Source organism: Staurois parvus, unplaced genomic scaffold, assembly GCF_062004578.1.
Source record: "Staurois parvus isolate SC_StPar_1 unplaced genomic scaffold, SC_StPar_1.0 ptg000253l, whole genome shotgun sequence".
Lineage (NCBI taxonomy): Eukaryota > Metazoa > Chordata > Amphibia > Anura > Ranidae > Staurois > Staurois parvus.
Window position 1 is genome coordinate 1,360,921 of NW_028318049.1, and position 72,089 is coordinate 1,433,009.

General features: G+C 43.7%; 1 protein-coding gene across 1 annotated transcript; it reads left to right on the plus strand.

Moving 5' to 3' along the window:
* Window positions 1-30,529: 30,529 nt before the first annotated feature.
* On the plus strand, window positions 30,530-48,034 carry SC5D (sterol-C5-desaturase). The gene is made up of 5 exons (XM_089680917.1): window positions 30,530-30,686; window positions 35,475-35,692; window positions 38,592-38,724; window positions 40,687-40,787; window positions 46,016-48,034. Exons 2-5 carry the CDS (start codon window positions 35,483-35,485, stop codon window positions 46,433-46,435), a joined length of 864 nt encoding a protein of 287 aa, XP_089537043.1. The 5' UTR covers window positions 30,530-30,686; window positions 35,475-35,482; the 3' UTR covers window positions 46,436-48,034.
* Window positions 48,035-72,089: the final 24,055 nt, after the last annotated feature.

A 72,089-nucleotide genomic window follows, 5' to 3' on the forward strand; every position in this document is an offset into this window, starting at 1 on the left:
AACTGGTGGTTTGAAATCCAGACTAATCCACGCCTGATTCATTTTTACAAACGTGAGTCTCTCCACACTTTGGGTGGACAGTCGTGTCCTCCGCGGAGTTACAATACCTCCTGCCGCACTAAACACGCGCTCCGATGCCACGCTACTGTCCGGGCATGACAGCCTTTCAAGGGCAAATTCAGCTAGTTGGGGCCAAAGGTCAAGTTTCGTTGCCCAGTAGTCAAGGGGATTGTCTACCTCGGTTGGCAGGGTGCTGTCCAAGTAGGCCCAAGCTTGTTGTTTGAGGTCCTGCTCCAGGTCCACCTGATGCTGCTGCTGCTGCGGCTGGTTAGTAGTTTCCTCACTGCGCTGGTGAAGAAAGCTACTCATCATCGACTGCAGACTGAGGCAGCCGCTGCTGGTGGAGCTGCCACTGCTCCTACCACCCCACCCCTCCCCTGCTGCCATGGCAGCGGAACGCGAGCGCACAGGGCCCACAGTGTCTGAGGATGGACGTTGGCGCAGAAAGGCAGAGACCAACTGACTACATAGGTGGTTTTTATAGTACTTTATTTTGGCCTCCCTCTCAGCAGGTGTGAAAAAGGCCACCATTTTTGAACGGTAGCGAGGGTCCAACAAGGTGGACAGCCAAAAGTCATCCCTCTGTCTGATGGGTATTATTTGGCTGTCGCTACGCAAGCAACCGAGCATGCTATGGGCCATTTGTGCCAAGGAATGCGAGGGACTCCCTGCCTCCATCTCCACAGCATACTGCCACGGTGCGTCTGGGTCCTCTGTCTCCTCCTCCTCCTCTACCAGATGCTCCTGCTCCTCCACTCCTGTCCGCTGAGTGGAAAAACCACCCATTTCACTCAATAATTCCTGAGCACCAATGTCCTCCTCTACCTCCTCCTCTTCTTCCTGTCCTGCCCCCACAGGGGTCATGTGGCGTTGAGATCTGTGCGCCACGTCTACCGCACCCTGACCAGCCATTGTTAACAGCATTTGTTCCAGGACGTGCAACAGAGGAATGACGTCGTTCATCCCATAGTCCTGCCGACTCACGAATAGCGTGGCCTCCTCAAAGGGCCTGAGCAAGCGGCAGGTGTCACGCATGAGCTGCCAATGGCTGACATCGAAGTTACACAGGGGAGTACCTTTATCCGCTTGTAACATCAGGAAATCGGTGATGGCCTTTCGCTGTTCGTAAAGGCGGTCTAACATATGTAGGGTTGAATTCCACCTTGTTGCAACGTCGCAGATCAGGCGATGCTGTGGAATTCCGTTCTGCCGCTGCAGCTCAAGGAGGGTGTGCTTTGCGGTGTAGGAATGGCTGAAATGCATGCAAAGTTTACGTGACATTTTAAGGATGTCTTGCAGTGGGATGGTGGATTTTAGGAACCGCTTGACAACCAGATTGAACACGTGAGCCATGCATGGCGCATGGCACAACCTTCCTTGACGCAGAGCAGACACCATGTTCTTTCCGTTGTCGGTCAACATGGTTCCGATTTTCAGTTTGCGCGGAGACAGCCATCTGTCGATTTCTCTGTTCATTACACTCAGAAGTTCCTCCCCTGTGTGACTACGTTCGCCAAGGCATACCAGGTGCAGCACAGCGTGACACCGTTGCGCCCTGCACATGTGATATGCCGGTCGGGTAATGGGACTTGGCACGGGGGTGGCGGCTGAGGACACGGCGGAAGAAGAGGTGGTAGAGGCGGACATCTTTGCTGGACCAAGGACGTGCAAACGTGGAGGCAAAAGCGGCGTGACCTGTCCAAGTTGCTGGTGCGGCTGTGCCGGCACCACGTTCACCCAGTGGGCCGTAAATGACATGTATTGTCCCTGACCGTAGTTACAGCTCCACACGTCGGCGCTGCCGTGCACTTTGGCAGAGACCGACATGCTCAAAGACTGGCCCACCATCTCTTCTACATGTGAATGCAGGGCTGGCACTGCCTTTTTGGCGAAGAAATGCCGGCTTGGCACTCTCCACCGCGGCTCGGCACAAGCCATCATTTCTCGGAAAGGTGCTGAGTCCACCACTTGGAAAGGGAGGGACTGCAGCACCAGCAACTTGGACAGGAGGACGTTCAGCTTCTGCACCGTCGGGTGCGTGCTCGCAAACTGTTGTCTCTTGGAAACGGATTCCAAGAAAGACTGCTGACGGAATCCGTGAAGAGGAGTAGCAGGAGAAGGAGCATCTGAACGAGCGGAAGATGCCAATGAGCGACAACTCCCCTCAGCAGAGGTGTTGGAGCCTTGACTGGCTGATAGAGGGCGATTGACGTCGGGTGACGGAGCAAGTAACGGAGCGGGTGATGGAGCGGGGGCTGGGGCAGGCAGAACCGCCGTATCTTTATCACGGTTTTCCCAGGCCACCGAATGGCGACGCTGCATATGCTGACGCAACGCTGTAGTCCCAACATTGGCCCCCTGGCCACGCTTGACTTTCTGGCCACATAGTCGACATACGGCTACGTTTACTTCCTCGGGCGTCTTGACGAAAAATTGCCACACCGCCGAGTAGGAAACTTTGCCCCCGCTACTCCTCACTGGCTGACTGCTACTTCCTCCGTGCACACCGGCACCACTACTGGCCGTGGTGGTAGGCTGCAGTGGAGCTGGTGCTCTACTCCGTGGCCGTTTGGCTCCACTGACACTGCTGCGACCCTGCTGCCTCCTGGGCAACCCACCGACTGTTTTGCTCGCTGGCAAGCTGGCACCCTCTTCTCCTGATGATGCAGAAGCAATAGCCTGATGACGACGAGGCTGCCAAGTGCGATCAGCGTCATCATCATCAATTAGGGTCTCCGCGTCACTACTAGCCCCCTCGGCTGCGTGTGGGTCAGGAGACAGACCTGTCTCTAGACCGGCTACCGAGCCACTCTCCTCGCCTGGCTGCTGAAGAGGCGGATGTCTCCCCCCATTCCTGACCGCCCTCTGTTAGCTCTTCCTCACTGTACAGTGGGGCTGAGCCCACAGCATGCGATACTTCGCTTGGTGAGGGAACACCAAAGGACAGGGGCAGGTCGAGGACACGTGATTTCAGTGGGCTTGCTCCCGGGCCATGCCAACTAACGGTTGTGTCTGACGTACCCACCAACCGTTGGCTGTAGGTGTCAGAGGTGACCTGGGAAGAGGAAGACGACCGAGTCAACCAATCGATGACGTCAGGGTTGTCGGTGGAGACACGACCGCTGGATGACACCGGGAGCACTGGCCTCTGGCTGCGACTAGTGCTGCCTCGACCCCTTCCTCTGCTGCCACGTCTGCTCGCTCCTGAAACATTGCCTCCTCTGCCACTCCTCTGCGTGTTGTCTGACATACTCTTTAATTCAATAAGCACCCCAAAAATAAAACCGGATTTAACTCTTTGAACGTACAATAGTGGTTGTGAAGCAGAAAGTCAGTTTATTTAGCACAATCGGTCAATTGCAGCTTGCCGTTGGCTGGAAACTGTACGTTTATGTCACTGGAATGCACTAATCACCCAAAAAATATTACCGCCACCCGGCGTGTAAATGGATCTAACTCTTTGAACGTACAATAGTGGTTGTGAAGCAGAAAGTCAGTTTATTTAGCACAATCGGTCAATTGCAGCTTGCCGTTGGCTGGAAACTGTACGTTTATGTCACTGGAATGCACTAATCACCCAAAAAATATTACCGCCACCCGGCGTGTAAATGGATTTAACTCTTTGAACGTACAATAGTGGTTGTGAAGCAGAAAGTCAGTTTATTGTACACAATCGGTCAATTGCAGCTTGCCGTTGGCTGTAAACTGTACGTTTATGTCACTGGAATGCACTAATCACCCAAAAAATATTACCGCCAGCCGGCGTGTAAATGGATTTAACTCTTTGAACGTACAATAGTGGTTGTGAAGCAGAAAGTCAGTTTATTGTACACAATCGGTCAATTGCAGCTTGCCGTTGGCTGTAAACTGTACGTTTATGTCACTGGAATGCACTAATCACCCAAAAAATATTACCGCCACCCGGCGTGTAAATGGATCTAACTCTTTGAACGTACAATAGTGGTTGTGAAGCAGAAAGTCAGTTTATTTAGCACAATCGGTCAATTGCAGCTTGCCGTTGGCTGGAAACTGTACGTTTATGTCACTGGAATGCACTAATCACCCAAAAAATATTACCGCCAGCCGGCGTGTAAATGGATTTAACTCTTTGAACGTACAATAGTGGTTGTGAAGCAGAAAGTCAGTTTATTTTGCACAATCGGCAAACTGCAGCACCAACTGTGCACGACAGCCACCAAAAAAAAAAATGCTGTATGTCACTTTAAATTTTCGATTCTTTGATAGCTGTGGCCCTAAGTAATGATTCTGTGTCCCTGAGTAACGATTCTGTGTCCCTGAGTAACGATTCTGTGTCCCTGAGTAACGATTCTGTGTCCCTGAGTAACGATTCTGTGTCCCTGAGTAACGATTCTGTGTCCCTGAGTAACGATTCTGTGTCCCTGAGTAACAATTCTGTGTCCCTGAGTAACAATTCTGTGTCCCTGAGTAACGATTCTGTGGCCCTAAAGTCTCTGTGGCCCTAACTCTGTCCCTCAATACACAGAGGTCTGTCTCTCTTGAATGACCGGAGGCTAATGGAGAATTCTAAGATGGCCACGATTTATAGCTCCACCATTACACAGTGCTGGCTGGCTGGCTGCTGATTGGCTAATGCGATCACATGTCATGATTCATGACTCATGAATGCATTATGGGTCAGCGCGCCTTGTCTGCGCGCCTTCCCAGAGATCCCCGCCCCATCTTCTCTGTCCATTTTCTCCTGTCGCCACACATGTCGCCGCCATTTTTGGGAAAATTCGATTCGTGCAACCGAAGTTTGCTAATCTTCGGATTCGTCGCGAATAGAATTTTTCCAAATCTTCGGAACGAATTCCACTTCGTCATGTTCGATTCGCTCATCTCTATTCATAATGACAGGAATGTCTCAAGCAATGAAATGAGGGGAGGGCACCAGGGGCGGACTGACAACTCATGGGGCCCCTGTGCAATAGGGGATCATGGGGCCCCTATATCCTTGCCCAAACTCAAAAAAGCCTATGAAAAAGGTACCAGGGGCATCTCATGGGGCCCCCTACTGACCCCGGGCCCTCGGGCAGTGCCCTAGTTTCCAAATGGTCAGTCCGCCCCTGGAGGGCACACATGCATCCCACACAGTTGCCTGCAAAACATGGTGACCAAAAGAAGAGTTCTCTACGGTGTGAACATCCACTTAATAAAACTTCGTAAAGGAATGAACCGATGGCCAGGTAACAGCTTAACAAACCTGAGCTACTGAAGACTGATGATCAATAGTCCAGGAGGCGAGCAGATGGTATGACCTCACTGCCCGAGGGCCCATGGTCAGTAGGGGGCCCCATGAGATGCCCCTGGTACCTTTTTCATAGGCTTTTTTGAGTTTGGGTAAGGACACAGGGGCCCCATGATCCGGGGGCCCCATGAGTTGTCAGTCCGCCCCTGGCAAAGGATAAAAATAAAGGAAAAAAGGGACAATTGCATGAAAGCTTGTCTAAAGAAAAAATGTTTTTTGATTTGATTGAGTTTAGAGCAGATGACTCTGATGTTCTTTGGATGTGAATTCCATAGTTTTGGGGCACAGCGGGAGAAGGCTCTTTCTCCTGTTGCTTGTAGATGAGGGGACACAGAGAAGACCAGAATTTGAGGAGCGGAGGTTATGGGGGGGGGAGTAAGTTGATAAAAGTTCAGAAGATAATGGGGTGCCAAGCCATAAAGAGCCTTATAGGTGAGCAAAAGGATCTTAAGGCCTAGTGCAAGGGCTCCTGGATAGGGGTAATATGGTCACTTGTCCCAGACCTAGTCAGGATTCTGGCAGCCAAATTCTGTACATATTGTAGTCAATTATATATGGATTTAGGTACACCAGCAAGTAGTCAACTTGGATCAGCATCAGTATGGATCAACTTTTCAGCTCCAGTGTATGATAGCATAGGACGCAGCCGAGCAATTTTTCTCAAGTGGAAAAAAAGATGTTCTGACAACATTTTATACATTTGGATCAAAGGTTAAACTAGCATCAAATATCACCCCTATATTTTCCAATTTAGATTGGAGCTCAAGTACAGTGCCATTGATAGATGGGTTACCAGGACTGGCCTTACATAATTGATGGGGTGTGCCAATAAGCATGATTTCAGACTTGTCACAGTTGAATTGAAGGGAATTGTGTGCCATCCAAGTTTTTATATCATAAATACAGTTAGATAGGAGAGAAGCAGCCAAAGTAAAATCAGGTTTAGTGTGGATGTATATCTGAGTGTCATCAGCGATAAATGAGCCCATGTGATCTAAGCAGTAGGCCAAATGGAAACATGTAAATGCTAAAAAGTAAGGGACCAAAGACTGAGCCCGGAGGAACACTTTACTTGACTGGACCAACATCAGACTGGAATCCGCCAAGTGACAGTGATCAGTGAGATATGACCTAATCCATTCAGAGCCAATTCTGAGACTCCAAATATGTTTTCAAGGCGAGAGAGCAAAATATTGTGGCCTGTAGTATCAAAGGCAGAACTAAGTTCCAGTCGAAGAGTTAGTGAGCCAGAATCAGAAGCTAACAGAAGGTTGTTAGTGACTTTGACCAAGGCGGTTTCTGTGATGTGCAGTTGCCGAAAACCAGATTGGAGGGGTTCAAATAGGATATTTAAAGTCAAGTGATTATGTAACTGAGGCATCCCAGCCCGTTCAAGGATCTTGGCAAGGAAGGATAAATTGTTGTCCAGAGCCATGTTGGGTTTTTTAGGTATTGTGATGGCAGCAGTTTTGAGGATTGTTGGTACAAAACCAGTGCTAAGGAAGTCATTTATGATATTGAAAATAATGGGGCACAGAGAACTAAAACAGGATTTAAATAAATGAGTGGAAATAGGGTCAAATATGCAGGTGGAAGATTTCATGTTGGGAGCTTGCAGCACCGCAAACACAGACCGCTGTATGGGACCTCTGTGTGAGGTCCCGATTCATGTGATCACTGATTGGCCAATCAGTGATCACATGAATAATAGTAAACAAGATGTCACTTCCTGACATCACTGCTTACTACATGTGAAATCTGTGAATAATCACAGAGGTCACATGGTACAGGGCCATTCACAACAGCCTTGTACCATGTGACAAGCTGTGACCAATCAAGCTCTCACAGTATTTCTCAATGGCTGCAGGAATGCAGCCAGAGAGATGGAGAAATGATTGCTTTTCCAGCCTTTATGGGTGTAAAAGCAATCAGTGTAAAAAAAGAAAAAAAAATCATCATCACCCCCCACAAGTAGTACACTGTACTGCTAGGGTGACAGTATGTTTAAAGAAAAACAAAACAAAGAATAATATAAAAAAAATAAAATAAAAATCTAAAAACATTATAATTTTTGGTTATAAACTAATTTGGGTTATTTTTTTCTACAAAAAAGATAGCTGAATACATTTTGGCCAAGATTTATGAAGAAAGATTATTTATTTGGAAACTTTTATAAGAAAAACACTTTTTCATTTATATAGCAAAAAAATAAAAATCCAAGTGGTGAATAAATACCACCAAAATAAAGTTTTATCTGTCTCAAAAAAATGCTAAAATTCATATGGGTTCAGTGTTGCATGACCACGCAATTGTCGTTCAAAGTGTGATAGCACTGAAAGTAACAGAATTTGGGTTGATCAATAGAAGCTCGGTTGCAATAATTTACAGACCAAAACAGGGAGGTGTTAGAAACTGCTAATTCCAGATTGAAATGAATAGGGTTGAGACAAACAATTTGACACAGGCAGGGGTGCTTACAATGGTCAGCATTTATTTATGTAAAACCTTTATTCCTAAAAGAAACCCTTGCTGTAACTAAAGTGTTGGTTGGAGTTTGGCTTTAGTTTGTTAGTCATTTATGTAAAGTCCATCTAACTCTACTAGTTCACAAAAAAAAAATCACCCTCTCCACAGGGTGCAAAATACAGATGCAGTTGAGGAGTGAGTGTAGCCATCCAAAGACAGGAGGCATGATACCAGCCAGATTACCAAGTTGAAATAAAGGTGAACACTAATGTACAGTAGGCACCACATTCAAGGCTTGGTAAACTGGAATATAGCATATTTGTCCTTAACCTCCCTAGAGGTCTGATTATGTCAATATTTCTGTGCTCAAAGCGGTACATTTTTTTGCATGGAAATATGTCGTTTTTTTATTGTAGGCTGTAATTTTTAGGAATAACTCACTGAAATCTGTCTAAACAAGAGTCTAGTAAACATCCCGGGTATGATAAAATTTGAAACACGAAATCATAAATTATAATTTAATAAATAATCATAAAAAATAATAATATAATAATAATAAATTTAATTCAATAATATAATCAAACCAAAAACACTGATATTTGAAATAGAGCGCCAAGTTCGCACATCAAAGTCGCAAAATCGTTTTCAGTGTCTGATGACGAATTTCCCCACAAATCATTATCACTCAATTCTGCAAGTGGTTCTGATTTACTATCGCTGTTCTCTAGCTGGTCTAAAACCACTTTTGACCTAAAGGGATGCTTTTTGGACTCCATGGACGTTTCTCAGTTTCCAGGCAGAAAGAACAGTAAAAATGCAGGCAGGGCGCCGGACAAAGCACTCGGGACAAAATGTATGTGAAATGGTTTGATACAGGAATGTTATATTATGTGATTTTAGTGTGTTTAGTGGATGTCACTTTTTAACATTTTTGAATTTCCTGCCAGTTCTGTCCCCCGTACGTCCCGACGTCGCAGGGAACGGAACCTAGAAGACAGATGCTGGCATCGGCCGGAGGACGTGACCGGGGACGCTGCAGGGGGGACATCGCGGGAACGCAGGACAAGGTAAGTGCAGAAGAGATCCCGGAGTAACACTGCAAGGTATTCCCGAGTGTAGCTCGGGGTTACCGCTTGTGGTGCTGAAACTTTACCCCGAGCTACACTCGGGAATACTGCCAGAGCGGTTAAATACACTTTAAAAAACTGCTGAAGCACTCTATTTGGTCACAACATATCCCTGGTCACATCAGCCAAAAACCCAAGGGAAGAATTTTGTTGTTCCTATTGGCAAAAGGATTGAAAAGTAAAAAATCTCAAAACTTGACTTTTATTCCATTTATTTTTCTATATGTTGCTTGTTTACTCAGTGGAAGGGTCTCCTGGGTGAACGGCATGTCTGTGAATCACACAAATTGGCTGCAGGAGGTATTGATGGTTGCTTTGCCATTACTTCTAATGATAAAGTCTTTGCTCCCGAATGGAGTGGCTGCATAGTGGGGTGGTGGTGGCTTTATCTAACAGGAAAGTAGTCTGTTCATCATAAAGTACATATAAACCGTAAGCCCCAGTTCACACTAGGAATCACAGAGGGACATGCAGCACGTTCCTGTTCAATTCACATGCGAATCAGTGTGGTGAGATTTAAGCCCATTCATTTGGAAAGGGCTCAAATGGCCCTGAATCACACCAAAAGTAGTGCATGCACTGCAACCAGATCATGTGGTAGATTTAGGCCCCACACTGCAACCAGATCACATGGTAGATTTAGGCTCCACACTGCAACCAGATCACATGGTAGATTTAGGCCCCACACTGCAACCAGATCACATGGTAGATTTAGGCCCCACACTGCAACCAGATCACATGGTAGATTTAGGCCCCACACTGCAACCAGATCACATGGTAGATTTAGGCCCCACACTGCAACCAGATCACATGGTAGATTCAGGCCCCACATTGCAACCAGATCACATGGTAGATTTAGGCCCCACACTGCAACCAGATCACATGGTAGATTTAGGCCCCATGTACACATGACACTTCTGAACGATGGAAACTGACTGCTGGAAATCGTAGGTTAAAAAACATCTGTTTAGCTGCGTTTGCATACTGCATTTATGAGCGTTTGCGTTTAGAAACATTTTTTAAAGATAACCTCAGGAGACCTTAAAAAATGCCCAGAATGCACTGAAAAACAGTAAAATATTAACTATTTCAGACATTTCGAGAGAAATAGAGAGAGCAGAAGCAGAGAGAGCAGTATTTGTTGAGATGACCTGTCTTTTCTGTTTGCATTCACTATGGATCCCATCATGAACATAATGCGGCGCTTTCTACCATTTTATCCTTCACATGAAACCTGGAACTGACTGCGCTGATATACTAGGTCCATTTGAATACATGGAAAACGCTGCGCTTGCATTTGTGATGATGACAAAAGAGAGAGTAGAAGCAGAGGGAGCAGTATTTGTTGAGATTAGCTGTCTTTTTATTTTGTGGTGTTTGGATCTGTTCCAGCTCATTTCCGTGCAGAAATTATTACAGCAGTGTCTAACATATTTTCTTTCATGTGAAACCTCAAAGTATGGTGTACCGGGTCCATTTGAGTACCGGGAAAACGCTTTGCATGCATTTTTCATGATGAAAAAAGGCTCTGGACAGCATCTGGAACTGGAAGAGTTAAAAAAACGTTCCAAACGCAAACGCTTATAAGTGCAGATAGCCACATTTACAAGCATTTGGCGTTTGAAACGCAGATAAAATCTACTCCTGAACGCAAGCTTGGTGCGTTCAAAAGAACAACTGTAAACTCAACTGCCTGTAAACAACTGTAAACGACGATGTGTACATGGGCACATAGGAAAACATTAGGGTGAGTTCAGGGGCTGCTGAAACAAACGCAGAAAAGCTCCTAAACGTGAGTTTCTCAGATGCAGTGTACATGAAGATCCCTTCAGACGAAGTCCGGAAGTGACAAAACGCGTTAGAGGAGTGACGTCAAGACGCACGTACATAGACCGGAAGTGTCGCCGCGGCCATTTTGTTGGTTTTCAACACATGGTTTTCTATGGTGTTTGGTTGAAAATTTTGAAACCATGTCTGGAGCTGATAATTTTAAATCTAAATGTAAGTGATGAATAAAAAGTTATCCCTATGCTTGGAATATTAGTCCTGAGACCCTTTTTATCTCTCTGAGGACCTTGGAAAAAATATCTTGGAAGATAAGGTGGAGGAATACTTTTCCATAGTATTGTCTGAGCATTTTCAATACTCATAGAGGGTAATAGTATTTAGTACTACTGTGTGCTGGTTGATGGTAGACACTGATTTGCAGTGACCACAGAGTGTTCACAGTTTGATGTGTGTGATTATATGCACTATAAGAAAATTATTATTTTTTTTTTTTGCACAAAAAGCTTTTTTGAAGTGTATTTTGGTTGCACGGGGTGATTATTGTTATTTTTATTATTATTGAGGTAATGCACTAGATATTTTCATATTTTTTATTTTGAGGTGCGTTTTGGATGAAATAGCAGCCAATCCTTTCAGTGGATGAAAAGAGTGAATAAACTTGGGATATTTGTGGACACTATTTTGGACTTCTTTTTGGACATTTTTTTGGATTAGTGGGACTTTGTTGCACATTATATGTTTAAAATTAATTTATTTATTTTATTTATTTATTTTTGTAATTCACAAAAAGGTTGTATATATATTATTGCACTTTCTAGGGAGAAAGTATTGACTTTTTGAGGTTTATAATGGTATACCTTGATTGAATGAAGCCTTATACCATGCAATCCGATGCAGGCAAATGCACTGCGTTTGGGGTGTCATTGACTTAACATTGACACCCCCTGCAGATTGCAAGTGCAGTGTGTTTTGAAGGCGGTGGGCCCGCATGGGCCGTGGGATTTCCCGTACCACGTTCCAGTGGTAAATGAATAAAATTTAGTTTGCTAAAGCATAGCATATCATAAACAGAGGCCATATTTTGGGTAAATTAAATACCACCGTCACCTTTTTTCACTTTTTGTTACATCTCTGTGCTGCGATCTTCTGCAGGCTCTTTGCAGCAACATCCTGTCTACTGGCACTCCAACAAAGGCAGCATGGTATTTCTCAGGGTGGGTTTTCTGATGGTGGCTTAGTAGTTAGCCTTGCAGCACTGGGCCAGGAATATCTGCATGGAGTTTGCCCCTGTGCTTCTGTGGCTTTCCTCTAGGTCAGGGATCTCCAAACTATGGCCCTCCAAGTGTTAAGGAACTGCAAGACCCATGAGGCCTTGCAACACTCTTGACAGCCACAGGCAAGACTCCCAGAGGCAGAGACATGATGGGACTTGTAGTACTTCAACAGCTGGAGGGCCATAGTTTGGAGACCCCTGCTCTAGGTTCTCCACTTTTCTTTCATCCTCCAAGACTTGCAGGTAGGTTAGCTGGCTTCTGTCCAAACTGACCCCAGGGTATGTATGTGGGTATGTATGCACGAGAAACAGGAACCTTAGGGCTCGTTCACACTTGACTTTATTTCTAACTCTTGCCAAACACCCCTATAGTGTTTGACAGGCATTAGACAGACATTTGCAAAGCGTTTTTGACGCTCCTCAAACGCTCCCCAAACACCCTACGCGCAGTTTTGAGGAGTTGATAGGCATTTGCCAAGCGATAAAACTGCACCACAAACGCTTATAATGAAGTTAAATGGTCTTAACACTCTGCAACCACGTCGCAACCCCACCGCAAACACCTGCCAGGCGGAGGGGCACCATAGACTTGAATGGGAGGCTTCAACTCCTGACTAGACAAGAGGCGTCCATTTTGCCGCGACGCTAACGCTTCAGTGTGAACAGGACTGTGTGCTGCCATATGCGGAATTTTCATAGGCGTTTGAGAAGCGTTAAAAACACTTCCCACACGCCTGTCTGATGCCTGCTGACAAAGCTAGTGTGAACGTAGCCTTAGAGTGTAAGCTTCTTGAGGGCAGGGGCCGATTTGAATGTACACCAGGGTCGGACTGACCATTTGGAAACTCAGGCACTGCCCGAGGGCCTGGGTCAGTAGGGGGCCCCATGAGATGCCCCTGGTAGATGTCTAGCAGATGTCTAGCATTCTTCATGATTCTCATCCGAGATACCTTAAGGTTTGTGAACCTTGGATACGCTATTCCTTACTATCCCTGCCTCCTACTAGTTATGGCCTCCTATAGTCGCTGCTGGTGATAGCCCCAGATCCGTGATCCCTTTTAGTTTCCCTTCTTTCATGTTTTCTTTCTGATTCCCTTTTATTTTCTTTCTTATGTTGGATTACTGCTGCTATTTGGCCCTTCTTGATGTCATCGGACCAGGGGCGGACTGACCATTTGGAAACTCGGACACTGCGCGAGGGCCCGGGGTCAGTAGGGGGCCCCATGAGATGCCCCTGGTACCTTTTTCATAGGCTTTTTTTGAGTTTGGGCAAGTGCACAGGGGCCCCATGATCCCCTATTGCCCGGGGGCCCCATGAGTTGTCAGTCCGCCCCTGCATCGGACTTTTTGTTATTTGACTAATACAAGTCAGCAGGATGTCCCTGTTTATATGTTATTGTTCTGCTCTGCCCCTGCAAGGGAGTATTTTGAGCTTGCTATATTCTTAAAAATCAAAACTTTCCTAATAAAAATATTGAAACAGAAAAACACAATGCTTGCGTTTTTAATGCTTTTCAACTGCGTTTTTGCTGCTTTCTCCTGAACAACAACAGACACCTCCCCAAAATGCAACACATCAAAAATGCATGAACAACGTGTGAAAAAATTGCAAAACGCATCAACCGCAACTCTCATAGGCGTGAACCTAGCCTAAATCTGCAGCTGCAAATTTTAAGTGGTTGTAAAGGCTGAAGGTAAAAAACTTCTGTGTGCAGCAGTGCCCCCAGCCCCCTCAATACTTACCTGAGCCGCATTCTGATCCAGCAATGTGAACAGCCTTGGCTGTCCTGGGTCTTTGCCTCCTCACTGGCTGAGACAGAAACGGGAGCCATTGGCTCCCGCTGCTGTCAATCACAGCCAGTCAGCCAAAGAGGAAAGAGAGGGGGCAGGGCCAAGCGTGTGAATGGACACACAGAGCAATGGGTGCCCCATTGCAAGCTGCTTGCTGTGGGGGCACCCGACAGGAGGGAGGGGCCAGGAGACCCTGCAGGGGACCCGAGGAGGATCCGGGCTGCTCTGTGCAAAACCACTACACCCAGAAGGTAAATATAGACATGTTTGTTATTTTCCCCAAAAAATTTACCTTTAGAATCACTTTAAAAAGATTGAAAATAACTTTTAAAATGATGTTACATGTTAAACATTATATGAGATTCTAGTGCTTTTTTAAAGAAAACATTTTTAAAATGTACTTTTCTCATCTCTGTATTGAACAGTCTGTTTAGTTTGGGGAGAAGGTTGGTTGGTCACCTGTAGATGGGGGAGTCTTTCTAAATAATCTGTACAGCAGCACATGGTCACTGAGCAGTCTATAGATCTGGTTTATCGAAGTCACCATAAATGTTTTCAGAGAATAAAACAGCATTTGTAGGCAGCAAATACACTGGTGAACCTGCACTTATTTTTCTGTTTGGTGTGGAAATACGACGAGAAGAAGCTGAAATTGATTCATTGATTTCTACTGTATCGAACATTTTGGATCAAACAAAATTCTGCCTGAGGACTGTCACTTTATAGCAGGGGAGGACCGACCATTCAGACTCTCGGGCACTGCCCGAGGGCCCGGGGTCAGTAGGGGGCCCCATGAGATGCCCCTGGTACCTTTCATAGGCTTTTTTGGGAGTGGTTTGAGTGTAGGCAAGGACACAGGGGCCCCATGATCCCCTATTGTCCGGGGGCCCATGAGTTGTCAGTTCGCCCCTGCTTTATAGTAAAGTAATGGCTAAATCCATGAAAGAACCAGGCAAGTCTGCGAACTGTGAATGTTTTAATGTAGGTAGGAGTACAAATGGGTTGATGCTAAAGTCAACAAAAAACATTAAAAAAAATAAATGATACCTTTCCGCTTTATTGATCAAAGACAATCCCCCAAAGGAGGTGATAAAATGCAACCATCTTAATATTGTGGAGCCATCAGTTTTTATAAAAATATTCCTTTGCATTCTTCCTACGGTTACAGTTGGTTCACAATGAATCCGGCTTTGGAATCATGTGACTCCACTTTCAAAGCTGCATGTCATTGCGACTTCAGGTGCCACTTGGCAGACATCTGTACGACTTCATGCACATATGTCTATGCAATCGCACCTGAAATCACAAAAAAATAGTGTAGGAACCTTATTTTCAAATCAGTGCAGTGCCACAAAGTTGGAGTCACACCAATTTGAACGGCTCCATTGCTGACAATAGGGTGTGACTTGTCATGATTTGATGGATCACAAGTGTGAACCAGGGCTTATACATACACTATATACAGTATATAGATATACTTTCTATTATTATTCTTTAATGTATTATTTTTATAACATAATTAATTTTTTAAATTATTATGTATATCTATACCAATGAACGTACTTGAAAATTGATTGAGTTTTGTTTTTGTTGTTTGGCATAGATGTAATTGATAAATATTAATAAATACATAAAAAATATTAAATTCAATTTTATATGTATATACTCTCCTAGATCTCCTAGATTGTAAGCTCTAACGCACAGGGCCCTCTGTTTCCTGTTGTACCAAATTGTATTGTAACTGTAATGTCTACCTTCATTTTGTAAAGCGCTGTGCAAACTGTTGGTGCTATATAAATCCTGTATAATAATATATATATATATATATATATATATATTTATATATATATATATATATATATATATATATATATATATATCAGGGGCGGACTGACCATTTGGAAACTTGGGCACTGCCCAAGGGCCCGGAGTCAGTAGGGGGCCCCATGAGATGCCCCTGGTACCTTTTTCATAGGCTTTTTTGAGTTTGGGCAAGGACACAGGGGCCCCATGATCCCCTATTGTCCGGGGGCCCCATGAGTTGTCAGTCCGCCCCTGATATATATATATATATATATATTGTATATAACTACAGTTGTGACCAAAATTATTCAACCCCCACTGAAATTGAGTGTTTTGGCCAGTTTGACATTGCTTTTGATCATTCAGTCATCTTGCTTACATTTACATTAAAGAGGCACTTGTAGGTCAGACAAATATAACATAACAGTTATAATGAAATAACCACAAATGTCTTTTCTGTGCTCACAGCATTATCAGTTTTATTCAACCCCCAAGTGACATTCAATCTTAGTACTTAGTACAGCAGCCTTTTACAGTTATAACAGCTTTTAAACGTGAAGCATAGCTTGACACAAGTGTCTTGCAGCGATCTACGGGTATCTTCGCCCATTCTTCATGGGCAAAGGCCTCCAGTTCAGTCACATTCTTAGGCTTGCGCACTGCAACTGCTTTCTTTAAGTCCCACCAGAGGTTCTCAATCGGATTTAAGTCTGGTGACTGCGATGGCCACTCCAAAATGTTCCAGCCTTTCCTCTGCAACCATGCTCTAGTGGACTTGGAGGTATGCTTGGGATCATTGTCCTGTTGAAAGGTCCAACGTCTCCCAAGCCTCAGGTGTGTGACGGACTGCATCACGTTTCCATCCAATATCTCCTGGTACTGAAGAGAATTCATGGTACCTTGCACACGCTGAAGCTTCCCTGTACCTGCAGAAGCAAAACAGCCCCAAAGCATGATTGACCCTCCACCATGCTTCACAGTAGGCAAGGTGTTCTTTTCATCATAGGCCTTGTTCTTCCTCCTCCAAACATAGCGTTGATCCATGGGCCCAAACAGTTCTAATTTTGTTTCATCAGTCCACAGAACACTATCCCACAACTTTTGTGGTTTGTCCACATGGCTTTTGGCATACTGCAGTCGACTCTTCTTATTCTTTGGAGACAGCAAGGGGGTACGCCTGGGAGTTCTGGCACGGAGGCCTTCATTACGCAGTGTGCGTCTTATTGTCTGGGCTGAAACTTCTGTACCCACATCTGACAAATCTTTTCTCAGTTCCTCAGCAGTCACACGGGGACTTCTCTCCACTCTACGCTTCAGGTAGCGCACAGCAGTCGAAGTCAGCATCTTCTTTCTGCCACGACCAGGTAGCGTTTCAACAGTGCCCTTTGCCTTGAATTTGCGAATGATGCTTCCTAAGGTGTCTCTTGGTATGTTTAACATCTTTGCAATCTTCTTATAGCCATTGCCCTTCCTGTGAAGAGAAATCACCTCTTCTCTTGTCTTCCTGGACCATTCTCTTGCCTTCACCATGTTTGTAACCACACCAGTAAATGTCTAGAAGGAGCTGAGTATCACAGTCATTTTAAAGCTGCCTAATTGGTGCTTATTATGCTTGATTGCTGCTCGGTGACATCCACAGGTGTTTTCAATACCTGATGGAAAGCACCTGTATGAACCTCTGTTCTTCAGAGTGGTAGTCTTTAAGGGGTTGAATAATTGTGGCAATGAAGAAACCACATAAGAACCATTTACTACTGTATTACATAAACAATTGATGTCATTTTAGTTGCATTTGGGTAGTTACAACGTCCTTGTAGGATTTGATTCTGAATACAATTCCAAATGTACACTATAGTCCCTAAACCCCTTTACAGCATTGGGGGTTGAATAATTTTGGTCACAACTGTATTTTATACAGTCTTACTGTTGTAATATATATATTTGTGTATATATATATATATATATATATATATATATATATATATATTACAACAGTAAGACTGTAGAAAATATTTAAATACAAAAAAGAGGTGATCCAACAATATTGAGATACCCACCTTTCATCACATCATTTGGGGATTCCTAGCAACTCTCTTTTTTAATATTCTTTAATTATATATTTTGTTTTGATACATTAAAGCTGAAATCACTTTATTATAATTTTGTATGCATCCTTCTTTGCGCCCATCTCAGTTCCTGCTTGTTTTGTTTCTGCAAAATATATACACACACAAATCTGTCCAACCTGCAGGGAATCATACAATTTATAAAATATTATTGTCTGAATTCCTGAAGTGTGGGATTTTCAGAGCCTCAGATATGTAAAATAGTAATATTAATTAACACTACTAGTACTACAACCAAATAATAATAATAATGAATTATTTACTAACAAATATTAATCATAAATCTACAAATCTCCTGAATAGGTCATCATATTTTCTTGGCTGCAGTCTCCACAGTGTCAGTCTTTATATTATCACGCAGAGTGGTCCTGCTAGGGTCCTTGTCAGTGCGACTACAGGGGCACGGTAATAACTGTACTCATTCTGCCACCTAGTGGTATAAAATATGGGGCTAAATAAAAAGCGGCATGGAAAGTAGTATACATTTATTTCTAGGGACACTTGGTTGAATCTAAGTTTGTTTTGTGCAATTGTGCTTTCTTAGACAGCAGGAAACACCTCAGAACTCACACATACCCATTTTGGCATCTATTTATAATTGTTTCATCCAACATTCACAGAACTGTACAGAAAAGTGGAAACCACCCCAACCCATAACTAGTCTTTGCAACAAGGAGCACATGGAAGGGCAATGGACGTCAAAAAAAAAAAAAAAATGTCCCAGGCTCCTCTGTATACTGCAGTCCTATCTCTAGAATTCTCAGAGTCTCCTTAGTAGGAGCACATTTAGCAGGGGCATATTTACCACAAGGCAAACAAGGCATTTGCCTAGGGTGGCATTTTTCAGGGGGGCAGCACTACCCCCCGGAAGAAGGGGCAAGTGTGGCATGGGGACCAGGGTGGATCCGAGAGAAGCTGCAGGCTGTGTGATGGTGTATGCAGAGCCATGACTCTAGTTCCCGGAGATGTCCAGAGCTGGGCAGATCAGTGTCTTTCTCTCTCTCCACGGGAAGGTGGGGTCGGTGGCTGGTATATGGGGGGTGGTAGTGGATGGCTCTCTTGGGTGGTGGAGGGGGCAGGGGTGTTTTTGGTAAATGTAAGGCTCTCTCCACAGGAAGGGGGGGGGGTCAGTGGTTGGTGTATTGGGGGTGGTAGTGGAAGGCTCTCTTGGGTGGTGGAGGGGGAGGGGGCAGGGGTGCTGTTGGTAAATGTAAGGCTATCTCCACGGGAAGGGGGGGGGGTCAGTGGTTGGTGTATGGGGGGTGGTAGTGGAAGGCTCTCTTGGGTGGTAGAGGGGGAGGGGGCATGGGTGCTGTTGGTAAATGTAAGGCTATCTCCATGGGAAGGGGGGGTCAGTGGTTGGTGTATGGGGGGTGGTAGTGGAAGGCTCTCTTGGGTGGTGGAGGGGGAGGGGGCAGGGGTGTTGTTGGTAAATGTAAGGCTATCTCCACAGGAAGGGGGGGGGGTCAGTGGTTGGTGTATGGGGGGTGGTAGTGGAAGGCTCTCTTGGGTGGTGGAGGGGGAGGGGGCAGGGGTGTTGTTGGTAAATGTAAGGTTATATCCACGGGAAAGGGGGGGGGGTCAGTGGTTGGTGTATGGGGGGTGGTAGTGGAAGGCTCTCTTGGGTGGTGGAGGGGGAGGGGGGCAGGGGTGTTGTTGGTAAATGTAAGGCTATCTCCACGGGAAGGGGGGGGGTCAGTGGTTGGTGTATGGGGGGTGGTAGTGGAAGGCTCTCTTGGGTGGTGGAGGGGGGCAGGGGTGTTGCTGTTAAATGTTAGGCTCTCTCCGCGGGAGGGGGGGGAAGAGGGTGTTGGTGTTTGTTGGTGTCAAGCTCTCTCTGGAAAAGGGGGGGGGTGCTGATTTTTGTGTTGCCTAGGGCAGCACAAACCCTAAATACACCACTGCATATAGCAATGAATGGCGGTCACATGATCCTAAACTCTGCTCTATGAAGAGCTGAGTGTCCGTTTACACCTGACTGAATCCAATCTGATAAGAGAATGGATCCCCTTCAATTTTTTTTTAGCGGACCAGATCAAACCCAGAGGTGAGTGGGTGTGAATAGACACAAGTCCATTCACCCAAATGAGTATTTTTTGTTAGAAAATGTCTCGGAATCCTCAAACATTATATATTTTTTAAAGCAGAGGCCCAAGAGAATAAATTAGTGGTTTTTGCAATTTTGTATGTCACACAGTATTTATGCAGCGGTTTTTCAAACTCAATTTTTTTGGGAAAAATACACTTTTTTTTTAATTATGAATGCATAACACTTTTTCTGTAAAATATAAAAGATGATGTTACGCTGATTAAATAGATACCAAACATGTCACGCTTTAAAAATGCACACGCCCGTGCAATGGCGACAAATGGTGTAAATTTTACTATTCATAGGTGACACTTTACAGGTTACCACTTTATATTTACAGAACGGGTCAGTACTAGAACTACTGCCCATGATCTGATGTTCATGGTGATACTTCACACGTGTGGGATGATCACTGTTTCTGTGCGTGCGGGACTAACGTGTTGTGCGCAGTCATGGGGGGGCGGAGGCACTTTAATTTTTTTTTTTTTATTCATTTTTTATTGTATGTTTTTACACCGTTGCTTTCAATTTTTTTGGATCACTTTTATTGCTGTATGTAAACATCCCTTGTTCCAGCAATAGACACATGACCAAGATCGGCGCAGATAGTTTTCGAGTAAACTGGAAGTGATGTCAGGTCATCGTTTTCAGTTTACTATAAGGGAGATCCCAGCTTCATTCTTCTGTCGCTGGTCACTCGGGTCTCCTGGTGGGATGGGAGATCCCGGGAGAGATGCAGTACAATAGAGCCGACTGGTGACTCTAAAAAACGGTACTGGAGTGATAACTGACGTTGCAGGCATCATACAGGGCCGTATTTACCACAAGGCAAGTGCCTAGGGCGGCATTTTTCAGGGGGCAGCTCCGCCCCCCAGAAAAAGGGACGGAAGAAGGGACACATGCAGTATGGGGACCAGGTGGGATCCGAGAGAGGTTGCGGGCTGCTTGATGGTGTATGCAGAGCCCAACACTTGTTCCTGGGGATGTCCGGAGCTGTGAAGGTGAGTGTCTTTCTCAATGGGGGGGGGGTGTTAGTGGATGGCTCTCTCAGGTGGGGGGTGAGCAGGGGTGTTGTTGGTCAATGTCAGGTTCTCTCCATGGGGGGGCACCCAATTTTTGTGTTGCATAGGGAAGCACAAAACCTAACTACACCACTGCCGGTATAGCCACCCAAAGTCCAGCAGTATGTCACTGGTCCAGAAGTGGTTGTAGAGCTAGTTCACACCACGGTGCAGAGACGTCAGTTTTTCTGCTCACGTTCTGTAAGGGCACAACGAATTCAATTGTTCTCTATGTGCCCTGTTCACACTGCAACACTAGTATCATGTGCAGATTTTTCCTGCGCAGGAACTGATAGGGAAACTGCATATTTTATGTTCCTTATTAATGTTGGCCCCACAAATATCTAAGAAAGCCTCTAATAACCTGGTTATTCTGCTTACCTTAGATGGCTACAGGAATTCCATTGTAAACTGAGTAGAAGGACAAGCCAGCCCCAGGGGCAGACTGACCATTTGGAAACTCGGGCACTGCCCGAGGGCCCCATGAGATGCCCCTGGTACCTTTTTCATAGGGATTTTTGAGTTTGGGCAAGGACACAGGGGCCCCATGATCCCCTATTGCCCAGGGGCCCCATGAGTTGTCAGTCCGCCCCTGGCCAGCCCACTAATCTCCTCTCAGTCTCGACCCAAAGCTTGCAATCATGCATGCGTCTGTGATTACCTGTGCCATGTTGCGCATGCAGATGGGACCAGCATCTCTTGTTAAGTATTCCTGTTACATTGTCTTTATCTGTATCTGTCATTACCAGGGGCAGACTGACAACTCATGGGGCCCCCGGGCAATAGGGGATCATGGGGCCCTTGTGTCCTTGCCCAAACTCAAAAAAGCCTATGAAAAAGGTACCAGGGGCATCTCATGGGGCCCCCTACTGACCCCGGGCCCTCGGGCAGTGCCTGAGTTTCCAAATGGTCAGTCCGCCCCTGTTCATTACTTTTAATAAATGTTATACTCATAAGTGTTTGTGTGATCTCTCTTTTCACATATCGAATACAACCCCAAACCGAACAATAAGAATGGGAGAGGGCATGTTACCCTCCCAGGCATTTACTGCCATGCATGGGCAGCACAGTGGCTAAATGGTTAGCATTTCTGCCTGGTAGTACTAGGGTCGTTGGTTTGAAACCCAACCATGGCACCACCTGCCTGGAGTTTGCATGTTCTCCCTGTGCCTGCGTGGGTTTCCTTCAGGTACTTCGGTTTACTCCTACACTCCAAAGACATGCTGGTAGGTTAATTGAATCCTGTCTAAATTGGCCCTTGTATATGAATGTGAGTTAGGGACCTTAGATTGTACGCCCCTTGAGGGTTAGGGACTGATGTGAATGTACAATATATATGTAAAGCGCTGTGTAAATTGACGGCGCTATATAAGCACCTGAAATAATAAATAAAATCTAAGTCAAAGTCAAAAGACCACCAGCACTCAGATCTTCGTGCTCCGCAGAATCTCACGGTAACTGTCACTGGTTGAGGTGCAGCCCTCTGAAGACGGGGAAATCTTAGCACTGACAAGCAAAGACACAACAGGGCGCATTCTCCTCGTGCATTACCATGGTGTCAAATGCTTTATTATAAAAAATGAGACAAGTGCATACTCACAAAAGGACCATGAAAACAGACATGTAGCCAAGTGAATCGGTCCAAGGTAGCGGGGGTCCTGTAGAACAGGTTACCAGTTGTAATAGCTGACGCGTTTTGGGAGGCACACTCCCTTCCTCAGAGCCCAGACAACAAATGGCCCATATATAGGGGAAGCCCATTTATAGACCATTTTTCAGACCATCACCCCACCCACTGCATGTGGAAGTTCCTGGGGTGGAGCCGACCAGGGCCCACCCAACTGAAAAGACCTACAGCTGATAGAATGCCTGCATACAGGTTGTACATCCCACTCATAGCCAGTGAGCTGCTGCAAAGAATAAAAATTTGCAAGAACAAATTATACTCCCTTATGCTAATGCATGTAGGCTATATGCTGATAAAAAGTGTTCTATAAAAGTATGGGACTTATAAAATAACATAGAGGAAATCACCTACTGTAATTCCAAAATTTTTCTTTGTTCCCGCCAAGTGAGTGGACAATAAAATAGATATCTCCTCTAGCCTCATGGCGTGTTAGGTGGAGCGCATGGAGCGCAAACCGTGTACCCGGAAATGGTGTCATCCGGAAATGCGCCTGTGAGGATGCGCATGCACACCTCCCATATCTAGTAAAGGCGCACGCACACTGTCACTTGCCAACTAGAGAGGGCGCAATGGAAGTGCGTTATAGGGTGGAGGCGGTGCCATTGCGCATCACAAAAGGAAGGAAACTCTATGACCAGATCTTGTAGGAAGTTTACTGCCATGCGGCCTCAGGTGGGCTACCTTAGGGCCTGAATGCTGAGACCTGCTATGCTGTCTGAACAGGGGCGGACTGACCATTTGGAAACTTGGGCACTGCCTGAGGGCCCGGTTCAGTAGGGGGCCCCATGAGATGCCCCTGGTACCTTTTTCATAGGCTTTTTTGAGTTTGGCCAAAGACACAGGGGCCCCATAATCCCCTATTTCCCGGGGGCCCCATGAGTTGTCAGTCCGCCCCTGTGTCTGAGGCAGCGTCTACTGAAGATCTGGTCTGTTATCACGGAGGAAGAAAACCATCTGCTCTTGGGCCTTGTAAATACAGACACCCCTAAAGGATCTTAGAGACTGTGTGTTGGTACTAGAAAGCCAGATGTAGGTCTACCAAAGGGAACACTGGTGTTCCGAAGAGTTTTGTACCCCTGGCCCACTTTAAAGGGACACTGATCAGGAGGTCTAAAGAAGTTACTACTACTACTACTACCACTACTACTTTCACAACTGCCTTAAAGCTGAAGTCCACTGTTTAATTCAAGCACAGACTCTGACATAGCTGCACTTAAGATTAGATAAAGGCCTCAAGTGTACATAGTTCCTATTTTTCGAGTATCCCACTCATCTCCCTTATCCCTATCCCAGTTCTCCAAAAAAAAACAACACCCCTAGACTGGTCATTGAAGAAAACGAGTGAATGTGCTGTGTGCCTGGCTGCGGGGTGAAGAATGTGGGGAAACCAGGAAAGCATTCCTGCGGCTCCTACGGGAGTAGTGCTACAATAATAGTAATACATTTTTAGGCTGGTTTACCATATACAGTTGTGACCAAAATTATTCAACCCCCAATGCTGTAAAGGGGTTTAGGGACTATAGTGTACATTTGGAATTGTATTCAGAATCAAATCCTACAAGGACGTTGTAACTACCCAAATGCAACTAAAATGACATCAATTGTTTATGTAATACAGTAGTAAATGGTTCTTATGTGGTTTCTTCATTGCCACAATTATTCAACCCCTTAAAGACTACCACTCTGAAGAACAGAGGTTCATACAGGTGCTTTCCATCAGGTATTGAAAACACCTGTGGATGTCACCGAGCAGCAATCAAGCATAATAAGCACCAATTAGGCAGCTTTAAAATGACTGTGATACTCAGCTCCTTCTAGACATTTACTGGTGTGGTTACAAACATGGTGAAGGCAAGAGAATGGTCCAGGAAGACAAGAGAAGAGGTGATTTCTCTTCACAGGAAGGGCAATGGCTATAAGAAGATTGCAAAGATGTTAAACATACCAAGAGACACCTTAGGAAGCATCATTCGCAAATTCAAGGCAAAGGGCACTGTTGAAACGCTACCTGGTCGTGGCAGAAAGAAGATGCTGACTTCGACTGCTGTGCGCTACCTGAAGCGTAGAGTGGAGAGAAGTCCCCGTGTGACTGCTGAGGAACTGAGAAAAGATTTGTCAGATGTGGGTACAGAAGTTTCAGCCCAGACAATAAGACGCACACTGCGTAATGAAGGCCTCCGTGCCAGAACTCCCAGGCGTACCCCCTTGCTGTCTCCAAAGAATAAGAAGAGTCGACTGCAGTATGCCAAAAGCCATGTGGACAAACCACAAAAGTTGTGGGATAGTGTTCTGTGGACTGATGAAACAAAATTAGAACTGTTTGGGCCCATGGATCAACGCTATGTTTGGAGGAGGAAGAACAAGGCCTATGATGAAAAGAACACCTTGCCTACTGTGAAGCATGGTGGAGGGTCAATCATGCTTTGGGGCTGTTTTGCTTCTGCAGGTACAGGGAAGCTTCAGCGTGTGCAAGGTACCATGAATTCTCTTCAGTACCAGGAGATATTGGATGGAAACGTGATGCAGTCCGTCACACACCTGAGGCTTGGGAGACGTTGGACCTTTCAACAGGACAATGATCCCAAGCATACCTCCAAGTCCACTAGAGCATGGTTGCAGAGGAAAGGCTGGAACATTTTGGAGTGGCCATCGCAGTCACCAGACTTAAATCCGATTGAGAACCTCTGGTGGGACTTAAAGAAAGCAGTTGCAGTGCGCAAGCCTAAGAATGTGACTGAACTGGAGGCCTTTGCCCATGAAGAATGGGCGAAGATACCCGTAGATCGCTGCAAGACACTTGTGTCAAGCTATGCTTCACGTTTAAAAGCTGTTATAACTGTAAAAGGCTGCTGTACTAAGTACTAAGATTGAATGTCACTTGGGGGTTGAATAAAACTGATAATGCTGTGAGCACAGAAAAGACATTTGTGGTTATTTCATTATAACTGTTATGTTATATTTGTCTGACCTACAAGTGCCTCTTTAATGTAAATGTAAGCAAGATGACTGAATGATCAAAAGCAATGTCAAACTGGCCAAAACACTCAATTTCAGTGGGGGTTGAATAATTTTGGTCACAACTGTATGCACTGTGTAAATATGAAATAAAACGTGTTTTAGGACATATCAACCCAACGCATGGTAAAACTCAACTGGCAGTGCAGTGCCATCCATTTTTTTAATGATTCCTCTAACACGTATGTTAAAGTGCATCCCAATACATAGAAGGGGAACTACTGTATGTGTGTGTTGAGGTGTGTTCCTAAAAAGGGTTGGGTCTGGTTTTGGGTATGTTGTGGCCTTAATGCAATGCATGTTAAAGTCTAAGTCCACACTATATACCAGCAGCAATTTTCCTCCCACCTGATGCCACAGTATCCCAGTGGGCACAGTGAGCCCCCATTCTTATGCTGTGGTAGTGCCCACTGGAGACAAAGGACTTGCTCCTAATCACTCTCATAGCATGGAGTTGCATGGCTGTGGATTCATGGCTAAGGCTTAAATCTCAGAACAGAGGGCCAGAGAAGAGGAGTGTTTCTCTTTGAAGCCCTTGTGCTTCCCTGCATGAACCCCAAGCTGTGGCTGTGCCCTTGATTGCTTCCCCCAGGACCCTGCCGTACCTTATTCCTACCCCATAGCCCTGCCGATTATTCCTGCTTTGCCCAAATTGCTGTAATGATACTCTGGACTGATTCCATGTTGCTCCCTGATCCTGTCTGGTTGTACCATATTGTTATCCTGCCCCACGTCTGTGTGCCCAAATACCCAATAAACCCCCCACGCGTGGGGCCCGTGTAATCCGCATCCGCCTCTGTGTGCTCTCTCTCTCCCTCTGAGCTCCTAGATAATCAGAGATGGATATAGCCTTTGCTGTGTGTGCAGTAATGCACCTCACTGGGGTGAAGGGCCCTAAAGACTTAGTGGGGTAGAACTAAGAACAGAGTTGGGGATGCTTGAGATCTAAGGCTATGTTCACACTTGAGTATTTTGTATGCGTGTTGCTACACTTGTTTTTCAGACTTATTTCAGCCAATGATAAGTATTAGAAGGAGAGGCAAGAAATTTTGTGAAAACGTGCATTATGTGTGTTTTGAGGCACTCCCATTGAACCCTTTAGAGACAAAAACTCTGCCCCAAAGAAGCTCAGGTACTTATTCGAGCAACAAGCTTCAAGAGACATGGCGCTCAGGTTTGAACATCACATTGAATATATTGGGAACCTTGATGTTGAGCATTGAATTTCCTTTGGGAAACTTCAAATCCCCAGGAGTGAAGTGGACATCAAACTCTGTTCACACGTCTATGGTGGACAGCTTGGCCTGGAAGCCTTTCATTCAATTCTATGACAGAGAGTATAGCTTGGAGGCCATTCACTCGCTTTTATAGTGGACGGATTGGTCTAGAGGCCTTTCATTCACTTCTATAATAGACACCAAGGCCCAGGATTCATCCACTCACTTCAATGGCAGACAGTTTGGCTTGGAGGCCTTTCATTCACTTCTATAGTGGACAGATTGGTCTAGAGGCCTTTCATTCACTTCTATAATAGACAGCAAGGCCCAGGATTCATCCACTCACTTCAATGGCAGACAGTTTGGCTTGGAGGCCTTTCATTCACTTCTATAGTGGACGGATTGGTCTAGAGGCCTTTCATTCACTTCTATAATAGACACCAAGGCCCAGGATTCATCCACTCACTTCAATGGCAGACAGTTTGGCTTGGAGGCCTTTCATTCACTTCTATAGTGGACAGATTGGTCTGGAGACCATCCAATCACTTCTATAATAGACACCAAGGCCCAGGATTCATCCACTCACTTCAATGGCAGACAGTTTGGCTTGGAGGCCTTTCATTCACTTCTATAGTGGACGGATTGGTCTAGAGGCCTTTCATTCACTTCTATAATAGACAGCAAGGCCCAGGATTCATCCACTCACTTCAATGGCAGACAGTTTGGCTTGGAGGCCTTTCATTCACTTCTATAGTGGACAGATTAGTCTGGAGACCATCCAATCACTTCTATAATGGATTAAGTGTTTTCATTCATTTACAGTATATGGCAGGTAGCTTGGCCCAGAGACCTTACATTCACTTCTATGGTGTTCACATTGACCTGACGGCCTTTCATCCATTTTTATAGCAGACAGGTCCACAGTCCTTTCTGTTACTTCTATAGTGGACAACTAGGCCCCGAGTGCTTTCATTTTCTTCTATGAAGGAGGGCTCGGGTCTGGAGGCCTTTCATTCACTTCTGTAGAAGCTAACTTTGCCTGAAAGCCTTTCATTCACTTATATGGTGGAGAGCTTGACTCAATTTACTTCTATGGTAAACGACTTTGCCAGAAGGTCTTTTACTCGTTCTATGGCACCCAGCTTAAAAAACCCAAAAAGTTGTAGATATACACTCACCGGTCTCTTTATTAGGTACACCTGTTCAATAGCTTAGTAACACAAATTGCTAATCAGCCAATCACATGGCAGCAACTTCATTCATTTATGCATCAAGATGTAGTGAAGATGACTTGCTGAAGTTCAAACCGAGCATCAGAATGGGGAAGAAAGGGGATTTAAGTGACTTTGAACTTGGCGTGATTATTGATGCCAGACGGGCTGGTCCTAGTATTTCAAAAACTGTTGATCTACTGGGATTTTAACACACCCCCATCTCCAGGGTTTACAGAGAATGGTCAAAAAAGATAAAATATTCAGTGACCAGCAGTTGTGCGGAGGGAAAATGCCTTGGTGATGTCAGAAGTCAGAGGAGAATTGAAAGACCGGTTCGAAAAGGTAGACAGGCAACAGTAGCTCAAATAACCACTTGTTTCAACCAAAGTACACAGAATACCATCTCTGAAAGCACAACACACCAAACCTTGAAGCAGATGGGCTACAGCAGCAGAAGACTAAATCGGGTGCCACTCCTATCAGCTAAGAACAGGAAACGGAGGCTACAATTCACAAAGGCTCACCAAAATTGTACAATAGAAGATTGGAAAAAAAACTTTGCCTGGTCTGATGAGTCTCAATTTCAGCTGCAACATTAAGATGCATTTCCTGCCTGGTGTGGGGGGATATTAAGAGATTCCCAAACTTTCCACTTCTTAATAGGTGATTTAACAGTACTGATTGGCATATTCAAGGCTTTGGACATCTTTTTATGTCCTTTTCCATCTTTAGAAAGTTCCATTACCTTGTTACGCAGGACTTTTGACAGTTCTTTTCTGATCCCCCATGGCTCAGTATGTAGCCTAGTCAGTGCTTCCACGTAAGAGCTAACAAACTCATTGACTATTTATACACTGACACTAATTGCAATTTAAAAAGCCACAGATGAGGGACATTAACCTGTAATTGGCATTGTAACCCGTGTGTGTCCCCTTGTGTGTCTGTACCAAGGACAAACATTCCAGGGGAGGGAAACTTCTGATCCGGGCCATTTGGATGATTTCTGTTCATTATGATTTAAAAAGGTGCCAAACAAGTATGTGATAATAAATGTCTTCATGTGATCATCATCCTTCAATAAAAGGGCATTTTTTGTCATGATCAGTCATATTTTCAATATCAATGCCAAAATGTCACAATTTCTGCCAGGGGGGTAAACTTTTGAGCACAACTATATATGGATGGATAGCCAACACACACACTTATGCAGGCCATAGACAGGTCGAAAACCGGCCGTTTTTAAAGAAAAAACGAAAAATTGGTCTTCAAATGGCCGACGTTACCAACAGTAAAAAAAATCAGCCAATTTTCATCACGTCTACGGCCGGCATTTAATTACTTCTGTCCCTGCAGAGAGCTCCGCTATTATATTTGACATGAGAAAGTATTGCGGTTGCAACAATGTATCTATTTGTATCCATTTCGGATACAGATGGTTTAATTCAGATACAAATAGATACAATGTTGCAACCGCAATACTTTCTCATGTCAAATATAATAGCGGACTGGAATTCTTCTTCTTCTTGCAGGTCACGGCTCATGCGCAGATTTTTTATTGGTAAAACGATCGGCCGATTTGCCCATCATTGCTGGGAAAATCGGCCGATCGGCAAAATCCAACTTTACTGATTAAAAAAATGTGCCAAAACCCCGAAAAACGGCCGACCAATTAACCCACTAACAGTGCGAAATTCGGCTAATTTTTTTTTCCAGCTGAAAAATCAGCCGATTTTCGACCCGTCTATGGCCTGCATTATGCCAGCGATAGACGGTTCGAAAATCGGCCACTTTTTCATCCGAAAGATCAATCGGCTGATTTTCGCACTGTTAGTGGGTTATTCGTCGGCCGGTTTTCGCGTTTTTTTCCACTTTTGGATTATCAGTTATGTTGGAAAATTTGTAGAAAACGACCGATTTTCGCATCAATGATGGCCAAATTGTACGATCGTTTTTACGAAAAAAATACGCGCATGAGCCGTGACCTGGAAGGAACAGAACCAGGGGCAGACTGACCATTTGGAAACTCAGGCACTGCCCGAGGGCCCGGGGTCAGTAGGGGGCCCCATGAGATGCCCCTGGTACCTTTTTCATAGGCTTTTTTGAGTTTGAGCAAGGACACAGGGGCCCCATGATCCCCTATTGCCTGGGGGCCCCATGAGTTGTCAGTCCGCCCCTGAACAGAACTTTATGACATGGTCGTTGGTAACATCGGTTTAACGATTTTTCGTTTATCATTCGATGAAAAGCACGGTTTTCGAGCCGTCTATGGCCTGCATAAGCTACGTGGAATTACTAGCAGAGCCTGACACCCCCTAATTGGAAACTGGCGGGCTTCCACCATCCAGCTCTTAACCATGCCCCCTGACACACGCCCCGCACGACCCTGCTTGAAAGCCTCGTCTCTTAGCAACGCTTCCGCTTTCAATCCCCGCCCTCATGGTCCTCTCACCTTGAAAAAAGGCGGGTCTTGAGCCGACTGGAGACAATCGGGCGCCCAATCGCCACCTTCCTTGCCGTCACGTGGCCGCCCTGTCGATCGTCTCGCCAGAGCCGGGGACTGTTGACGTCACATCAGTCCATGCGGCCCCGCCCCGTTCTCCGCTGTCACAACAGAGCGCAGGCCCCGCCCACTGTCACTTGCACCTGGCAGGGCCCGAAATACCGGACACCGGGAACCGGGAGGGGGAACACCGACAGCAGGTAAGGCGGACGGGGGCTGGAGGAGGAGAAACGGTGTAAGTTCTATATGTGTGCCCTATAGGAAGGTATATTCTACCACATATCTCAGTACACAGCATCGTCTTCTTCCACACTCACTAGACATGTGATTGTCTGTGACCCCAGTGTGGGGATATTCCCTCACTTCCTGTTCTTGTGACACCAGAGCAAGAAATAGTCATAGGGACATTTATGATTGGCAGTGCTGAACAGGAGCAGCCAGACCCACCATAGGGGCCCATTCACAGGAGTGTGTGTTACGGCGTACGTTATTGTGCCTTGGTTTAGCCCTTTTTAAGAAGTGGCTGCCAACGCATCACAAGGTTTAAAAAGAAAAAAAAAAGGGAACAACTCTTTATTAACAACACAAGGTCTGCGCATTGTGGGCGCTGCATTGGGGTTGGGCTCTACTGAACAATGTATTGGGGCTCCATTCACCATGTAGAGCAGGTGCATGGCCATGCGTTGTGGTAATGTGGCTGTAAATGAGACCATCACTGGTGGAGACACGAGGCTCTGTGATGGGAGTTTCATCTACACTGCTCAAAACAATTCAAGGAACACTTTGTAATCAGAGTCTAGCATCAAGTCCACGAAACTCCGGGGATATTGATCTGGTCAGGTAAGTAGCAGAGGGGGGTGGTAATCAGCTTCAGCTGCTTTGGTGTCAATGAAATTAACAACAGGTGCACTAGATGGGCAACAATGAGACGACCCCCAAAACAGGAATGGTTTTACAGGTGGAGGCCACTGACATTTTTATCCCTTTTATCCCTACTCATCTTTTTTGACTGTTTTTCACTAGTTTTGCATTTGGCTAGGGTCAGTGTCATTACTGGTAGTATGAGGAAATACCTGGACCCTACAAAGGTTGAACAGGCAGTCCAACTCCTCCAGGATGGCACATCAATAAGACATTGCCATGGTTTGCTGTGTCTCCCAGCACAGTCTCAAGAGCATGGAGGAGATTCCAGGAGACAGGCAGTTCCTCCAGGAGAGCTGGACAGGGCCATAGAAGGTCCTTAACTCATCAGCAGGACCGCTATCTGCTCCTTTGTGCAAGGAGGAACAGAATGAGCACTGCCAGAGCCCTACAAAATGACCTCCAGCAGGCCACTGGTGTGAATGTCTCTGACCAAACAATCAGAAACAGACTTCATGAGGGTGGCCTGAGGGCCCTACGTCCTCTAGTGGGCCCTGTGCTCACTGCCCGGCACCATAGAGCTCAATTGATATTTGTCATTGAACACCAGAATTGGCAGGTCTGCCACTGGCACCCTGTGCTTTTCACAGATGAGAGCAGGTTCACCCTGAGCACATGTGACAGACCTGAAAGGGTCTGGAGAAGCCGTGGACAACGTTGCCTGTAACATCGTTCAGCATGACCGTTATGGTGGTGGGTCAGTGGTGGTCTGGGGAGGCCTATCCATGGAGGGACGCACAGACCTCTACAGGCTAGACAATGGTACCCTGACTGCCATTAGGTATCGGGATGAAATCCTTGGACCCATTGTCAGACCCTATGCTGGTGCAGGGGGTCCTGGGTTCCTCCTGGTGCACGACAATGCCCGGCCTCATGTGGGGAGAGTATACAGGCAGTTCCTGGAGGATGAAGGAATTGATACCACTGAATGGCCCCCACACTTGCCTGACCTAAATGCAATAGAACACCTCTGGGATATCATGTTTGGGTCCATCCGACGCCACCAGGTTGCACCTCAGACTGTCCAGGATCTCAGTGATACCCTCGTTCAGATCTGGGAGGAAATACCCCAGGACACCATCCATCGCCTCATTAGGAACATGCCCCGATGTTGTCAGGCATGCATACAAGCACGTGGGGGGCCATACAAACTACTGAGGACCATTCTGAGTTGCAGCAATGAAATTTCAGAAAAATGGACTCGCCTGCTGCATAATTTTTTCACTTTGATTTTTGGGGTGTCTTTTGAATTCAGTCCTCTGTAGGTCGATCATTTTCATTTCCATCAAACAATGGGGCATCCTTACATTCCTAACACATTACCCATCCATATCAGTATAGAGATCCAGCATGAGATTTGTCCCCATTGAGATCTGATGGGTTTTCAAAGTGTTCCTTTCATTTTTTGAGCAGTGTATATATGATATAACGAAGGTTGCCTTCACATCTACACAACACATCACACTTTTTTTGCAGCATGATAGTATAGGGTGGCCCATTCACTGTATAAGCTGTCCTACGCACGAAAAATGCGCCAAAGTAGCTCCTATACCTTATTTTTGGCACTGACCTATGCATGGTTTTGCAGTGCACAATTTGGCATTTTTTTGTGTTTTTATCATGCAATGAACACACAACAAAATGTGCGACTGCTACCTGAGGGTGTGGTGCCATGAAGAATTATGCGTGATCCGCATTTTGGTGTATTTTCACTCGTTTCCAAGAATGCATACAGAAATTCACTTTTCTGCTTCAGTTCCTGGAATGCCCAGGGGTGAATGGGGCCTAAAGGGTTGGTGGGTAAGGTGTGTACTTTGGCCGAGGACACAAAGGTGTGTGATGGGCAGGGCTTTTTTCCTCAAAGAATAGGTACAGGAATTCCCCCCTTGTCTTTGTCCCCTATGCACCTCTGAGCACCATTCCGTGGTTTCAACCCTACTCACCTCCCAGTATCACCCCTTTTTAGACTCTTCCCCCCCCCCCCTCCCAAAAAAAAAAACAATGGACCTCCACAATCCTGCTAAAAAAAAGCCCCGGTGATGGGGATGATATCCCTGGAGGTGTCTGTAACATGGAACATGATTTGGCATTGCTGGAAGATTGGTCAAAGAAGTAGAAACTGAAGTCCAGTGTTTATTAATGTAAAATAATCCACCTAGGGAAAAGAATCTGTAGATAGATGAACTCCTTCTCTATCTATACCTCCTCTCTGGGTCACTTACTGATACGCTGATGACACCCAAATCTATCTCTCTACTCCTCACCTTGCCCCATCACTCTCCACTCACATTTACTAACTTATTGACATATGAATATGGTTGTCACACCACTTCCTTGGACCAGGGGTGGACTGTCCATTTGGATACTCGGGCACTGCCTGGGGACCCGGTGTCAGTAGGGGGCCCCATGAGATGCCCCTGGTACCTTTTTCGTAGGCTTTTTTTTAGTTTGGGCAAGGACACAGGGGCCCCATGATCCCCTATTATGAGCGAATCTATAGCGAATAGAATTCTAGTATACATCACCAGCAGGAGGAAGGAGGTCCTGATTCCTCTATAGAGATCTTTAGTTATCACCAGCAGGAGGAAGGAGGTCCTGATTCCTCTATATAGATCTTTAGTTATCACCAGCAGGAGGAAGGAGGTCCTGATTCCTCTATATAGATCTTTAGTTATCACTAGAGGGATCACCAGCAGAAGGAAGGAGGTCCTGATTCCTCTATAGAGATCTTTAGTTATGATCAGAGGGATCTCCAGCAAGAGGAAGGAGGTCCTGATTCCTAAATATTGATCTTTAGTTTCACTAGAGGAATCCTAAGTGGGAGGAAGGAGGTCCTGATTCCTCCTTTATAAATCTTTAGTTATCACTAGAGGGATCCTTCTAGTGATGTTCAATCTTCAACAATTTACTGCAGCATGTTTGCAATCTCTGGCCATCTCTTGTATCGTGTCCGCAGTCTCTGACCATCTCTTGTATCGTGTCCGCAGTCTCTGACCATCTCTTGTATCGTGTCCGCAGTCTCTGACCATCTCTTGTATCGTGTTCGCAGTCTCTGACCATCTCTTGTATCGTGTTCGCAGTCTCTGACCATCTCTTGTATCGTGTCCGCAGTCTCTGACCATCTCTTGTATCGTGTCCGCAGTCTCTGACCATCTCTTGTATCGTGTCCGCAGTCTCTGACCATCTCTTGTATCGTGTCCGCAGTCTCTGACCATCTCTTGTATCGTGTCCGCAGTCTCTGACCATCTCTTGTATCGTGTCCGCAGTCTCTGACCATCTCTTGTATCGTGTCCGCAGTCTCTGACCATCTCTTGTATCGTGTCCGCAGTCTCAGACCATCTCTTTTATCGTGTCCACAGTCTCTGACCATCTCTTTTATCGTGTCCGCAGTCTTTGACCATCTCTTGTATCGTGTCTTCAGTCTCTGACCATCTCTTGTATCGTGTCTTCAGTCTCTGACCATCTCTTGTATCGTGTCTTCAGTCTCTGACCATCTCTTGTATCGTGTCTTCAGTCTCTGACCATCTCTTGTATCGTGTCTTCAGTCTCTGACCATCTCTTGTATCGTGTCTTCAGTCTCTGACCATCTCTTGTATCGTGTCCCCAGTCTCTGACCATCTCTTGTATCTTGCCCATAGTCTTTGGCTATACTGTATTCTGTTGTGTGTCTGCTGTCTCTCAGAGTTAATTATGAACTGAATTTTATGTGCGGCCCTTTGGTGGTGTCGGGGGCTGAACCTGAGGCCCTCATATACAAAGAGTTGACCACCACTGATTTAGAGCAAGTCAGGAGTCTGGCATAAAGTATTGATTTTGCTAAGGATTGCTGAAAACTCCTGCAAGAGCAATCCTTTTTTGTAATGCTTGAAAATTTCAAAACATTTAAAAAAAAAATTGGGCAAGACAGGCATTAAACAAAACTTTTAGCGAGTGGGCAGAGTCTTGGAAGCACGTCTTTTCAGATACCGGTAGTTCCCACACTATATAAGCTGGGACACATTGCGGACACTCGGGTCAGGTTAAATGTTACTAACTACTACTATCCATGGTGTCATTTTATCTTCCAGACACAGCCATGGATCTTGTTCTGAATGCAGCAGACTATTACTTCTTAACCCCCTATGTATACCCGGCATCCTGGCCAGAGGATGAACCAATCCGGCAGATCATCAGCCTCCTAATTGTCACCAATCTTGGCGGCTTCATCATCTACCTTCTGTTTGGAGCCCTCAGCTATTATTTTGTGTTTGACCACTCACTGATGAAACATCCACAGTTCCTGAAGGTGAGGACTCCTATAGATACAATGACCGGGGACAGGGATGACTTCCCTTCTGGTATTTTTTGGGGGGGGGTATCACCAGTGTATTATGTGGATTGTTGACAAGTTTCTGGGGACATTGTGATAGAACATCAGGAGTCTGGTTGGTTGTTGTGGGTAACATTACTTCTTTTACACATAAACCCATAGAACAGACTACTATAGTATTCAAGCAAAAGTCAGTCCATCCAAGGACCAGGGCGTTGTTCTAGGGATCAAAGTGTTTTAAGAAAAGCGCCACACCCTCTAACTCCAAAGCAGCAAATTCCCAACTCAAAAAATCAAACATTTTTTGCTTAAATAAATAAAAGGAATGCGCTAATTGAGTGAATAATACAAACTGAATATAAGAAAAAATAAAAAAATAATACAATAAAAATAAAACATTATGCAAAAAAAAGTGTCCATAAATAATGTCCAAAAAGATTTTTAATTAATGTCCACACTGTGTTAGAACCACCACCAAAATAATTGTTTTTAAATCACCCAACCGAGCTCAAAAAATGAACAAATACCTTTTTGCTCTGGGCAATATATAACAAATCAATTCTTGGATACTATACTGTGTAAATCAATGAACAAATTTTCCTCCAATGAAAAATATTACTGTGTGAATCAACGAACGAATTTTCCTCAGATAAAAAACCACCATTCAAGGATATAGCAAGGATATATCGCAATCCGATTCTTAGATGCGAGAAACGAACAAATTTTCCTCAGATGAAACTCCACCATTCAAGGGTGTAGGTAATTTCCAGGAATATATCTCACGACTAAGTCAGGTGTCTCCACCGACACCAGTTTTACAAGCATGTGTTTAGGCAATCATGCACAAACGTATCTTCGTTTGCTCTGGATCTCCTCCTCTCACATCCAAAGAATGTCTCAGACGTGAGCATCCAGCAGGCCACGCCCCATGAGGACGTCGTTGGCGACGAAACGCGTAGGGCGTGGCCTGCTGGATGCTGACGTCTGAGACATTCTTTGGATGTGAGAGGAGGAGATCCAGAGCAAACGAAGATACGTTTGTGCACGATTGCCTAAACACATGCTTGTAAAACTGGTGTCGGTGGAGACACCTGACTTAGTCGTGAGATATATTCCTGGAAATTACCTACACCCTTGAATAGTGGAGTTTCATCTGAGGAAAATTCGTTTGTTTCTCGCATCTAAGAATCGGATTGCGATATATGCTTGCTATATCCTTAAATGGTGTTTTTTTTATCTGAGGAAAATTCGTTTGTTGATTCACACAGTAATAGTTTTCATTGGAGGAAAATTCGTTCGTTGATTTACACAGTATTGTATCCAAGAATTGATTTGTTATGTATTGCCCAGAGCAAAAAGGTATTTGTTCATTTTTTGAGCTCGATTGGGTGATTTAAAAACAATTTTTTTGGTGGTGGTTCTAACACAGTGTGGACATTAATTAAAAATCTTTTTGGACATTATTTATGGACACTTTTTTTGCATAATTTTTTATTGTATTTTTTTATTTTTTCTTATATTCACATTGTATTATTCACTCAATTAGCGCTTTCCTTTTATTTAGTTGTTCTAGGGAGCCAAGAAATCCTTGGCAAATCTCTTCTTCATCACTTTCTTTATCCTCTGCATATCCGTAAATATGAATATCAATCTGCATTTAATGAACAAAGTTCAAGAATTGCATCATTCTCTGCAGATGAACTAATGCAGGACTTATTCATATAAATGAAGAATTTGACAATTTTTGGAGAAAGAATGGATTTGCCCAAGTAACCACCTGATTTTGCTCTTTTCTTACATCAGCTATAGGTTTTTTGGCATGTTGGCCACCCCACTGCCGGTACAGATCAGATGAATCATTCATGTTCACATACTTCTACTAAGGACAGCCGTGGCAAACCAATATTTAATGAAGACAAATATGGGAGCTTCAATCACTGACTTATTTTACATCCTTTATTAAAGTAACCATGTCATCACAGGGTCACTTATAAACAAATCCCACACTGTAAACGTAGAGCATGTGCTGCATTTCCAGTAGCCAGTGTCTTCAAAATCCATCACTTTGCTGCCTCCATCACTACAAATATTGGACAGTTCTAGGTGTATATTTGCTCCTATGACTGCATGCTTTGTAGAACCACAACATGTGGCGGGGAGCACAAGGCAGGAAAACAGGTGGACTTTCCAGGGTTCACTTTATCTGGTTGCCCCCCACCACCACTTTCCTAAAACAGTGCATAAACGTACCTGTGGGAGACAGCATAATATACGTACTTGCCCTTCCTCGACTTTCTCCCACAGTGCCTAGACGTGAGTGACACCATCCTCCTTCTGGACAGATCTCCAGATCCTGCAAGAAGACAATCATGAACTGTACTTCAGTGTCTTTGAAGGATTTAGGCTACTCTGCATTCTCTAGGATCTTGTTGGCAGCAGAATGACGTCACCCCCTGCACTGCAGAAGTTGGGGAAAGATGATTGCAATATCTGTTTTTTTGTTGTTTTTTTTCCCCACAAGTACTTTTATGCAGTGCTTTGGGGGAAGGGTGGCAGGACACCTTGAATAAGTGGACCTTGCCAGTGAGGTGGAGTCTGCTTTATAGAGTGCAGGGACACTGCATGAGGCGTTTGGGGGGGAACAAACAGAGTTTGGAGCTGGACTCTAACGTGGGTTATTATGAGGAAAGAGAGCAGAATGGGGGTCCTCTGGATCAACACTGCCTGAATTTTTCAGAGACTGGATATGACCAATGCCGATGCCTTTTCCATCCTATGGTGAACTATACATCAGCAAAACTGAGCCAAAGCAAAAAAGATATTCTGTTGGTAGCTCTTGGTGGAGTTCTATCATCTGTGTTATTTTTGATTGCAGAACCAAGTCCGCCGAGAGATCTTCTTCTCCTTGAAGTCCATGCCTTGGATGAGTATCCCCACTGTTGCCCTGTTTTTTGCTGAAGTTCGGGGCTACAGTAGGCTCTATGATGACGTCAATAGTTCCCCCTATGGTAAATACCTCTATGTACTTTCATTTACTATTTCTACTTTATCATTCATGTTTTGCTGGGATTTGGCATGTAGATCGGCTGCAGTCTCTATGATTTTCATTATCACACACTGCTTGTTGGTCCCCAGATACCTATTGACAGTTTATTAAAGGCATGGGAAACATTCCAACCCACACTTTTGTGTTTTTCACCTGCATAAGATGTGCCTTGTTTGTGTAGTTTCATGGTGTCATTTGTTGCCCTGTACACACAGCCTATAGTAGAGTGAATCTTCACATTCAATTTCAGTTTGTGTAGAAACATGAGGCTTGCAGCCTGGCACTGCACAGGTTAACCACTTCCCGTCCGGCCGTTTATATACATGGGCTGGACGGGAGCAGTGCAGGAGAGGGTTGCCGTTCATAAACGGCACCCACATTTTCAGCTTGTGCGCGCTTCCCGGGAGCACACGGCACTGCGATCCGGTGCCCGCTGTGTCACAGCGGAACACCTATCGCTGTACAGGACCTTCTGTGTGAGGTCCCGATCATGTGATCACTGATCGGCCAATCGGTGATCACATGAATAGTAGTAAGCAAGATGTCACTTCTGACATCATTGCTTACTACGTGTGAAAACTGTGAATGATCACATGGTACAAGGCTATTCACAACAGCCTTGTACAATGTGAAAAGCTGTCACCAATCACAGCTCTCACAGTATTTCTCAATGGCTGCAAGAATGCAGCCAGAGAGAAGGAGAAATGATTGCTTTTACACCCATAAAGACTGTAAAAGCAATCAGTGTAAAAAAGAAAAAAAAATCTTCCATCACCTCCCCACAAGTAGTACAGTGTCACTATGGTGACACTGTACTGCTAGGGTGACAGTATGTTAAAAAAACAAAAAAAACAAACAAATAATATTAAAAAAAAAAAACAATTTAAATTTAGAAAAATTTATAATTTTTGGTTATAAACTAATTTGGGTTATTTTTTTTTTTTACTAAAAAGATAGATGAATACATTGTGGCCAAGATTTATGAAGAAAGATTATTTATTTGCAACATTTTAGAAGAAAAACACTTTTTTTTTTTTTTCAAAATTTTTGGACTTTTTCATTTATATAGCAAAATAAAGTAACAACCCCAGTGGTGAATAAATACCACAAAAATAAAGTTTTATCTGTCTCAAAAAAATGCTAAATTCATATGGGTACAGTGTTGCACGACCACGCAATTGTCATTCAAAGTGTGATAGTGCTGAAAGCTGAAAATTGGCCTGGACAGGAAGGCGGTAAAAGTGTCCGGACTGGAAGTGGTTATTGAATGACCTCTGTCTGTAGTTTAAGAACTGACACTTCCTGTCCTGTGAAGATACTACATATCCCACAATCCCTGGGTCCCTCATTCTAGCGCAGGTGAGAGCTACATAGTAATTAGATCTGACACGGACACAAACAGGCAGATCATTTAGAGACACGCAGAGAGGTCCTTTACAGTTTGGAGAGTACGTGTTTCATCACATTGGAACTCCCACCAGGCATGCATTGGATGCTTTGTGACCCGGAACAGAAAGCTGTTTTGGCCATTTGCAGCATAGGGACAAACTAACTGAAACAAAGCTTGGATAATAGAGGGATCAATCGGCCATGACACTGCAAACTGCAGTCACAGCACGTGAGCCCATCATTATCAAGTAAGGCAAACAAACCGCACAGAGGATATAATTACTCTAATACCGACTTAAAACATTTTGAAAATGTACGTCTTTAAAGTACATGAAAAAATGTAAATGAATGCCATTCAGCTTGCAAAAGCACCGTATCTCAAAAACATTTGCCTTTTTGTTTTAAATAAAATCATTGTTTTCCCCGATCAATGCTAAATAATCACTCAATTCTATGTGACAAGTTCTCTTTATTAGCACTGTTTGTGGTCACTGTTGGACGGCAGTGGATAAGTTGTCTTGTGAATTTATTTCAGGCTGGTTTGGAGTGATCCTGAGCATGTTCTCCTTCCTGTTCTTCACTGATATGGCCATCTACTGGATCCACAGGTTCCTGCACCACAAGCTCATCTATAAGGTATGGTACCTGGAGGAATGATGGGGGGGGGGTTGATAAAAATGGATACGTGGATGAGATAGGTGTGCTGGGCCTGCAATAATTCTTGTAGTTTTTGCAGGCTTGCTGCTTAGCGCTGGTTAATAAAGTACTGAGACCAATATTTGCTGTTTTTTTTTTTCTCCTGGATAAAAGTGAAGATCGTTTTTCTAAATGTAGAGCTGCTCTGGCATCTATTCCCTTTTACTCTACTTTAGGCCATGTGATCATTAATATCAAAGTAGATATAAACCCTTTGGCCTCATTTAGACTTGCTTTTCTGTCCAAAGAGAGATCTGCGTTTGGATCGCTCTTCAGACAATCAGTGAGGAGGTATTGTATTACCTCCTCACCACCCGTTTTAACCCCTGAATTACTGAAAAACTGTATAAATGGGCCATGCTCAGTGGACATTTCCAGCGAGGTATAAGTTCTGCCATTGCATGTGTACACCTCCAGCTGCTGCCTCAGTAGAAACGGGGAGCAGTTGAGTGGCTGGAAAAATGTGACTAAACTGCAGGGTTTTACCGTCCCCCAACCACAAGTGTAAATGAGCCCTGAGTAATGTTTAAAGTGGCGTTCCACTCACCCTGTCAAAAAATAAGTCAGCAACTACAAAAACTGTAGCTGCTGACTTTTAAAAAGCCACTTACCTGTTCCGCGGTGTCCCCCCCCCCCCCGCAGCCCGTTTCACCGGCCATCCTCTATTTCAGGAGGCCGACATCTTCACTGTGGGCACCCGGCTGTGACAGCTTGCATCTTCACAGCTGGGTACCCTCTGCGCATGTGCGAGTAGCGCTGGGCTTCATGAACGGTCCTATAGTCTTTTGGGACCTGTCACGTGTCCCAAAAGACTACAGGGAGGGAGGGAGGACACCTTCTGTTAGGCGATCGGACTAGAAGTGGGAGCGGGTACCTGTCCAATTCGGGCACCTGCCCCCCAAAGGTGCCAATCCTTAATGGGGAGCGGGGGAGCAGTTCTTAAAGCGGAACGTCCCCTTTTGGGTGGAGCTCCGCTTTAAAGACTATCTCCAGGCAGATATCGGCCCCCCTCCTACCCCCCTGTAACCCATTCTGCACAGATTTTTCTTTTTTCATTTGTACTTTTTGAAGAAAGGTAGACTAACCTAGCTTTGCCGGCTGGGGGTCTCCCCAATGTCGTGTCCAGGTGCAGGTGATCATTGATTCGTCATTGCTGATGTGCCCATGTCAGATGGTTGCCTCGTGCTGACATCATTCTGAATCCTAAGAGTCCCAATGCTGGAGAGCCAACATAAAGTGTCCATGGTATGTAGGCAGAAGAGGAGCGAATATTCAGGACTGGAGCATTGCTTGATTTCAACATTAGGCATGTAAAAAGGGCATTTTGATTTTTCTTAACTAATGCCAGCGTTTAGAGGGGTGGGAAGAAACAGGCAGAGCCCAGAGACGGCTTTAATTTGCCAATGCTCTGTGTGTCATAAACCTTTGCAATTTAAGACAAGAATGCTTGTTTTCAGCTTTTTGTGTCAGTGCTGCTGATCTTTCACAGGCCTTTTGAAGCCACAACCTGTCTACATGCACTCCAGCGGTAGTTGCATGGCATTTCTCAAGGTGGGTTTCCTGATGGTGACCACAGTGGACCATGCCCATGTAATGTGTGCTGAAACAGCCACTTGTAGTGTCTATCAGAAACCTGTGTGACAAGGTGACAATGTAAGAGCACAATTGGGAGACAGGGCCAGGTTGTTGTCACCCTGTAACAGAAAGTGCCTGAACAAGGATCTTTATGGCAGGATCACTAGGGATTATTCTACTAAAAGCTGCAAATGTAAATCTATTATAAACTCCTGGAGCTCCTACTAACCTTTTCTAACTCTTGAATGGTGGTGCTGCCTGTTTATGTTTTAATGTAATTTTCGAGTCTATAGTATCTCTTCAGTGATCCCCTCCTTCTATATTAAAAATCTTGTCCGACCAGGGATACAAGATTCCTGACTCTGTGTCAAAATTGACATGAAATCTGAACACAGCACATATTTCTATAGTGTTTACTTGCTTCTCTCCAAAAGCAATAAAGCTGCCCATAGATGGACTGAATCTCGGTTGGTTCAGCAGGGACCGGCCGGAATTCAATCCATCTACAGACATATGCTGGTTGTATTGAAGTTAATCCATTGATCGGCTACAGTACAACCAGCCTGTCGGGTTGTTTTCATGTGAACACTACCGGTGGCTATAGCCACCAGCAGTGATCATTGTGTTTTGCCAGCAGGGAATGGAGGGAGGAATTACCCCCATCAACACTGACTGGCTGCTTTAGTGTAATTTCTCTCTGCTGCCTCCTTCCTCTGTTATCTGCATGAGTCACTTATGGTAAGTTTTCCTGACAGCAAAAGCTAAAAAAATTACTGGGGATGAATATCCAGCTCACAGCCTGTGATTGACAGCCACAGTTCTGTTCCTGTGTGCTCTGTGAAGGGGGTGTGTCTCTTTCCTCCAATCAGCTTTCAGAGCTCCCCTGCTTTGTGAGTCTGTGAAAAGTCCTTTCCATCTCTGAGTTTTACAAGGATGTAGAAATGACTGCAGATAAATAGGTACAACTTATGTGGGTGAATTTGCTTCATCTCTGTGTATCACCTGAGGCCAGTCACTTCACTGAGTATATGTGAGGGTTTACAACCACTTTAAAGCAAACTCATCGATTCATATTGTGTAGGGTGGTGATTCTGCTGTAGCTTCTCGCAAGCATCTTTTGTTATTCTGGAAATCAGTCCTTTGTCTCTGTGAAGCCCTTGTATTCCAGGCCTGAGCTGCATTCAGGGCATCAGCTTCTGTTGGCTGTAAGTTTCTACACCAGTGGTTCTTAACCTTGTTGGAGGTACTGAACCCCACCAGTTTCATATGCGCATTCACCGAACCCTTCTTAATTGGAAAAATAAAATATGATTTTTAAAATTCAAAACATAGGTATATATTTATACATAGGTGCGCAAAATGAACAAAACCGTTAAGAACAAAGAACAAAACCATTAAAACATGATTTTCACACAAAAACAAAAACATAATAATGAATATTTACTGCACGAATCATATGAGTCGGGTGTGGGTCTTCACCTCTGCCGAACCCGCGAGACTGACTTACTGAACCCCTGGGGTTCGATCGAACCCAGGTTAAGAACCACTGTTTTATAGTAATTCATCCCCCATATAGTAATTCATCCCCCCTATAGTAATTCATCCCCCCTATAGTAATTCATCCCCCATATTAATTCATCCCTTATATAGTAGTAGTAAGTAAGTAGCAAGTAGTAAGCCAAGTCCCCCCTGTGTCAATTCACTTACCTTTGCTCCGCGCGTTCCTCTCGCTGTATTCCCGCGCCGTTCCGGTCTTCGGGGCGGACTGTGAGAGCAGCCTAGCTCCTCTCACGTTCGTCACGCTGCCCCGCCTACACACATCCTGACAGCCAATCACTGGCTATCAGGATGTGAGTGGCAGCGAGACTGGCCAATCATTGCATTTGAGCGCGCTGCCCTGGCTGTTTTTTTTTTTTGGATCACTGCAGAGTCCCTGCCGCCCGAGAGGAGGGAGGGGAGCGGGCGCCCGGCACACAAGAGCCACATTAAAGCGTGTAAAGAGCCGCATGTGGCTCGCGAGCCGCGGCTTGCCGACCACTGGGCTAAGCGATGTTGCGTGACCACCTGCAGCCAATGATGGACAAGCGGGGCATGTCATCACGAATCATATGAGTCGGGTGTGGGTCTTCACCTCCGCCGAACCCGCGAGACTGACTCACCGAACCCCTGGGGTTCGATCGAACCCAGGTTAAGAACCACTGTTCTACACCTTCTGATACAAAGCACTTCCCTCTACCATTCAAAAATCCAATCCCAGAGCTGTCACCAGTCACTGAGGTTCTGGCATTGGACTGTTGAATGACGGGGGGGGGGACTTATGTAGGCTATAGACGGGTCGAAAATCGGCCGAAAAACATCGGCCGACTTTCTCACCGTTAGTGGGTTAATTGGTTGGCTGTTTTTCGGGATTTTGGCATATTTTTTTATCAGTGAAGTTGGAAAAAAATCGGCTGATTTTTCCCGGCAATGATGGACAAATTGGCCGATCTAAAAAATTGCGCATGAGCCGTGACCTGCAAGACGATGAAGAAGACAAAAAAGAATTCCAGTCCGCTATTATATTTGACATGAAAAAGTATTGTGGTTGCAACAATGTATCCATTTCGGATACAGATGGTTTTATTCAGATACAAATAGATACATTGTTGCAACCGCAATACTTTTTCATCTATTTGTATCTGAATAAAACCATCTGTATCTGAAATGGATACATTGTTGCAACCACAATACTTTTTCATGTCAATTATAATAGCAGAGCTCTCTGCAGTGACAGAAGTAATTAAATGCCCGCTGTAGACGGGACGAAAATCGGATGTTTTTTTTTCTTTTTCTTTTTCTTGGTGGTAACGTCGGCCTATTGAACGACCGATTTTCTTTTTTTTTTAAATTGCCAGTTTTCGACCCGTCTATGGCCTGCATCAGAGCTGTTCCCCTTTACATCTAACCATTAAACATAGTCATATACAGCATCCTCATCACCCCCCCCCCCCTTTCCCTGCCTAAACTACTTGAATCACAGGGTGCTCGTTCCTGCAGATATTTATTTGAATTCAGGCGGAGCCATGCACAGCCATGTCATCCATTCAATCGGCTTGATCAATGGAAATCCTACAAGTCCCATCTGCCACTGTCGCAATTTCTCTGAGGCTGGGGTTAAATTTTGATAGAAACTATGCATTACACCCATAAAGCACTAATTGCAGGTGCAACACTCTGCAGGATTCAGTGCAAAAAAGTAGTAAATGCCCATTGATATGAGTTCAACATGGCTACATTTACTACTTTTTGCAGACAGTGACTTTGCCTTTAGCTAAGTGACACTGTCTCTGTCCATTCAGCCATATAGCCCACTCGCCTAGACATGTATGCTTACCAACCCATGCTCATTCACTGACATTACTGCATCCCAACCTGTAAGCTCCAGTGTCTACTGATTGTTGAGCTTAGATACAAGGGGATGGGCTGGATGGTAGAGGGGTGGATGTCGTGTACCTGTTCCAGGCCAGTGAGAGGGTAGCACTGTACTTCTGTCAGTACTGCTATTCATAAGACTGATGTAAAAGCAACTGTAAAACTATTTTTTTTTTTCCCAGACTATCCACAAACCCCACCACAAGTGGAAAGTGACAACGCCCTTCGCCAGCCATGCCTTCCACCCCATCGACGGCTTCGTGCAGAGTCTGCCATACCACATTTACCCCTTCATCTTCCCCTTACACAAGGTCACCTACCTGGGTCTCTACATCTTCGTCAACATCTGGACCGTCTCTATTCATGATGGGGACTACCGTGTCCCCAAATTTCTGGAGAGCATCATCAATGGTTCTGCCCATCACACCGACCATCACCTGTACTTCGACTATAACTTTGGCCAATATTTCACCCTGTGGGATAAAATCGGAGGGTCCTACAAGAATCCCTCTGCCCTGGAAGGAAATGGCCCACATGATCTATGCCGGAAGCTGGAGGCCAAAGAGCGCCAGGAGAACGGCATGGAGAAGAAGAGCAACTAAGACCTGGCATGAAAAATATTTACATACCGATCAGTACGGACCACATCACACTCTTACCAGCTCAACTGAAATCTATATACAGGATAGCAGTAATTAAAGTGGAACTCTGGGCAAACCTGTCAGGGAAACACAAATATTTCATTTTACATAATGAAAGTCTTTTCTGCGCCTAGTGCTGATTCAAGGTCCTTTACTATCTGAGGCGAAAAGGCTGAAGTGTGGCCCCATATGAGCTGTGAACTACCTTCAGAATGGATTGTAAGTTTTGCCCCATTTGCACCCCCTTCCTGCTGAAGTGCCTAACGCTGCCACCTCTGTTATCCACCCCTCAGCCCAGTCCTTCATGTGAACCCACCACAGGCATGCTAGGAAATGGTCGACAAACTATCACTTCTGCTGAGCATTCTAGGGATCTAAGCCCTGAGCAGGTCAATGCGCCATTGCTCTCTCCCAGTTAGGAAAGCCACAGCAGAAGATGCAAGATGAGAATCATGGACCTGGAAGGAGGGCAATACTAAATTGAGATTTAAAGTTATTAAATTCTTTTTTTCTTTCCTTTTTACAGTAGGAGAGGAACTTTCTAGGAATATGAGGGTGTTAGTGGGGGGGATTTCTTTGTCCAGAGTTCTGCTTTAAACAACCGCATTTGGGGCCAAGTAGATTTAGCCCCAATAGAAGCATCACAGCTCAACAGCTAACTGCAGAGCAGGAATAAGTAGTGAAGTTGCTTTGCTTGCCAATAGGATCTGTGACATGTGCAAACTTTCATAATTTACATTAACCCCTCTGTTCTGGAGCCATTGACTTTCCAGCTGAGGTACTGTAGGTCCCAGGAAAACATATTCTCAAATAAATTGCTGAACAGTCCCAATAGACATATACTATATATGCATGTTCAACTACAGTCATGCTCCCTGCTGATTGGAGAGCCCTAGCTTTGTCAGCATGGGTTGTGTCAGACCTCTACAGAGAGACCACTGCTTTCACAGAGAGAACAAAGATCCCACTCTACAGCATGCTGTCAGATGACAGGTTTCTCTATTCAGACTGTAGATGCCTTCAAAAAAAAAAAAAAAAAACGCAAACTGCAAATTTGCACAGCTTGGGTTTTGATAGACCTCAACTTCATTTAGCTGATCTAAACTGATTGTTCATTTGGACTTTAAAAATCACCGGTACTATTCTCATAAATCTAATGCCATGAAGCAGGATGGAAGGGAAGGCAGATGCTTTGCTCTACCAGTAATGAAGGTTTTAACGTTTTTTGTCATGTAATGTGGAACCAGGGGCGGACAGACAACTCATGGGGCCCCCGGGCAATTGGGGATCATGGGGCCCTTGTGTCCTTGCCCACACTCAAAACACACCCACAAAAGACTATAAAAGGTACCATGGGAATTTTATGGGGCCCCCTACTGACCCCGGGCCCTCGGGCAGTGCCCAAGTGCTCGAATGGTCAGTCCGCCCCTGTGTGGAACATTGCATTTTTTTTACAGGACAAACTGGGCCTTCATTTGGTGGTAAATGTTAATGGATAGCTCCTGATTTTTGTTTCATTATCAAAGGAAAACTGATTAAAAAGTCTTCTTAAAAAAAAAATAATAATTGAGTTGTATGTTTGACCCACAAGAAAAAAAGACAACCCAAATGATGTTTTCCTATTACAAGCTGGCACAAACAAACAATTCCTATTACATATTGATGTGGCCACTGTATGTGTTGTAATTTACTGTAGTAGCATTAGCTACATATTGTAAGAGGCGCTGAGTTCCGTCAGCAGTACAAGTGGCCTTTTATCTGCTGCCGGAATTAAAAAGTGTTGGACCAAGTGCTTCTCCACCAATCAGGAGAAGCCTTGTATTTCTATTAATGACTACAAAGCTTTATCTGATTGGCAGAGAGTCAGATACATAACATCACCTTAAAAAAGTACATAGGAGGGAGCAAACACCTAGTGCATTACTGAAAGTTTATTACAATAAAAACAAACAGCCAAATAAATACTCACAAAGGTAGAAATTGTAATGCCGCCCTCCTCAGATCAGGAAATCTATTGATAAAGCACACAAAGTATTGATACATACTCACAAAGGTAGAAACTGTAATGCTGCCCTCCTCAGATCAGGAAATCTATTGATAAAGCACACAAAGTATTGATACATACTCAAAAGGTAGAAATTGTAATGCCGCCCTCCTCAGATCAGGAAATCTATTGATAAAGCACACAAAGTATTGATACATACTCACAAAGGTAGAAATTGTAATGCTGCCCTCCTCTGATCAGGAAATCTATTGATAAAGCACACAAAGTATTGATACATACTCAAAAGGTAGAAATTGTAAACAAGTTGTATAATACCAAATCACAATCCAGTGTGGATGTCACGTGGCCTGACCCAATGTACCACTATGTACCACATATCAGGCCACGTGACATCCACACTGGATTGTGATTTGGTGTTATACAAATAGTTTACAATTTCTACCTTTTGTGAGTATTTCTCAAAACTTTGTGTGCTTTATCAATAGATTCCCCAATCTGAGGAGAGCGGCATTGACGAAGTATACCTGAGCTTACTTCAGCCATTAGAGGTGGCCCGCTGCTTATGGAGCCTGTATGGTAGAACTCTCAAGCCGACCATAGATAGTGTAACTGTCTTTCCTGCAGCCACGGGTTGCAGGAAAGCAAATTGTTCAATATCCCCATCAACACAGTCCGTGTCAATGGGGGAATTGTGTTCTTCCAGCAGGGAGCCGTCCCTGACAGAAGAACACAATTACTATTGCTAGCGGCTATAATCACATGAGAAATCCGGCAGGCTGGTTGTACCCAAGTCGTACAATTGAATTGGGTAAATGTAGCCTGCCCATAGGTGGTTCGACTCTTGTCCGGTCCTTCTTGAACCGACCGAGAATTGAACCTTCTATGGCTGGCTTAAGTGCTGGAAGTGATTGTGTGTCTTTTCTTACATAACATCACCTTGACTAATCGTGGAAGTTTTCTATTGATTGATAAAAACACAAGGCATCTCCTGAATTGTGGAGAAGCAGTCAGCTCGGCACATCATTATGTAATGAAAATCGTTAGATTAGGCCAGCTTGACCCAAACAAACTATTTAAAAGGATAGGACAGGTGAATTCAACTTTAAGACCAATGTGCTTCTGTACTGTTTGCCTGTTACCTCAACAGTGTTAGTAGATTAACATGTAGAAGAGCTAGGTGTGACCGATACAGCTGCCATGCAGAAAACTTTCTGCAAATCTGGCTATACACTATGAGATCTTGGTTTTTCAGTTCGACCAATATTTATCACAACTGTCTGTTATAAGGGTCTTCCCACTGGATTTTTCAAATTATGATATTTAAGACTGGTTTGTTTGTTGGTAAATTTTGCAGAATTGAATATTCGAGATCGTACTGCCAATGGCCAACCTCTTTCACATCCTTGCCTCATTACAGCAGCCCTGTTGAAATAGGTGATGCTTAACAACAGTGAGGCTTATTGCCACCCTTGCAAAAATACCCTAAAACCTGCATCATTTAAAAAAGAAAGGGCAATAACTTTTTTAATGATTGAACTGGATGGACTTTTGTCTTTTTTCAGCCACACTAACTATGTAATAACCAACTTCCCCATCACCAACTCTGCAGCATTTGTCTAAGATGCAGGTGATTTTTAATAACATCCTGCTTTGCACTATCACCTGGAGAGATACACAGATCTGTCTCATCTTTAGGGCCCTCTTACCCCTCGTACGCTGTCTGTCTTTGTTGTACTGTGCCATGTATTGTCCCCCCCTATTGTACAGCGCTGAGCAAACCCTTTGGCGCTATATAAACTCGTAGTAATAATAATAATAATAATCTTTGGGGAATATCTGGAGGTGTGTATTCAAGTTAAGGCAAGACAATATAATTCTACAATTCCAGCTTATAATGTGCTGCAGAATAAAGCTGGCCATAGATGAGTCAAAAACTGAACATTTTGTCAAAAAAATGAAAATAGCTCTTATGATTGTGCCATCATTCGTTTCGTTTTTCTAAATAAAATCAAGCATGTTGGATCAGGCACTTTATGCGAAAAACAAACGATTCAACAACCGACCAGAATTTTTGTTCATTTTTCACCTCATCTATGGCCAAGCTTCAGGCTTCACAGAGCATTTTTTTTTCCTCTTATCTGTATAACCTGCCTAATACAGACACAGAGCAGAGCAGACCTGTGTACACAATAACGAGGACAGATGTTGCCCTTGATATGATAAGATGCCACTGAGTGACATTCAGGTATAAAGTCCTTGGTGTGGCTTTCACCTCATTCGGGTTTAATGATTATACTGGTTTTTGCTATGCAGAAAGTCTTTTTTTTTTCTCAGCCAGATTTGATTGATATTAGCCCTCATGCACACTTGACGTTTTTACAACGGCTGGTTTTGGCTTTTGACGTTTTTTTTTTTCTAGAGCCAGTAAACCCCCCAGCATGTTATCCTATGTGTCCATGCACACAGACTGTAGTCAACGATTTTTGGCTGGGATAAAAACCCAGGACGAGTGGGTTTCTAGAGGAGTTTTTTAGCTGTAAAAACGCTCTAACGCTGTAATACGCTGCAAACCGGCATTTTTGGATATTTTTGCTAAAAAAACTCTTAAAAAACGTTAAACCACAAATGCAGAAAAATGCCATTAATCGCAGCTGAACACTAATGCAAAAACACAAAAAAAAAGCTGAAAAACTCAAGTTTTTAAGGTGAGTTTACACAGCTAACCTTACCAGCGTTATCAAACCGTCAAGTGTGCATGAGGGCTGAAGGTGATATTGGTGGATCTTACTGTGAAATGAATGATTGCATTCATCAAAGTTGGGACATTAGCACATTGTGTGGTGCAGTTGGGGAAATGATGAGATTGTGGCTCCTTTCCTTACTAGAAGTCTATATTATGTTCCCATTTTAGTGTTGTGTTTTTGGTGTGTTTTCATTTTATGGGACCCATAGACATTAGGAGTCCTTTGTTGGGAATCTGCCTCCCAAAGGACATTTTCTTCCCCTGAGCCCTATATAAACAGTTACATTTGGGTCCTTCATTGGTACCATTGGCTGTGAACCCTTGTAGATGGATGCTATGTAGAGGCGCTCTGAGGTTTCTTTGTACTCCTAGATTGTAAGCTCCAAAGAGCAGGGCCCTCAATCCCCTCATGTTTTGCATTGTATTGTTGTTCTGTCACATGTTCTGTCCCCCTTTGTAATGTACAGCGCTGAGCGAACTATTGGCGCTTTATAAATACTGTATAATAATCCATTCCCTGCTCCATTTTTACCCATACCACTTGACTAGCTATCAACAGCATTTGGCAGTGTCTGGAGGTAGATTCAGGAGGTTCTCCAGTTAAAATGTAATGAGGCATGGAGAAGCTGCAAATAAATGGTAGATCTCCCCCAAGATGGCCATGGTGCAGGGGCCTGCTCTGCAGTTTGTTAATAACATGGTGGCACTATAAGATGGTCTATAGGAGCATGATGGCACACAAAAAGCCAACCAACTACCCTGCCGGTGTACCCATACTCTGCTTCAGTAAGGATCAGATTTCCTTGCTGGTTCTTTGAGGACTAGTCAGGCTTCAGAACTCATCATTGTGATGATTAGGAGGTGCCTTCCCTTTGCCACCAAATGAAGCGCCATTTTTGAGAAGCTTCAGGCTACACCTATGCCCTTAATGAGAAGTCCCTATATGTTAGGGAGACCATTTGTATCACCATCTTTTTAAATTTAACTTTATGTGCTTTAGAAAGCCACTCATCAAGCACAGCTCCCTGGTTCTGAGTGCCACCTTTTAATTGTCCTGGGGAGCGGATATATAATCTGAAAGCTGTAGACTTGGCTGGTCTCACACACACGCCTTTGCGCAACCAGCCAGCAGTCTGCACTTTCTAGGGTGGTCTGACCACACTCTTCCTAAAAAGGCACAGATTCTGTCAGCGTTGTCACCCTAGGACAGGAAGTCCCTTAATAGCAAGATCAATAGATCAAAACCTAGAAATAAAAGCCTACAGAAATTAAACAACTCCTTCACAATTAAAGTGGGTAAAATTTAATTGGCAACATTGTTATACAGGATTTATGTAGTGCCAACAGTTTGCTCAGTGCTTTACAATATAAAGAAAGACAATACAATAGGGTTAGGAGGGCCCTGCTCCTTGGAGCTTGCAATCTAAGAGGGAGGGCAACATGTAGCTTTGTTATTAAATCAGAAAGGATAAATACATACTCAAATAGCCACCATGCTGAAAAGATTAAATAAAAAAAAAACATATGGTTCAACACACCACACTCTTTGAACACCATGGAAGCAGAATACAACACTTTTTTTTTTTAATTCTATCAAAATATGAAAAATATAAAAGATATTAAAAACTTTTTTACACAAACAATCTGATTGGCTTGTGTGTAATGAACAGAACATTTACATACAAGTTTCCCTTCCTCATTATAAGTAATAAAACAAAACTGGAGATTTTCTGTTTTAGTTCTTTCGTTCTGCACCTTCTAACAGAGATCAGTCTTTATTGGGGATCTGGACATTACCATGAGCTTCACAGAAGTATAAGACATGGCGGGTCGGAGTTGATGTCAGGGAGGATTTATCCTATGGAAGTTGCATTCATTTTCAGTCTCAACTTGAACAAACCTTTCTTCCAGAATAATTGTATCTGCTTGAGTCTGCTCCTATTTGCTGATGATTTGTGTTTTAATTTAAACCTGTACATATTGTATGTTTATCCACTGAAAGGGTGTGCCAATAAAAGGACTGTATATTTTACATAAAATAAAAATTCAAATTGCTAAGCTTCTCTTACTCGTATTATTATTATTATACAGGATTTATACAGCACCCACAGTTTGCTCAGCGCTTTACAATATAACAGGAGACAATACAGCTCAATACAAGAGGGTTAGGAGGGCCCTGCTCCTTGGAGCTTACAATCTAAGAGGGAGGGGCTAGTAGTACAAAAAGTAATAACTGTGGGGGATGGACTGGTAGGAGGAATAGAAGATTCCATTATTAGCTGAAGGCAGGATAGGCTTCCCTGAAGAGATAGGTTTTCAGAGATTGCCTAAAAGTGAGTAGAGTAGGGGATAATCTGATAAATTGGGGAAGAGAGTTCCAGAGGATGGGGGAGGCTTTGGAGAAGTCCTGGAGATGAGCATGGGAGGAGGAGACAAAGGAGCTAGAGAGCAGGAGGTCGTGCGAGGAGCAGAGAGGACGGTTTGGGTGATATTTGGAGACAAGATTGGTGATGTAATTTGGGTCAGAGTTACATCACCAATCTTGTTTCCCTTTTTGTCTTTTTAGGTTAAATATCTTCTTCAAACTTTTAAGAATGCTTGTAACAGAACATAGTAAAGCAATTGGAAACGTCAAACAAAACATATCTAATAAATCTACAATGTCAAGAAACAAGATAGTATAGCCTATCCTGCATTCCATGGATTGACCAAGTAATAAACCATTGACATGAATAAGGCATTAAAGGATAAGTTTGCCTTTTCTAACATGTTCCATGTTATGCACGTATTCAGGGTGTAACATGTTAGCACTGCAGCTGCCCCCGTCTGCTGTGACAGCAGAACGAGGATCTTCTCCCCATGTCTGCCGTCACAATTCAAAAAAGACGCAGACGTCTTTCATCCTGTGAATGGAAAAACTACAAGTCCCAACAGCCTTTGCAGCTGTCCGCTTGCAGTTCTCAATGAACTGATGAGTGCTGTGGTAGTTCATTGCCTCTTCCTGTCAGTGTATATCTGCCTGCCCATACGAGGTACATGCAGACAGGTCTAGGAGAAAAAAAAATAATAAATGCACATTATTTTGCCTGCCAGAAGATGTGCATTTATAATTTTTTTGCGAAGTTCAACTTATCCTATAGGTTTTGGAGGAACAGAGAAGAAGAAGGGAAGGAGGAGAGAGGGACAAAACAACAATTTGATATTCAATATAACGTGGAGCGCTCGAAGATCTAAGAAATCTGAGTATTGATATCTTATTTTTTATTTATTAGATGTTCTTCTTTGTACCATAAAAATTTAATATATCATTTAAAAAAAAAAAAAGGTTGCCTACCCCTGTCCTAGACATAATGTTTTACAACATGTATCCAAATTTTGCAACATATTTCCAAGTTAACCACTTGCCGCCCAGCCACCGCATATAAACGGTGGCAGGGCGGCGCTCGTAGGCAAAAGCACGTTTTAAAACGGCTGCCTTCAAAACAGGTAGGGGGCGCGCGTGAGGCGCGCACCCGCCTTACCTGTCCCGCAGGTGTCAGCCGACGGGTCACGGCCGGTTTTTACCGGCCGTTTTCCCGCGATTGCTGGTGATCGCTAACACAGAGCAGGGCTGCATTGTTTACACACAGCCCTGTTCTGTGTCAGTTCTCTGACAGCTTGTGAGAAGCTGCAGAGTTTCTCTCCCTCGATCAGCTCCCCCCTCCCTCCCCCCATCCAGTACACACCCCCGCCCCCTAGTAAAACACTCCCCTTACACTGCAAATTCTAAAAATGTTAACCCCTTCCTCCCCAGTGACATTAGTACAGTTTCAGTGGGTTTTTTTCACTGATCACCGTATTGGTGTCACTGGGGATGTCAGTGACCCCAAGTCAGTTCCCCCCCAGTGTCAAAATGTCCGCCGCTGTCCCGCAGTCCTGCCATAAGTCGCTGGTCGCCGCCATATATTGCTGATTGCCGCCAAAAGTCGCTGCTCGGCGCCGTTATTAGTATAAATAAAAATTCCAGTATCTTTCCCGCCATTTGTAAACGCTATAACTTTCACGTAAACCAATTAATTTACACGTATTGGGATTTTTTTTAGCAAAGACATGTCGCAGAATGCATTTTGGCAGAAATTTATGACTAAATTTGATTTTTGCATTTTTTTTACTAGACATGTTTTATAGCAAAAAGTCCAAAATATTGTTTTTTTTCCCTCAAAATTGTCAGCCTTTTTTTTATAGCACAAAAAATAAAAACCACACAGGCGATCAAATACCACCGAAAGAAAGCTCAATTTGTGGGGAAAAAAGGATGTAAATTTCATTTATGTACCATATTGCATGACCGTGCAATAGTCCGTTAAACTAGCGCAGCGCTGTATAGCAGAAAAATGGCGTAAATTGCAGTATTTATACCATAGTTTGTAAACGCTATAACTTTCACACAAAGCAATCAATATACACTTATTGGAATTTTTTTTACCAAAAACATGTAGCAGAATACATTTTGGCCTAAATTTATAACCAACTTTGAGTTTACTATATATTTTTTATAGCTGAAAGTAAAAAATATTGTTTTTCTTCAAAATTTTTGGCCTTTTTTTGTTTATAGCGTGAAAAATAAAAAGCGCACAGGTGATCAAATTACACCGAAAGAAAGCTCTATTTGTGTGAAAAAAAGGACGTAAATTTCGTTTGGGTGCAGCATTGCATGACCACGCAATTATCAGTTGAATTAGTGCAGCGCCGAGTAGCAAAAAGAGGCCTGGTCATTAAGGGGGGTAAATCCTCTGGAACTCAAGTGGTTAAGCAAAAAATTTCCCATATGTACAGTGACATCAAATGCAGTCTTGTTGAAGTTGTTAGAAATATGCAAAACGAAAAAAAAAAGTGTTTTGTTTCATTAGTTGTTTCATTAGATTGATTCAATTAGTTTAATTAAAAAAAAAAAAAAAGAAATCTGAGTAATGAAATGGGCTCTGAAGGCAGCAGAATCACTGTATGCTCACCAACAAGTCTAGATGGTGCAAATTTTCTTAGCGTCAGGACTGTCCTCAGCTACTATGGTTTCCATTGTTATTATGTCATTAAGGATCTGGGCCCATTCCAATAGACTAGAAGAGGAGGTAGTTCTCCAACGGTGGCGTGAGCTGCCACCAGGCAATGCCTCAGAATGCCCTTCTTGACCTTGGAGATGGACACAGGAATCATCAACAGGAGGGCAACTGCCGAAGATGCCTGAATATCTGAGACACACATTGAATTGTATGAGGTGAACATTTTTTTTGCCAAAATGTTGAAATTAAACGGCAACCCCACCACATACAGTTGTGTTCAAAATAATAGCAGTCAGACATCACTAACCGGATCAATCACTGTTTTTAATAGAAATTATATTTCTACATGGCAAATAATTTACTATCAGGTGTAGTAGAGTAATAGAAATCCAACAGATCTAACAGTCATGACATGCATGCTGCTGATTCTGTGTCATTGAATCACTAATTGAAAGGGGCATGTTCAGAATAATAGCAGTGTGGAGTTCTATTAGTGAGGTCATTCATTCTTTGAAAAACAGGTGGCAATTATTGCCCTTATTTAAGGAAGGAAGGCAGCAAATGTTGTACATGCTGGTTACAGTGCATTTCTCTCTGAAATTCTGAGGAAAATGGGTCGTTCCAGACATTGTTCAGAAGAACAGCGTACCTTGATTAAAAAGTTGATTGGAGAGGGGAAAACATATAAAGAAGTGCAGAAAATGATAGGCTAAAATGATCTCAAATGCTTTAAAATGGCATCCAAAACCTGAAAGACGTGGAAGAAAGAGAAAAACTACCATTCGAATGGATAGAAGAATTGCCAAAATGGCGCGGACTCAGCCAACAATCAGCTCCAGGAAGATGAAAGGTGTAAAGTTACCTGTGAGTACTGTTACAATTAGAAGACGCCTATGTGAAGCCAAGCTATCTGCAAGAAGCCCCCGCAAAGTCCCACTGTTGAAATAAAGACATGTGCTGAAGAGGTTACAATTTGCCAAAGAGCACATTGACTGGCCTAAAGAGAAATGGCGCAACATTTTGTGGACTGATGAAAGTAAGATTGTTCTTTTTGGGTCTAGTGGGCGGAGACAGTTTGTCAGACGACCCCCAAACACTGAATTCAAGCCACAGTACACTGTGAAGACAGTGAAGCATGGTGGTGCAAGCATCATGATATGGGGATGTTTCTCATACTACAGTGTTGGGCCTATTTATCGCATACCAGGGATCATCGGTTTGAATACATCAGAGTACTTGAAGAGGTCATGCTGCCTTATGCTGAAGAGGAAATGCCCTTGAAATGGGTGTTCCAACAAGACAGCGACCCCAAACACACCAGTAAACATGCAACATCTTGGTTCCAGACCAACGAGATTGACGTTATGGAGTGGCCAGCCCAATCCCCGGATCTTAATCCAATAGAAAACTTGTGGGGTGACATCAAAAATGCAGTTTCTGAGGCAAAACCAAGAAATAGAGAAGAACTGTGGAATGTAGTCCAATCATCCTGGGCTGGAATACCTGTTCACAGGTGCCAGAAGTTGGGTGACTCCATGCAACACAGATGTACAGCAGTTCTCAGAAACAGTGCGACTACAACCAAATATTCATTAAGTGATTCAAAGGAAAGCAAAATCTTGAACATTTTTCAGTTTATATAGTGAATGTTTGAGTTTGTAAAGAAGAATACAAACACTGCTATTTTTTTGAACGGTCTAATATTCACTTTTCTTCGATTTTTTTTAAAGGAACAACACAAATTTGATATATTTTTCTTCATGTTTTGATATGGAATAGAATGTGTCGTGTTCCCAATGCATTTGTGTGGATGGAAATAAAAGCTATTAGAAGGATTTTGAGCTTTATTCACTTTTTTCAACACACTGCTATTATTTTGAACACAACTGTATATATGGGGGAACCTTCAGCTTCCTTTACATCTCCAACACACATTAGGAGAGGAAGGATACATCTGGTGGAGCTCCACCGGAGTCGAGGACCATAAGAATACTATCCTTTAGCTCTTTTCTTGAAAGTAAAAGGACATGGACAGTTTTGGGTGAAGATAAAGCATATTTGACAATATTCTAGGGAAGGAAGTGTGAAAGTATGTTTCCCATTTCCACACAAAGGGGAGCTCTGATTGGGTGGTCCTTTTTATTCTTTTAAGAAAGCGACTGGTTATTTTACACAGGGGAGACTAAGGAGTTGCCGTGACTGACCTGAAAATTCTAATTGCTTGGTTGTTTTTTTTTTTTAAGTAGCTAAAGCGGAGTTCCACTCGCCCTGTAAAAAAATAAAAGTCAGCAGCTACAAAAACTGTAGCTGCTGACTTTTAAAAAACAGCCACTTACTTGTCCCACGATCCCGCGTTGCCCCCACCGCAGCCCGTTTTACCAGCCGTCCTGTATTCCAGGAGGCCGGCATCTTCAGTGTGGGCACCTGGCTGTGACAGCTTGCTGCTTCACAGCCGGGTACCCACTGCGCATGTGCGAGTAGTGCTGCTGCGCTTCCTGAATGGCCCTGGTCTGGGACCTGTCCCACAAGACTTCGGGGAGGGAGGGTAGGAGGAAAACTTCAGTTTCCGATCACCTAGGTGATTGCAGTGGAAGTGGGAGCGGGTACCTGTCAAACTCGGGTACCCGTCTCCCCCCCCCCTCGCACTCCCCAAACGTGCCAATCCTTAATGGGGAGTGGTGGACCAATCTTTAAAGCGGAACTTCGTCTTTTGGGTAGCACTCCGCTTTAAGGTCCCTCCCTAAGCAGTATTTGACTTTTTCTGATGTCTTGCCGCCTGGTCTCGTGACGTACTGGATCCTCTTTCTCTTCTACTGATGCTTCTAGCAGTATGCCCACTACCAAGAAAAAAAAAAAAAAAAGAAAAGTGTGTCACAAGTGTATTGGTATAGAGAGTGCCACTCTGCACAAATACAATGTGAGTGCTCAGGAGGAGGGGCCACGACACCCTACATTCACAGCCATCTGAGCCTCATGCAAACCAGAAGACTGGGACATCTTGTGGTGAAGAAAAGGTATTCTAGGAGAAAGTTTTAGGGCTCATGTACACGGGGCGTTTGGAAAACTTCTGAACGATAGAAACTGACTGCTGGAAAATGTATGTGAAAATACGTCAGTTTAGCCACGTTTGCATACCGCATTTATGCGCGTTTGCATTTTTAAAAGATAACCTCAGACCTTCCCAAATGCCCAGAATGCACTGAAAAATAATTAACTATTTCAGACATATTGAGAGGAATAGAGAGAGCAGAAGCAGAGAGAGCAGTATGTGTTGAGATGACCTGTCGTTTCTGGTTGCATTCACTATGGATCCCATCATGAGCACAATGCGGCACGTTCTACCATTTTTTCCTTCACGCAAAATCTGGAACTGACTGCGCTGGTGTACCGGGTCCATTTGAATACATGGAAAATGCTTTGCATCATTTCTGTTGATGAAAAAAGGCTCTGGACAGCATCTGGACATGAAACCGTTAAAAAATGCTAATAAACACAAACGTGGTTAACCACTTTTACAAGCATTTGGCGTTTGAAGTGTCGGTAAAATCTACTCCTGAACGCGCGTTTGGTGTGTTTAAAAAAATGACTGTAAACTCAACTGCCTGTAAACGACGATGTGTACATGGACACATAGGAAAACATTACAGAGAGTTCAGGGGCTGCTGAAAAAACGCTAAACAGCTCCTGAATGTCAGTTTATCAGCTGCAGTGTACATGAGCCCGTACTTTTCTTTTTTTAGGGGTCCAGTAACACAATAAAAAGAAAAGTTAGCCTGGAGCTGGGTTTAACCCCTTTTCAAACGGTCCCAACATCCTTTTAAGTTAGTCTTAATGCCGAGGGGGAGTAGGATAGACCACCCGATCCCTTGACCGCAGTGTGTGGTGGGTATTATATGATCGGGTGCCCATGCCATTGGCTACCAATCATTACTAGACAGTGAGAGCTGCCTATGATAGCTCAGTCACTGTGCTGGGAGTCTGCAGTGAGTGAACGCTCAACACAGAGATCTCAGTTTTTCATGTGATGCATATGTGCACTGTGTTGGCAGCAAAGCTCACCCTCTTTGCTACCATTTTTCATCCAGATTTTTTTTTCTAGCGTTTTTTTAAGCTTAAAAAACTGTTAGTGTGCATGGAGCCTCAAAAATATAACAATGAACACATTTGTGTCTTTTTTTATCTGTTTGGAGATCAGTTGTAAAAATTCTACAGTGATTGGGGTTTGTGAATTTATTTCACAAATGGAGTTTAATGGACTTCCACTAGGTGGCGCCGAATGGCTGCAAACATCAAAATACTAGAACATTACATAAAAGACTCCTTTGTTATAAATGATCACAAACTCAAAACATATTTACTTGTCCTTCCATAGAACCAGTGAACTGTGGGCTTGCCTTACTTCTCAATGGAAAGTTGGATAGTCACTCTGAGTTATCCTGTTCATTTGTTTTGTTGTCAAACAATTGTATTTGGTGTCCTTCCTGATCCACTGCAGGAGGACTCTGCTCCTTCCCCTACCCAACTCTCCTCTCTTGAAATACTCTGCACTGCAGGAGGACTTTGCCCCTTCCCCTACCCGACTCTCCTCTCCTGAAATACTCTGCACTGCAGGAAGACTTTGCCCCTTCCCCTACCCGACTCTCCTCTCCTGAAATACTCTGCACTGCAGGAAGACTCTGCTCCTTCCTCTACCCGACTCTCCTCTCCTGAAATACGCTGCTCTGCTGGAGGATTCTGCTCCTTCCCCTACCCGACTCTCCTCTCCTGAAATACTCTGCACTGCAGGAGGATTCTGCTCCTTCCCCTACCCAACTCTCCTCTCCTGAAATACTTTGCTCTGCTGGAGGACTCTGCTCCTTCCTCTATCTAACTCTCCTCTCCTGAAATACTCTGCTCTGCTGGAGGATTCTGCTCCTTCCCCTACCCGACTCTCCTCTCCTGAAATACTCCGCTCTGCTGGGGGACTCTGCTCCTTCCTCTACCCGACTCTCCTCTCCTGAAATACTCTGCACTGCTGGAGGACTCTGCTCCTTCCTCTGTCTAATTCTCCTCTCCTGAAATACTCTGCACTGCTCAAGGATGCTGTTCCTTCCTCTACTCAACTCTCTTCTCCAGAAATACTCTGCACTGCTGGAGGACTCTGAACCTTCCTCTATCTAATTCTCTTCTCCTGGAATACTCTGCACTGCTGGAGGACTCTGCTCCTTCCTCTACCCAACTCCGCTCTCCTGAAATACTCAGCTCTGCTAGAGGGCTGTCCTCTTTCCTTTATCCCACTCTCCTCTCCTGAAATACTTGGCGCTGCTAGGGGACTCTGAACCTTCCTCTATCTAACTCTCCTCTTCAGAAATATTCTGCACTGCTGGAGGACTCTGCCTCTTCTAACTCTCCTCTCCTGAAATACTCAACTAACTAACTCCTCTATCTAACTCTCCTCTCCTGAAATACTCAACACTGCCGTAGGACTCTTCTCCTTCCTCTGTCTAAATCTCCTCTGAAATATTCTGCTCCAGGCTATAATTTGCATTTTGTGTAATCTGTCATTTTAGTCCTGTGTCTGCAGAATGTCCTGCTATACACAATAGAGGTCTCACCTATGTGGCACCAAAAGCCCAAAGCAATCCCCAGCTTTTCTTACAGAATCTCCTTGGTGTGGCTCAATTTGAAAGCATCATTTCACTCCCTGTGCTGCGCATTGATAACTGTTAAAGCTGCACACCAGGTACAAAGATGGGAAATATATTCCTGAAAAACCACAAAGGATATAAATCTATTTTTTTGTACACCAAATGCCTTTACAAACCTAGATATTACCATATAAAACTAGCACAATGGTCATTGTGCTGTATATAGCCTGTGCAGAGAGTAGAGCTGTAGGAGGGGTCCAGCACACCCCACCCACTACAGGCAGAAAATGACAGGAGGGGGTGAAGACAAGACCAGCCACCCTGCACAAGAAGACAGAACAGCAGTGACTGGTCTTTTTTTTTTGTTATCCCTATCAGTATGGGAAAAAGTGACTGGTCTTTATTACTGCCCAGATCGGGAAGAAATACACAAAGCACACCAAGATTTCAAGGAAGAATACACGAATGTACAATATTTGTTTGTCCCGGAGTTCAGCTTCACCATAAATGTACAAGGCCATCAGCAGTGTCATGTGACTTCTCTGTAAAACAAAAGAGGAAGAGTCACATATAGTCTCTCAATATTCACCAGAATGTAATTAATTGGTCTAACTATTGATTAAAGCTAAAGTTTATTCTGTTTATACAGTCAGGTCCATAAATATTGGGACATCGACACAATTCTAACATTTTTGGCTCTATACACCACCACAATGGATTTGAAATGAAACGAACAAGATGTGCTTTAACTGCAGACTGTCAGCTTTAATTTGAGGGTATTTACATCCACATCAGGTGAACAGTGTAGGAATTACAACAGTTTGCATATGTGCCTCCCACTTGTTAAGGGACCAAAAGTAATGGGACATTTGGCTTCTCAGCTGTTCCATGGCCAGGTGTGTGTTATTCCCTCATTATCACAATTGCAATGAGCAGATAAAAGGTCCAGAGTTCATTTCAAGTGTGCTATTTGCATTTGGAATCTGTTGCTGTCAACTCTCAAGATAAGATCCAAACAGCTGTCACTATCAGTGACGCAAGCCATCATTAGGCTGAAAAAACAAAACAAACCCATCAGAGAGATAGCAAAAACATTAGGCGTGGCCAAAACAACTGTTTGGAACATTCTTAAAAAGAAGGAACGCACCGGTAAGCTCAGCAACACCAAAAGACCCAGAAGACCACAGAAAACAACTGTGGTGGATGAGCGAAGAATTCTTTCCCTGGTGAAGAAAACACCCTTCACAACAGTTGGCCAGATCAAGAACACTCTCCAGGAGGTAGGTGTATGTGTGTCAAAGTCAACAATCAAGAGAAGACTTCACCAGAGTGAATACAGAGGGTTCACCACAAGATGTAAACCATTGGTGAGCCTCAATAACAGGAAGGCCAGATTAGAGTTTGCCAAACGACATCTAAAAAAGCCTTCACAGTTCTGGAACAACATCCTATGGACAGATGAGACCGAGATCAACTTGTACCAGAGTGATGGGAAGAGAAGAGTATGGAGAAGGAAAGGAACTGCTCATGATCCTGAACATACCACCTCATCAGTGAAGCATGGTGGTGGTAGTGTCATGGCGTGGGCATGTATGGCTGCCAATGGAACTGGTTCTCTTGTATTTATTGATGATGTGACTGCTGACAAAAGCAGCAGGATGAATTCTGAAGTGTTTCGGGCAATATTATCTGCTCATATTCAGCCAAATGCTTCAGAACTCATTGAACGCCGCTTCACAGTGCAGATGGACAATGACCCAAAGCATACTGCAAAAGCAACCAAAGAATTTTTTAAGGGAAAGAAGTGGAATGTTATGCAATGGCCAAGTCAATCACCTGACCTGAATCCGATTGAGCATGAATTTCACTTGCTGAAGACAAAACTGAAGGGAAGGGAACCCAAGAACAAGCAGGAACTGAAGACAGTTGCAGTAGAGGCCTGGCAGAGCATCACCAGGGATGAAACCCAGCGTCTGGTGATGTCTATACCTTCCGGACTTCAGGCTGTAATTGACTGCAATGGATTTGCAACCAAGTATTAAAAAGTGAAAGTTTGATTTATGATTAATATTCTGTCCCATTACTTTTGGTCCCTTAACAAGTGGGAGGCACATATGCAAACTGTTGTAATTCCTACACCGTTCACCTGATTTGGATGTAAATACCTTCAAATTAAAGCTGACAGCCTGCAGTTAAAGCACATCTTGTTCGTTTCATTTCAAATCATTGTGGTGGTGTATAGAGCCAAACATGTTAGAATTGTGTCGATGTCCCAATATTTATGGACCTGATTGTATTTTGCCTCCTCTGGTATCTCCTTTCTACTTCATCAACATTCAAATGACATTTTAAAATAAAACCTTTCAGTTTTAACCTCCCTGGCGGTATGATTATTTCAGATTTTTGGTGCTGAAAGCGGTACCATTATTTTGCATGGAAATATGTAGTTTTTTTATTGTAGGCTGTAATATTTAGGAATAACTCACTGAAATCTGTCCGAACAAGAGTCTAGTAAACATCCCGGGTATGATAAAACTTTAAACACGAAATCATAAATTATAATTTAATAAATAACACTGTTCAACAAATTTTTATTTTTTGCCAGTTTTGGAAACAAAAGGATCCATTTCTTAATGAATTTCACATTCTGAGTTCAAATATAACAATGAAATTTGTCAATTGACTACATAACAAAGCCTAAATGGCATAATATATTGCGTAGGATTACCAAGAAAAATTATAGCCATAAGCTAAGTTGAATCATTTTAATACTTAGGATTCTCACTAGTTTTGTCTTCAGTTTGTGTCGGTTTTGCTTCTCTTGGCTTTTCTCTTGTATTCGAGGAAAGGGCTATCTCTTACAACTGCACGTGACTACACACTTCAGGTTCTTCCTCACTTGACTCAACCACGAAGGATTCTGGTGCTTTAGGAATTGGTAGCCCCTCTCCATGAGGAACTGGACGTATTGCCGATGGAATATTTGGATAGTGCACAGATAACTTTTTCTTCTTATTTAGCCCTTTTACAATTGGAGGCACCATACAAAAGTAACAATTACTAACATGATCTGTTGGCTCTCTCCAAATCATTGGCACAGCGAAAGGCATAGATGCCTTTTTTCCATTCAACCATTGCTCCAGTGCCGTCCCACAAGAATTGCAGCATATATGTGGTGCCCAGCTCTTGTCCTGGTCTCCTGTCTTGCAGCCAAAATACAAGTTGTAGGCTCTCTTAATCATTCCTGTTATCCTCCTTTTTTGTGAGATAAAAGTTATTTCACCGCAGATATAGCAGAAATTATCTGCTTTATTCACACAAGTTCGAGGCATTACTGAGTAGCCTATATAAGCATAAAACGAAATGTAAAGACGCTGTCGAACTACAATCAGCTACAGATACTGCAGCTTTTATGCAGTGAAGTGATGCAATTAAAGGCTAATATTGCATCATCTCAGTATACATGCAATTTTCTATTGGTCACCAGTATCAATTGCGCAATATGCAGCTGAAGTTGCATCATAATTTTGAATGGCTTACGTCATTAGATGGGTAAATATATCATGGAAACTAGAGCCAATCAACATTTTTTAGGGTTTTCAGCACCCCAAAATTATGTAAGATTAGCTAATTTTGTGCCCAAAACTTTTTACCTGTTGAACAGTGTAATCATAAAAACTAATACTATAATAATAATACATTTAATTCAATAATATAATCAAACCAAAAACACTGAAATTTGAAATATAGCGCCAAGTTCGCACATCGCTGAGCAAAGTCGCAAAATCGTTTTCAGTGTCTGATGAGGAATTTCCCCACGAATCATTATCACTCAATTCTGCAAGTGGTTCTAATTTACTATCGCTGTTCTCTAGCCGGTCTAAAACCGATTTTGACCTAAAGGGATGCTTTTTGGACGCCATGGACTTTTCTAAGTTTCCAGGCAGAAAGAACAGTCAAAATGCAGACAGGGGACAGGACAAAGCACTCGGGACAAAATGTATATGAAATGGTTTGAAACAGCAATGTTTTACTATGTAAAATTTGTTTGGAAAAAAATGACATTTTTTAAAATTTTCACATTTCCCGCCGCCGCCGGCACCCGTATGTCCCGACGTCACAGGGACCAGGACACAGAAGCCGGATGCCAGCATCGGCCGGAGGAGATGGCCGGGGACGCTGCAGGGGACACATCGTGGGAGCGGAGGACAAGGTAAGCTCTGCAGGGACTCCCTATGCAACGCCGCATGGTAAGCCCGAGTGTAGCTAGGGGTTACCGCTTTTGGTACAGACATTTTACCCCGAGCTACACTCTTTTTTTTTTTTTTTTTAAGTCCACAAACGTGCAAACTACAACGAAAAACCCGTAAGTGATCACAAAAAATGTGCAAGTGCGAACACCACACGAAAAAGTGCACTTAGGGGTGTGTTTGTCCTACCCCCGGAGGGGTTGAACCATTACCCTGATCCCCCGGGGGAAAGAAGCTCCTGACAGGGACAAGGTTCCCATTTGGTCCTCCTGGCCAAAAGGCCTGGTGGACCACCGTTCCTTATGCCCAGCCAAAGCCGGACATCCAGTACTAGGCAAGGGGGCTCTCCCGAAGAGAAAGCCCCCTAGGGATCAGGGGAGGAAGGAGCCAAAAGGCCACACATCCTCCCCCTAGACTTCAGGGTAGGCCCGAGGACCCACACCCTCCATCCGTGAAAAAAAACACACACATAAGTAAAGTATAAAGTGACAAAACGTGGGAGTGCATAATAAATAAATAGAATAGTAAAGAAAAAATAAAAAAGTGGTACCGTGCCGAATTGTGCACAGACCAGGCCCTGAGGCCCGTAGCAAAAATTGCCCTGGACTTAGCCAAAAGACCTGGTCCTTAGGGCGCTGTGCAAAAAGAGGTGAAAAACAGTGGCCATGTGTCATCTTCACACCGTGGGGTCCCACACCCAAGTGTTACTAGTGACACCCCTGAGAGCGTCTTCCCCAGGGGGCACTGAGTTTGCGGACTTTTTGCGTCCCCAGCCCCTGGCCAGACCAAGGTAGATCCATCCAAATCAGGAGGTACTGGGTCTTTCCAGTCTTCCCAGAGGAATTACTCCCAAGGCCCCAGAACGAATCATGGCGCTCCCTGGTTTCTGTCCTTCCGGTACTAGCCTTCCGGACCCCCATCATACCAGTGAGGGTACTATACAACAACCATCCCCGCAAAGCTAGAATGGTCGGGAGAACCCCCACTGGACACTGATAAGAACAGATACTACACTTGATCTTAGCCAAAAGGACTACCGCCAGGGAGGTTAATGACATACCTAATTTTTGACACAGTGATACCATCACTGGATTTCAATGCTTCTCTATGCACTGAAAACAGATCATGGCTGGTGGGAGGGGCTGCACATAACTTCCTAAAAACATCACAGCACCCTGCTTCACTTGCTCTTCTGAAGAGCCCTCAGTCCTGAAACAGGCTGGCATTTGGGAGGAGTTATGCAAATATCAAAATCCCTTGACAGGTGTATGTCAGTCTGGAGGACTGGGCGTTCCTAGGCAGGCTGTATTTGCATGCAGACTACCCTGGGTAACACCCACAGGTGATGCTGAGACTCTATGATTGAAAAAAACTGAAATCCAATGAATGAAAGAACTTTCTTTGCTCTGGGACAGGAATTGAATGGAAATCTCCACAACGGGACTGCATTTTAAAAAAAAAGACAGGTTTTCACCTAATCCAGTGGTCTCCAAACTGCGGCCGGGGGCCAGATCCAGCCCTTTGCTTGCCTTTATCTGGCCCTTGGGGCATTATTTCATCCACTGATATCAACAATTGGGCGTAATTCTCCCCACTTACACCAATAAAGGGAGCACAATGCCTTCCAATGACACCAGTGATGGGGTCCAATGGCATCAATGATGGGGCACAATTCCTCCCAATGACACCAATGATGGGGTCCAATGGCATCAATGATGGGGCACAATTCCTCCCAATGACACCAATGATGGGGTCCAATGGCATCAATGATGGGGCACAATTCCTCCCAATGACAACAATGATGGGGTTCAATGGCATCAATGCTGGGGCACAATTCCTCCCAATGACACCAAACAATAGGGCATTCTTTTTTCCCCCCGACTTTGGAACATTTTCTACTCCCACTAGTCACAATCGGGCCGGAGATTCCCTGCTGGCACCTGGTGAGTTTCAATGACAGGGGAGAGGTCTGTATGTAAACAATACAGATCTCTCCCCTGTCAGCTCCAGCACACTGCTTTGTATTGCTCTGCAAATGCACAATACAAAGCAGCATGCTTACACTGTAAAACACATACACAGCACACAGTAAAATAGCACACAGTTAACCCTTTAATTGCCTCAGATGTTAACTCCTTCCTGCCCAGTGTCATTAGTACAGTGTCAGTGCCAGGGGCGGACTGACCATTTGGGAACTCAGGCACTGCCTGAGGGCCCGGGGTCGGTAGGGGGCCCCATGAGATGCCCCTGGTACCTTTCATAGGCTTTTTTTGGGTGTGGTTTGAGTGTGGGTAAGGACACAGGGGCCCCATGGGTTGTCAGTCCGCCCCTGGTCAGTGTTTTTTGTCAGTGACAGTCAGTTCCCCTCGAGTGTCAGAATGCCCGCCGCAGTCCTGCAGTCCCTCTATAAGTCGCTGATCGCCGCCATTACTAGCATAAAAAAAAAAACAATTCCAGTATCTTGACTGCCATTTGTAAACGCTATAACTTTCAAGTAAACCAATTAAATTACACGTATTGGGATTTTCTTTTAGCAAAGACATGTAGCAGAATATATTTTGGCCTAAATTTATGACGAAACTAGATTTTTTAGATTTTTTTTACTGGATATGTTTAATACCAAAAAGTCAAAAATAATGTTTTTTTTCTCAAAATTGTCGGTCTTATTTTGTGTACGCACAGGCGATCAAATAAAACCGAAAGAAAGCTCCACTTGTGGGAAAAAAGGACATACATTTAATTTGGGTGCAGAGTTGCATGACCGCGCAATTGTCAGTTAAAGTAACGCAGAGCCATTTCGCAAAGAATTACCTGGTCAGGAAGGGGGGTAAATCCTCTGGAGGGCAAGTATTAAAAAATAAATAAATCAAATATAAAGAAAAAAAAATGTGATCCTGAATTACCACAAATCAAAAAGCAAAGAACAGAACAATTATAAATAAATACAAATTCTTGTCCTGAAAATGTCTCTATTTACCCCTGACTTGAACAGTCCATCTATGGACACTTAGGCACATTGACATAACACACGCCAAATCTGGATCTGTACAATTCTTTTCTTTTTAACATTATGCAATACTAGAATAATATATGCAGCGTCAGGCATGCATGTGTTTCCGCTCGTCTATGGAGGGATCTGCTGAACATCTGTACACAAGTCATATCCTGCCCCCCCTAACAATGTGCGAAAACCCACCGAATAAATAAAAACCTGACGCGATACTGAATTAATTAAAAGTAAAGGCAGATAGCCACACACAATAAACCTATTATCATGGTTCATGGAGCGATACAACTCGATCAGAGACCTGGATGTGAATTATACCATATACTGTTATACTTCACCCAAGCAAAGTCTGGTTTCTTCCCTTCCATGACCACAAAACCACAATTCAGGGTGGGTAGTGTTCCACAAAGCCCAGATATTTCACCATTCTGAAACCACAGTCTTGGTGATCAGCTACCACTGATATGTTGAAATGTATTACAAAAAAAAAAAAGTCCCAGTTACACTGTGTACAGAACAACAAAAATGATCTCACTGCTGTAAAAAACAACAATAAAAATGTTCTACTGCTGTACAAAATACCAATAAAAATGTTCTATTACTGAACAAAACAACAACAAAAAATGTTCTGCTACTCTACAAAATAACAATAAAAATGTTCTACTGCTGTAAAAAATTACAATAAAAATGTTTTACTGCTGTACAAAAAAAAAAAGAAGAAAAAAAGGATCTACTACTGTACAAAACAATACAAATGTTCTACTACTGTAAAAACTAACATTAAAAATGTTCTACTGCTGTACAAAATAACAATAAAAATGTTCTACTACTGAACAAAACAACAACAAAAAATGTTCTGCTACTCTACAAAATAACAATACAAATGTTCTACTACTGTAAAAACTAACATTAAAAATGTTTTACTGCTGTACAATATAACAATACAAATATTCTACTGCTGTACAAAACAATACAAATGTTCTACTACTGTAAAAATGTTTTACTGCTGTACAAAATAACAACAAAAATGTTCTACTGCTGTACAAAACAACAATAAAAAAATGTTCTACTGCTGTACAAAGCAATAAAAATGTTCTACTACTGTAAAAACTAACATTAAAAATGTTTTACTGCTGTACAAAATAAAAAAAAATTATCTATTACTGTACAAAACAATAAAAACGTTCTACTGCTGAACACAGCAATAAAAATGTTCTACTACTGTAAAAACTAACATTAAAAATGTTTTACTGCTGTACAAAATAACAACAAAAATGTTCTGCTGAACAAAACAACAATAAAAATGTTCTACTGATGTGCAAAATAACAAAAATGTTCTGGCACTGTCCAAACAACAATACAAAATGTTCTACTACTCTAAGAACTAACAATAAAAATTTTTACTGCTGTACAAAATAACAGAAAATGACAATAAAAATGTTCTACTGCTGTAGAAAGTAACAATACAAATGTTGCACTGTACAAAACAACAACACAAATTTTCTACAATTGTACAAAATGCTTAGGGGCATGGTTAAACAAAACCCAGGCCTCCTTGCACCTATAAAACATGCTTACATTGCCGTGCCACAATCTAAGAGCCTCACAGACACATGTAAACCTCAGCACAATCACTAAAAAAAAACACTGCTATTGTATATGACTGTGTAGAGTGGAAATAGAGAGAGAGAAAACACTTTGTCTGAGCCTGCCTTAAGGAAGAACTTCATTAAAATAATCTGGGACTGCATAGCAACCAGCAGCTGTTGGGACAACGAACACTTTGGTCAGAAGGATTAAATTATTATTATTATTATACAGGATTTATATATTATTATTATTATTATACAGGATTTATATATTATTATTATACAGGATTTATATAGCACCAACAAGTTGCTCAGTGCTTTACAATATAACGGGAGACAATACAGCAACAATACAGTTCAATACAAGAGGGTTAGGAGGGCCCTGATCCTGGGAGCTTACAATCTAAGAGATGTACAATATAGTGCAAGAGACTAAGACAGAATACAGAAATCAGGGCTGTGTAATGCACCGAGTGTAAAGGGTCAGGAGTATGTAATACACAGAGTGCAGCAGTCATTGTCATGTTTTGGGAATACATAATACAGGATGCAGGGTGCAGGGGTCAGGGTGTGTAATGTACAGAGTTCAGGGGTCAGGGTGTGTAATGTACAGAGTTCAGGGGTCAGGGTGTGTAATGTACAGAGTTCAGGGGTCAGGGTGTGTAATGTACAGAGTTCAGGGGTCAGGGCGTGTAATGTACAGAGTTCAGGGGTCAGGGTGTGTAATGTACAGAGTTCAGGGGTCAGGGTGTGTAATGTACAGAGTTCAGGGGTCAGGGCGTGTAATGTACAGAGTTCAGGGGTCAGGGTGTGTAATGTACAGAGTTCAGGGTGTGTAATGTACAGAGTTCAGGGGTCAGGGTGTGTAATGTACAGAGTTCAGGGGTCAGGGCGTGTAATGTACAGAGTTCAGGGGTCAGGGTGTGTAATGTACAGAGTTCAGGGGTCAGGGTGTGTAATGTACAGAGTTCAGGGTGTGTAATGTACAGAGTTCAGGGGTCAGGGTGTGTAATGTACAGAGTTCAGGGGTCAGGGTGTGTAATGTACAGAAGTAAAGTCTTAAGTATAGTTCATAAGGTGCAGTGTGACAATAGTGGTTCAATAAGTAACTGTATAACTTTCATGACTCCCGTGGCTGTGAAGAATGAGCATACAATGCACTAACCAGATAGCACAAGTTCTTGTGCGTTGGAGTATATAAGACCTACTCCTAGGTGCTCTGGGGACAGGAACTCTGCATGCGGATGAAGTCGTCAGGTGGGGGTGCGTCACCAGATGTCACCCAACCAGGGCAGGTTGCCTCTCTCCAGCAGTGTGTGAACACATTAGGTTAACAGTACGGATTTCAGCCATCG

Coding starts and splice junctions, on each gene's coding strand:
- SC5D (XM_089680917.1), top strand. CDS start 35,483: ATGGATCTTGTTCTGAATGCAGCAGACTATTACTTCTTAACCCCCTAT. Junction 35,693..38,591: donor AACATCCACAGTTCCTGAAG/GTGAGGACTCCT, acceptor TTTTGATTGCAG/AACCAAGTCCGCCGAGAGAT. Junction 40,788..46,015: donor ACCACAAGCTCATCTATAAG/GTATGGTACCTG, acceptor TTTTTTTCCCAG/ACTATCCACAAACCCCACCA.